General features: G+C 45.8%; 4 protein-coding genes across 4 annotated transcripts; 3 read left to right on the forward strand and 1 right to left on the reverse strand.

The window, feature by feature from the left end:
* The first annotated feature begins 5,560 nt into the window (after positions 1 to 5,560).
* On the forward strand, positions 5,561 to 6,535 carry P2RY10 (P2Y receptor family member 10). Its single transcript, XM_005144535.4, has one exon. The coding sequence runs from the start codon at positions 5,561 to 5,563 to the stop codon at positions 6,533 to 6,535; it is 975 nt and encodes a 324-aa protein (XP_005144592.4).
* Positions 6,536 to 12,538: 6,003 nt separating this feature from the next.
* LOC101876318 (putative P2Y purinoceptor 10) lies at positions 12,539 to 18,367 on the forward strand. The gene is made up of 2 exons (XM_005144536.3): positions 12,539 to 12,896; positions 16,143 to 18,367. The coding sequence occupies exon 2, from the start codon at positions 16,193 to 16,195 to the stop codon at positions 17,300 to 17,302; it is 1,110 nt and encodes a 369-aa protein (XP_005144593.2). The 5' UTR covers positions 12,539 to 12,896; positions 16,143 to 16,192; the 3' UTR covers positions 17,303 to 18,367.
* A 10,522-nt stretch (positions 18,368 to 28,889) lies between these two features.
* On the forward strand, positions 28,890 to 29,870 carry GPR174 (G protein-coupled receptor 174). Its single transcript, XM_005144537.2, has one exon. It carries the CDS (start codon positions 28,890 to 28,892, stop codon positions 29,868 to 29,870), a length of 981 nt encoding a protein of 326 aa, XP_005144594.2.
* Positions 29,871 to 40,498: 10,628 nt separating this feature from the next.
* Positions 40,499 to 50,663, reverse strand: ITM2A (integral membrane protein 2A). The gene is made up of 6 exons (XM_034064336.1): positions 50,521 to 50,663; positions 46,547 to 46,678; positions 46,126 to 46,314; positions 45,073 to 45,183; positions 43,939 to 44,089; positions 40,499 to 41,569 (listed from the first exon to the last, which is right to left on the reverse strand). The coding sequence occupies exons 1-6, from the start codon at positions 50,602 to 50,604 to the stop codon at positions 41,481 to 41,483; spliced, it is 756 nt and encodes a 251-aa protein (XP_033920227.1). The 5' UTR covers positions 50,605 to 50,663; the 3' UTR covers positions 40,499 to 41,480.
* Between the last annotated feature and the right edge of the window lie 20,804 nt (positions 50,664 to 71,467).

The following is a 71,467-nucleotide window of genomic DNA, read 5'->3' on the forward strand; positions in this document are numbered from 1 at the left end:
AGTTCTGGGTTTCTGAGGTTTCTGAGCAGTCAGACATCAATAACTATATTATCCCCAAGTCAGGGTGCAGCTGTAGTGATGTTCTACTTCATGGTCTTAAACCAAGACAGAGTGTAACTGCTAAGCCACAGAGACAGTTGCCTACTGTAAGCCAGAGGCTGATGCTGAAGAGGTAAAACAGGTCAGATTTTGGTGGCTTCATGAACATCCAAACAATTAGATCCTGTAAGTGGGCAGAGTCCCAGCCTCAGTACTGTATTTACTGCCTGGGTAACTGTGAGCCTGGATTCACCCCGCTGCATGGAACAGTTTCAGAAGTGCCACCATTTGACCCCAATGGCAGCATGTTCCAAGTGTAAACTGAGCTGCCTGCTTATTTAGCTCAAGAGAAATGTCAAGCAAAGCTCATAGGAGTGCTATAAAAAGCCATTGGGAAGTCAGACTTCATCAGCAAGAGGACTTTGCGTCAGGTGAAACAGAGCATGCACCAGCTGAAGCTCACACACAGCAATGACTGCCTATAGCCCTGCAGTCAGGAGGCGAGAGCAAGGCTGAACTTCCAGGGAGAACCAAGCAGAAACCTTGGGAGAGTTTCCATGCTCAGCTTGGAGCTGTGCTTGGAAAGGAAGCAGGGGTGCTCTGCACAGAGCATCACCCAGCTCCACGTAGGACCTTCTTCAACACAGCAGCCCAAGAGATGCTGAGCCATCCCAACAGAGCAGCAGCAGAGAGGACATGTAGGACCAATGTGATTTTGGGGCTACCGTGCCTATGCTTGGCTGGGACCGAACTCAACAGGACCAGGAGTGGAGCAAGCAAGCCCCATAGAAGCAGATAGGGGCTGGGAACAGTGCAGCCCATCTCTGAGCCACAGGCAAAGCAGCACCTTGCAGCACCCCATGATGTCACGTAGGTCGCTGTGCTTGTGTAAACAAGGCTGGTGTGGTGCAGACGGGACGCTCCACTTCCCCCCAGCAGCACAGTCGTCTGTAACTGGGTTTCTGCCTGAAAAGGTAAGCCTGCTTTTAAGCTCACTCCTTGCGATCTAGAACCAGCATTAATGAGCCTATGCAGAAATGTTGCTCTCTTCAGCTTTTCCTTAGGGGTTAGCTCTTCCCAGGAGGAAACCTGTGGCACTTTGGGACTAGAACAAACCAGCAGCCCTCTATGTGTGCCAATCCTCTGTGTGAACACATGGAGGAGTTGAAACAGCAGCTGCTTGAAACTGCTGTTGCAAGAGAAAGCAAAATGTTATAGCGTGGGCAATTAGGGATTCTCCAACGGTTCTCCCAGGCACAAATTCCTTCTTTTGCCTGGTTTCTCAGGGAATAAATTTTATTTTTATATTTTAGTTTAAAATCATATTTGACAAAAAGGGAAACTTGCAAATATGTTTTTTTTCTGATGGGGATTTATATTATCATGCAAAAAGAATCTACATTCTGCATGTCTTTGTGCCATCCTGTGCTCTTTGACTGAGTTACAATGGTAGGAAATTAGTAATAGAGGACACAACAAGAGTGCTTGGAGTTGCTTTTGCTAATGAAAAACTAGAGGTAGTCTTAATTCATAATTAGACTGTAGTCACTGGTCAGGATTAAACCTTAACTTCCTGCACTGGAGCTTTCAAACTGTGCTTTGGAAAAGGTGCTTTACTGATCAGCTTGCATTCACTTGCACTGGCAGCTTGGCTCTGATGGGAGCCCAGGCAAACAGCACATCTGCAGTGTGGCACTTCGAGCAGGACTCACAGTGGCAGCCCCAGAATTGAAGTTTCTTAAGGCAAATCAAAAGGGAATCACACCCAGGGTGAGTCAGTGTGTCAAATGGGGCTCGATGCAGCTTTATGTAGGAGAGGGCTTCAGTGGCAGGATAGAGCAGTAGGATGTGGGAAGGAAGAGTGTGATTTTTATTCAAGGGCATGTTTTCTGGTGTCAGTGAAAGCTCTGGGACCTTGCCACTGGTGCAAGCATCACCATCCATGGGAACTGCACCCATTATGGGTGTCCATCCATGGTACAGCCCTCAGCCAGCCTGGAGCAGGGAGACTGCCAGCATCCTGCTGCATGTGCATGCCCTGCCCTTCAGATGCCTGAGCCACAGAGGTAAGAACTGGACCAGTGTTACACAACGAAAACAAGTCATCACAAGGGATCAACAGCCCAGATCTGTTCTTTGATGTGGAAGAACACCACCGGAAAAAGTCCCCTTAACTGTAGAACGTTCCACTTCTGACTGCAGAGGTTTCATACCCAAGTATGAGTGCAATAGCGTGAGACATCAAAGGCAATGTAATGAGGGCAGAGTGTAGAGGCACTTGTGTCTCAACCAAATCAGTTAACCTGTCTGCTGATGGACATTCCTATGCTCCTCAGTCCTAGCAAGACTTTTCCTAGAAATGCCACATTTAGTGTCCAAACTACAAGTAATAATGTGCACACTTAATTATGTCCTTATGGCAACAGCCTCAGAAATAATGTAAAAACGAATAGTAAGATAATAGTGTATTTGTTTACTACCAATATATGTTTTAATTTCATATCCTGAAAACAATATTCCAATAGGAGCAATTCCAATACCAGCAATGAGAAGTATATCTGGGAGCATTTTCCCCCTAATACCAGTTATTCAGCAACACAGAGCTTCCCAATTTGGGATCACCCTGGGAGATAGCAACACAAACTCAGGAGCCCATACTCAAACTTCTCATACTTCAAATCTTGATTAACTCTGACACCTTGTGGACAATTAGCAAATGAAGACAAAGGCCAAGGGGTAACCTCTCCATGCTGTGGGCTCCACCATGGTCCCAGCCCCACTGTGTGCTCGTCTGCATGCCTGGACAAGCTTGCTGCAATCAGAAAGTAAAGGCTGAATGCTGGTATCAAGAGTGTGCATTCAGCATCACCCTCATGTTACAGCAGATGCATCCTGGACATGGTGGTTTATCGTAAATGGCTCCATTTAGAGGCTGGTTTGAGTCAGCAGCCTAAACTTGATCATTCTGATTGCTGAGCCTGCAGTCTGGTCCTTAGCTGTCACATGAAATGTAAATAAGGGCTAACTGTACCTAGGGATCTCAATAAGCAAACTGACTGTTATGACTCATATGAACTGAAGAACACGTGTCCACTGGACAGCATTTAAATAGAAGCACATCCCTAAAATAGAACATTTTGCAAATGTACCTAAACCTCCATGGTTTCAACGGCCACCAAGCACTTGTGATTTGGGGGAGCACCAGGCAGTCAGTCTAACCTTGACATCCAAGGGAATCCAGGCAGTTTGTAACATTGGAAATGGCTTTTTAATGGCTTTTTGGCTTTTTTATGGCTTCTTGGCAAAGTGAGAGTTCAACTGAAGGGACAGGAATTGGGTATGGTGAGCAGTGCTCTTACTGGAGACAAAGGCAGCTGATAGCATGTCCAGCTAGAGCTGCAGACAAACCACATGGAAAGGGAGCACAAACTCCCTGAGCACCAGAAATTCATAGGACTCTCAAGAAATGGGATGTAACCTGAATGTCCTGCCCTGAGGAGCAACACCCTGTGTGAACAATGCCTGTCCATTCCCTGTCAGTGTCCTGAGGAGCACCAGAAAGGAGAGGAAGAGGCCTCCAACATCACTTCTCAGCCTGATGGAGATAAGGCCATGGACCAGATGCATCTTTTCCCTTGTTTCCAGCACCTTTTGAGCCTCTTCCCTCCTCATGGTCGTATTGTGGCCTCATGAGAAGAGCAAGGCTGGGGTGTCCTGGGTGGAGAGCAGCTGGGAGCATGGAGCAGAGCATCTCATTACAGAGCTGCCTGGGGGTGAGGGTTCCTGGGATCAGATGGCAGACTGGAGGGATAAAACCAAACTGGGGGGGACACCTTTCCTCCATGTACTTGTGCCATCTTGGTCAATGGAGGTGATTAGATAGAGGATTTCTCGACTGCAGCATCTCTTTGATGTTTGATGTAACTGAAAGATGCAGCCCAGCTGCATAGACCAACATAGACCCAACATAGACCTTGCATAGACCAACATAGACCCAACCCAACATAGACCTTTCATTCTGAAGACTGTGGGATAGTGAAAGACAAGTTTAAAAGGAAAGTTGGCCTCAGCATCAGTTTGAGGAGCCCTCAGAAGCAGTGGTTAGGTGCCCCTGCTCACCATCAGCATCAGCCAGAGCCACTGCATCCATAGTGATGGTGGCCTCTGGGCCATGCTGGGATCTTGCTATGGCCTGGGTGTTACAGCCTTTCAGTAGTAGCTTTGAGCAGTGTCTGTATGAGCTGCCAAGTCCAAGCACTGCTATGATTAACAAGCTGAAAAAACAGCTATTTGTGTTCTTTGTCACTTGAGAGCTCTAAACTCGTCTCTTTTTTGTGTAACATGAAGGAAAAAAGCATTAGTAACAGGGTACAAGTTACTAATATGCACCTACAGAGACACTTCTTCTGGCAAACGCCCCTTGCCAATGGTGCAGGATATGAGTCAGAAAGAATGAATCAGTGTCTGCAGGGCCACATGAAATAGGAAGCTGATACTCAGTTTTAAACGTTCTGTTAGACACAGGAGGGAATCACTGTAGTGAGAAGTATAACCCTATGGGGAAACACCTGATAAAACCAAACTCCTGCCTGTATTGCCTTACTAAAGACAAGTCCCAGTTACAAAAGCTGGCAAAAATATGGCCCAACAGGTCAACATGTGACATTCTTCCATCCCTACTTGTGTGAATCAAAGGAGAATCAGAAGTTGGTAGTATCTAACCCCAAAATTATCTGATTATATAAGAGATAAACTGAGGCTGATGGAGTGGTGAGAAATGGAAGTTCATGATCAGATTAGACCTCTGCTTCTGACATTATGTTAAATACATGGCAGCACATTTCAGGAGCATTTCATGTTGTAAATACACGGCTGCATTTACAACAGTCAAATTCCTCAAGCCCTCTCACTGCTACCCATTTCCACATCCCCTGTCCCCATCGTGCCACAGAAGGTAGGTCCATGAGGTCCACTGATGGGGTCAGGATAAACACCACCCACACAGTAGTTAACCTAAAGCCTAATGACAGCTATGATTCAGTGGCTGGCACCCACGTTTTGCTAGTTGGGCCACATGGTTACTCACACACATAAGCTGGGCTGTGGCACATGTTCCTTCCATGTATGCCTCCACTGCTACCCAGAGACAAAACCACATATGGCCTTGAGGAGATGGCCAAATGGTAGGCAGCTTCTCCTGCTCCTCTGTTAGCAATACAGCACAGTTCACCCATGCTTTTGCACTCAGACAGCCAGGAAAGGGGACTGACACAATGGGAATGGTTCCCACCTCTGTGTGAGTAGTAGACCTCTGAAAGGGCAGCTGTGAAGAAGATAGCAGGTTGTTTTATATAGAAGACATTTCCAAACCTCTCCTTTGTACAGAGTAGTCAAATGGGAAATGAAAACGTGAATACTGACAGCTCTTGTAGTGCTTTTGCCTTTACAGATCCTATTTTTGTTCTCTGTAGGAATGATCCACTCATCCTATACCACGACAGATGTTTCCAGGAGCGCAGTCATGACACACATCAACCAGACCTGCTCCAGCCAGAACATAACGTTCAAAAACAACCTGTATGCCACCACATACACCCTCATCTTCATCCCTGGCCTCCTGGCAAACAGCGCTGCCCTATGGGTCTTGTGCCGCTTCATCAGCAAGAACAACAAAGCCATCATCTTCATGATCAACTTGGCTGTGGCTGACCTGGCTCACGTCCTCTCACTGCCATTGAGAATATACTATTACATTAACTCCACGTGGCCTTTTGGGAGGTTCCTTTGCTTACTGTGCTTCTACTTGAAGTACCTTAACATGTACGCTAGCATCTGTTTCCTCACCTGCATCAGCATCCAGAGGTATTTCTTCTTGTACCAGCCATTCAAAGCCAAGGACTGGAAGCGGCAGTACGATGTAGCCATCAGTGCTGTGGTGTGGCTCTTTGTTGGGCTGGCGTGCTTGCCCTTCCCCATCATGCGGAGCTATGGGCTAGCCAAAACCACAAACACCTGCTTTGCAGACCTTCAAGTCCGGCAGATCGAGAGCAAGTTGGCCACTGTGCTGATGATGGGCACAGCTGAGCTCTTTGGGTTCATTGGCCCACTCACCATCATTTTGTTCTGTACTTGGAAAACCAAAGACTCTCTTCGAGGCTTCCAGATACCACTTCAAAACAGCAGTGAGAGGAGGAAGGCTTTAAGGATGGTTTCCATGTGTGCCATCGTGTTCTGCGTGTGTTTTGCACCATACCACATCAACTTCTTTTTCTACATGTTGGTGAAAGAAAACGTCATTACAGACTGCTTCCTGAGCACCATCACGCTCTATGCCCAGCCCTTTTGCTTAAGTCTTGCAAGTCTGGACTGCTGCTTGGATCCAATCCTGTATTTCTTTATGACCTCAGAGTTTCAGGACCAGATCTCAAAGCACAGCAGCATGGTCATCAGGAGCAGGCTCATGAGCAAAGAGAGCGCCTCATCAACTAAGGAATGATGAGAAAGCCAACTTAAACAAATGAAGGTATTTCACATGAAATCTGGGACTGTTCTGAGATACTTGATTACCAGCTCCATTGTGGAAAATCCTGCAGGTTTATGCAGGAGAGTTTTGTGGCAGTGGAAATCTTTTGGTGTACAGAAGATAAAACTCTGTTTAAGACCCAGATGTAGGAAGCTGAAGAGTGCCATGTCACACCATGTCACTGGTGTGACTACACTTAGTGCTGTGCCACACATGCCTGACCTACCTGGGCTAGAAAAGATACAGGAGGGAGTGACAAAGCTTTTGCTAGGAAATGGTGGAGACATCCCAGAAGTGTTTCTTCTACTTTCCCACCTCCATGGCTCTATGATAAAGCCAAAGACAATCTCAAATCCACACACTGACATCGGCTGAAGCATCATCTCCGCTAAACACACACACAATGCATACAAGAACCTGAAAATGGCCAGTAACAATCAATGGCATTATTCTCTCTGCAATCAGTGCTGCAGATATGTGAAGGTTGGCAGCTTACTTCAGCATCCCACTGGTCACCACACTTACCTCTGCTTCACCTTTCCTGCACCCCCCTTCCTGCTCTCATTCATTGTTTCCTCCTCACTAAGCTCTAAGTTTGCTCCTTAATTGCTGATACATCCTGTAACTTGCACCTACTGTGGTGTGAGACCTTCTGCAAGAGAAATTCTCCCAATGGCTCAAGTAACTTCCTTCCCCTCGAATCTCCCATGTTGGCAATGGGGACACCAACACGTGGCCTTTGCCTTTGGATCCTGACCACCAGGAGCATGCTGCAGACTGGGACTCAGCATCAGTGTGGGTGGATTTGATGATGCTGGTGGTAGCATTCAGGTCCTTGCTCTCTTCTGTGTGTTTTTTGGGGCCCAGAGGTACCTGCAATGGCTCTGCCCCACAAAGCCTCAGCTCAATGAGTTCAAGTGACACATCTTCTAAAAGGAGAGGTGTCCTTGCCAAGGTGACTTCAGTAACAGAGCATAGGCTAATTCCTTAAGTAAATTATTGTCATCTTTTTTCACTAGCTTCTCTTGTGATCTTAACATTTACATTTCAAAATCAGCTATAAAGGTATCAAAAACAGTGACAAGAAAGGATGCCATTCACCCCTTACTTTAAACTCTTCAGCCAAGTTCATCCACTTTGTGTCATTTCAAGGGTATCCTTATGGTGCCTGGAGATTGTTTGGCTGAACACGGGTACTGATTTATTGCCTCTGAAAACCCATGTTTTTTCAAAAGGAATGTGTACAGATGTCCGTAACCACCCGTATCTTACGTGTTGCTACAAAAATAGAAGAAATACCAGAAACACTCGCCAAGTATATATCTTAAATCTAATGACTCCATTCTGCTTAATTACATTTTAACCCAGCTAGAAATTTTCTGCATCTTATATTTTCCCATTTGACTGATTTATAGTAAAATGGGGGGAAAAGCAAACAATAGGCAGGTTTAAATAAGTATTACACTGGAGTTCCTCTAAACAACAGTGAAGACATACTGATTCAATACAATAAGCTCTCATAATCCTCCTCCCATTTGTGAGAAGATAATGTGGCTACAGTATGAGGAACTTAATCTTTCATGTTTATAAGTGAAAATACCAAAATAATGCCTATCTGAAGGATGTAACTGTCATGAAGAGAGTACTGTTGAAGACTTCTACAGTCTTCTGGAGAGCAAGCTGCAGGCAAAGCAAACAGTCCCAGTGAAGTCAGTGGAAATGTTTTCTCTCGTTTAAAGGGCAGTTTGTTATGCTGATGATATACACGTTTACACACTGCAAGTAGTCTCTCAAGAATGTGAGCGGAGATTGATGCTCAGGTACACAGTGAAGCATGCAGAATTGTTGCTGAGTTAGCAGTTTTCTCATAAGCTGAACACTATATAATATTGTTGGTGAAGGAAACTAGTTTCAGTGGTTGTTATGAGGATTTTTACTGACCTTCATCAGTTAGCATGTGTCTGAGAGCTGTTTATTGTGATTTCCTTCTCATACAACTCTTCATCTATCAGGCAAAAGCAAGCCGAAGGCACTGTTACAGTAAATATGTAGCTTGTTCTACATTTTTCTTTCCAAAACCTGATGCTTAACAAATAAATGCATGTTTTTTGCAAATGTAAAGCTGGATTTCATAGCTACCGGTTATGGGATCGACTCCTCCTTGAATCAAAGAGTTCAAGTGATCAACTTTTAATATTCTTAAACAGATTGCTTGTTTTCTTGTCTGCAGAAAGGTTTCCACCCCAGCCTAATATGACTGGTGTTTGTATACTTTTTAAACTACAGTATTTACATTAGATTTAAAGTTACTTTGGTGATGGGAAAGGTCCTCCATAGGAATAGCTGTGCTGTGGGTGGTGTATGAACGGGTGGGGATGAGTGACTGCAGGACTGCAGAAGCCACTTCTTTCTATCTCATTCAACAGTCATTTTACATAACCAAAGCTATATGGCTTTAAAAAGCACTCACAGTATAGACAACAAGATTAGGAAAGCATAAATCGGTTACTATAGTCCCCTACATAATGGAAGTTCTAACACATCATGGGAATACCTGCTCCAGTATCTGAATGCCCAAAGAGCAACGGTGGCTCTCCCACCCTTAACAATGAATTTGATGGCACCATGAGGGATAACATTCCCCATCGCCATGATGGCATGCCCAAGCACCTTGGTTGCTCCCGTTCTCCCCATCTTCCTGCCTCATCCTCTGAACTCTGTTAGACCCCCCAGAATGGTCCTTTTTTGCATACCGAGCCCCAGCCTTTGTGGAAGTCACACACTCAACACTTTCAGCCTTTCAAGTCAAACCACTTTGATGTGCAGGAGATGAGACAAATTGGTCTAATGCTATCTTCTACTGTGTGGGAAAACGCACTGGTTTTGGCTGGGATAGACTTAAGTCAGCTGTGTGGTGCTTCACTACCGGATGGGGTTTAACCACAACAGAAAGTTAGACAAGATGGTCATGATGGTGAGCTAGCCACGAGAGCAGCAACACAAAGTAGAAGAGATTTGAAAGCAGGTAGATTATCAAAGATCATCGATTTGGCCTCCACAAACCCATATGTGCAACTCAAAGGCTTTAGTTCAAGTCCTCCAAAACTTCACCAATGTGCCTCAATGGAAGAATAGACAAATCCAATCTTAGTGTTGAAGACACTATTTCAGCTGCCTTCATGTGCATCCAACACAAGATGTGGGGCTGCAGGTGCTGGCTTTACATGCCATCACTCTCACACTTTCAAAGGCACAATGTGCCTGGCTCCAGTTCCTGTAATTCACCCCATTTCCCCCAACCATAGCCCATGGAATTATTTCCTGTTGTCAAAACAATAAACATGATATTGTTCCTGGGTTATCTCTTGCGTTGGTCACACTGCCCAGGCCCACCAGCAACAAGGAGACATCTTCAACCTTCCTGAGCAGACACAGAATAAAGTCTTTGGACCAACTTGGGACATTCTATGACTTAGATGCCACAGGAAGGCAGAATTTAACTGAATCAAGAGGATGGGTACACCTATGCAGGTTTGTGAAGGATGGACCTGAAGGGCTCCACTGGCACTTGGTGTGGAGCAACCCTGTGTCAAGCCTCATCCCAAAGGGAAGTTCATAGGATGGGAACATATTAAGGTCTCCAAGCCACCTGCACTGACAACAGTGCATGTCCCCTGCTGGCACAGCCCTGGGCAAAACCACACATGGTATATTCTTCCTCTCTAGAACAAGAGCCATGCACTAGCTAGCAAAAGAAAACGTGTTTCTTTGCAGTGCCAGCAAATGACTACCCCTTCTTAACTGGTATACAGTGGTCTGGTAATTCCTCTCCTGCTTGACAAAGGGCCCTCCTGTGCTTGACATCAAATGCACACAGAAAGAAACCCATGGGATTTAACACCCTTCTGTATCCCCAGGTTCTGAGCTGCAGACACTTACTAGTACTCAGCTTCATTTTATTTCTTTAAGTGAAATTACTCACTCTCTACACACAGTAGAATACTAAATATGCTGTAAATGCAGGATAACAAAGGTCCAGTCAAGCTGCAGTAAGTCTCTGCACAAGGGTGAGTTGCTTTGTGTGAGCAAGCTCTCCTCCTCCTGAATGGCCTGCTGTTTTTCATACATCCTTCAGGTGCATCCTGTCAGATATTCCTAAGTGCTGAGTGCTTAAAGAGATGCTGATCATATGCATTTGGCCTTCTGCCCACAGGATACCAGGCTAAAGGTGAAGACAACCTTTATCTGGAAGCCTTAGATAAAGCCTCACAGCTATTTAAAAATCCTTTTGTGTCTTCAGCTTTTGAAAGTAGAACGTTGCATGTGTAAAGTGCATGTTTAGTGTCGGTAACAAACCAGAAGAACAGGAACATGAAACAAGAATGTGCTTGTAGTTGAAAGAAGAACAGAAAGGTTGATTAATAAATGTAGTAGGAAGAAGCTTGAGGCTTGTCAATCCATCAGTCTTTCACAACCAGGACCGTTGCAATGTTCTGCAAAACTACCCCAAAAAGCTGATGAGCAGAGGAAGGAATCAATGTGGTTATGAACCCTGAGGTGCAAGTCTGACCCACCCCATGGTCTGACATCCACTGACCTCCAGCCCTGCTGCAAATACATTCCTAATAATAGGGCTCGGAGAAGGCTGGATACGGCACTGGATGTGTGCTGTGGACACAGAAGTAGGATGTCCTAGGCAGGATATCCTGATACGACAGCCACTTTGGGATAAACCTTTAACCTCTGGAGAGGGACAGGGCACAGTGCCTGCCTCTCTTTTGTGAATGGTTTGCAAATACACAAGCACACTGCTTTCGTCCAAGGATCATATCAGCTGCTGAAAAAGATGCACAGGAAAAACACCTGGAATGATAAATAACTCCAGCATCTTTTAAAATCACTTTGCTCTCACCTAGGAGACATGGGGATTCACAGGTAACTAGTTGCTAGCAGGCTGCGTTTACATGATGGATAAGCAAGTGGTAATGATAAGCCCATAGATAGGTCTATAAAGGGTGGTATATAAACTGGTCTTGCCTTTGCCTTCACGAGGATGTTGACCAATGGATTTAAGGAACTGAATTTCCATTGACCACAGGACAGTTCAGGTCCAGGATCCTCTTCTCCCTCCACTACTGTCATGAAGCATCACATCAGGGCATGGGAGCACACAGAAACCCTGAAATGGCACGACCAGCAGAGCCAGTAGGTGCAGATGCTGCAGCAAAAGCTGCTCGCTTGATCCCAGACCCTGAGCCAGTGACTTATTCTGCTATTAAATGTTATAGCAGCTTCCTTCTTTCATTTCTCTTCCATAGTTGGGCTTCTGTTAATTCTGTAGGGTCATAGGACCCGTTACAGAAACTAGATGAGTACAGCAATAGTTCTATTTATACATTACCTACAGTAAGAATGGGGAAGATGCCAACAGCTGTATTGTCTTCCCAAGCCTGGGGCTGTAAGAGGGGACACTATATATCAGGTAAAACTGTTCAACTGGAAATGAGGCAGCTCATAAGATGTTACACTGCAGTATATGCCTACCAGTTTGCAGCAGCACAGAAAGAAGGTGGTCATGCTCAGCAGTCAATAAAAGGTCTAAGAATTATATATATACACACATATATATATATGGGAAATGAATTAAAGGAGGCAAAAAGAGAAAATAAATTGGGAATGATGCACATTATGTTTTGTGGTTTGTTTTTTGGTATTTTTAAACAATAGTATTTTGGGAAAATCTCCACCTTAAACCATTATATTATTTCAGAAATAAAGCCCAAGCCCATTAGCTTCAGACTTGATAGTCTGAGGCTAACCAAACTTCCAAGAAAATAAAGGAAAATTACTACCTTCCAGTAACTTGCACTGGCACAGGTTTCAGTTTTCCTTCAGCAAGTACTTACTGGAAGGTTTTTGCTTCTGTATTTTATAGTTTTGAGCAAGCAACTGCAGCTAAAAGCAGAAGCAGCTGGACCGAAGGACAGCATCGCCTAACGCAACCTCTATGGGAGAAAGAAATCCATGTCCAAGGTCTCTATCACACAGCACTTGGATCAAATGATGTCATTGCCTTCCCAGTTGTTTTAACGTCATTAGCCCTACATGTTTTGCGTGGTGAGGAGAAACAAAATACAGGATTTCCTGTTCTGCTACCACTCTACTGGGCTGCAGATGCCGGCAGGATTCCAGTGCTCCGAGAACATGTGGAAGTTTAAGGAGTCGCTGGGGCTGGGATTGCTGCGGGAACTGGTAGGAAATACAAGCAGAAAGCCTGTTCCTCCTGCTGTGTAGAATGGATGTCACCCCCCTGAAGGATGGGACTCACAGGAAGGTAAGCTGGATTTTGCTGTGTGCTTTCAATCTGTAGATCGACAGTATCGCAGCTTAGAGCAATGGTACCTAATAGTTGTTTTAGCTCTTCCTCAACTGATCTTATCAGGCAGAAGCTGGTGCAACATCCGCAGCAGCTTCTGACTGTGCCCATGTACTTCTGGGCTCCGAGGGGTGGGTGAATGAAGCTCAGTGCATCCGAGCAGGCTGCTGTGTATGGAAGTACACAGGGAAAGCAGCTTTATCCAAAACACTTCAGTTTTGACATTACTGACAGAAGCTGCCATCACTGACCAGCTCTGTTTGCGTACTTCCTATTAGTGCCTAGATTAAACAAACAAGATTATTGCTTAAAGCACAAGCTCCAGAAAGCTTCCACTACCTCAAAAAGGAGCTTATTTTAAGCCAAAAAGTGTATTTTTATGTCCTGAACTGCTTTTCTCTCCAGCATCCCATGCCTGGGCAGGGTTGAAGGGAGGCAGCCCTGCCCCACTCCCCAGCCCTGGGGCTCTCCCAGGCACGCCTGGAGTGCAGCTTTAGGCTGGTTTGTCCAACCAGCCCATGGAAAAGATGAGGATGAGCTTTGCCAGTGGATTTGGGAGCAGTAAAAGCAGTACCACAGCAATGTAGGGCTGGGTGGGGCGCACAGTGATTCAGAATAGCCAGGCAATTTCCAATACTGACAGCCACATACGCCTCCAGGAACAGATACTGCTAACACTCAGAAAGAGGGATACAGTGTTTTAATAGCTGCCTTAACCACCTAATTCATTGCAAAGTTAACTGATGCTTAATTAATTGTAGTGCTGCATCCACAACCTGTGGTCTTACTCCTCTGGCAATGATATTGGTCTCCCCTCTCTAATTTGAGTGCAGCTGGATAAAACTCAGCTTTGCCACCTAAAAAGTCCCCCTCACCTCCCCAGGTCCTGCTCATGTATATCTGTGCATGGATGAAAGAGGAAAACAATCAAGGAATGGCAGGGAGTATTTAGTATATAAAGTTACTGAACAAACCCCCTACCAAAGCTCATGGGGGCATCTCTGCCCCAAACCAGCATCACCAACAGCAAAGCATGGAGGGAGCTGGAGGGGCCTGGGGCAAAGTGGAGATTGGGGGAAAGCAACAACTGGAAAACAATAATAAATACATAAACCCCCCCTTTCAGGAAGCACTGCAGTGAATGGGCACTGCCCTGAGCCCAGACCAGCAGCGGCTCAGTGGGAGCTGCACCTAAGAACCCAAAGTGCCAGGTACCAGGAGTGACACTGGGTCTCCCAGCAAGGAACAGGCACTACTGCACTCCTATGGATAGCCAGCAAGGAGGCTCCCCATGGTCACACCTGCAGGGACACAGATGAGGGTTTGGGCTGAGACATGTGGCAGGGAGGAAACAGCAGGACAGGGACACCAGGCACTTTAATCCTTTCCACAAGTCCAGACCAGCAAGTCCAGACCATGACATGAGCTGGGAATAGCTGCATTCCCCATCCTCTGCAGCAGTTTCTCCCTCCCTACTTTCTTCAGGGATATAAAGACATGTTGTCTTGCCATTATGTTTCCCAGGGTTAAACGGACTCCATGCAAAGGGCACCAGCAAAGAGCAGGGCCAGTGTGGAGCACAAGCCCCTTGTGATTTTCAGGGTGCATGGGGATGTTTTGTCACTGTCCCCTTGTGACAGATGTCCCTGCTCCCCTGAAACCAGTCTGCAACCAGAAGGTGCACGAGTCCAGCATCAGCCAGGGTTTCACTTCAGCCTTGCCTTTTTGCAGCCAAACCCTGGAGAGAGAAATAAGCAAGGGGGAGAGAGCAGTTTGGGAAGGACTCGGTTTGGAAAGCAGGGCATCTGCACAGAAGCACAGGGAAATGGACCAACTCTGCAGGCAGTGAGCAGACAGCTGAAAAGCAGTACCTATATTTTATACATGTATATATATATATATATGTATGTGTGTGTTTGTATAGAGACTCTCCTGAAACTGAAAATGCCATAATCCCTCTGGAGAGCTGCCTAGGTGAGGAGGAGCAGGGTAGAGGAGCCTTCACCCTGCACCTCGAAGCAATGCTGGGCTCTGCCAGTCAGTCCCTGGCTGCAGGTGATGAGCTTTTAGACATCCAGCTCCATGGCAAATGCCAGGCTCAGGGCTGTGGGAAACAGCACCACTGGTCACTGCTTAAATACCACTGCTGAGGGTTTCAGTGGCAACAGGAACAGGTGCTCAGGACTCTACCGGATCAGACACTTTGCAGGCAGCTACAGGCTGTATCCAAGGGGAAAACTGCACTATTTTGATGCAGATGATGCCCTTGGTTTGTAATCTGCTACTAAACCACCTCTCCCTGAATGAGCTGACCATTTCCCCTGAGCTCTGCTCACAAACAGCAAAATCCATCACCTGTCTGGGTGAGCACAAGCTGCACAAGTACCTGTGAACTCCCCATGACCCACTAATACCCTCAGCCAGCTCAATGAGGTGAAATGGGCAAATGGATGAAAAGAATTCCTACTGTAACTCAAAGGCAGATGTATTCATCTTCCTTCATGTCCTGAGCTGTTGCTGGAGGATAATTTCTGTTGCTACAACACGATGTCTGCACAATGTGCCATGGGTGCTGGAATTGAGTTAGCAGGACCAGCAGAGCAGCTGGCATGTGTTTGACCAGCTATTAGCTTATAAACACAGCCTTAAATCTGGAGCCAGAGCTCTGATGGATCTGTCTGCACCTCTTCCACTGGCCTATGCTCTGGTCAGCTGCCTGCCAGCACCATCGTTTGCTGATGCTATTGCCCTTGCTGCTGATTCTATCATGCAAAAAGACAGTATTGAGACCCATTTGAAATCCCTATTTACAGTCCTAAGATTGCTTGTAGACATAGAGAGCATCAATTTGATGGGAGTTTGGCAGAAAACTACATGCAATAGACATGGTCCTGAAAAATCCCATGGAGCTGAAGTAGCATTCTGGCCTTAACTATAAAGAGATTAATGGTATAGAGTTCAATTGCAATGTCACTACATTGTGGCATCACCTTAAATGGTGGCAGGGTATGAAATCCTGCCAAACACATCTAAAAGTAGCTGCATGGAAGATGCCCAGGATGCTGCCTGTAAGTGGGGTCTGCACCCTTACCAACACACACATACCTACACACAACTTACTCGTCTGTACTGAAGTACATTTACTCCATGTGGGGAAAACACTGGAGATTTTGGATTTACAGCATCTGATTTTACTCCTTACAGAAACTCTTCACCTGCCTTAATTGCCGCATGAGTGAAGAGACTCAGCCAAGATGGAGAGCAACGCATCCTTTGGGAACTGTACCAACCCCCAGATGTCCTTCCAATCCACCCTGTATGCCACCACATACACCCTCATTTTCATCCCTGGCCTCCTGGCAAACAGCGCTGCCCTATGGGTCCTGTGCCGCTTCATCAGCAAGAAGAGCAAAGCCATCATTTTCATGGTCAACTTGGCTGTGGCTGACCTGGCCCACGTCCTCTCACTGCCTTTACGGATGTATTACTACATAAACCACAGCTGGCCATTTGGAAGCTTTCTGTGCCAGGTGTGCTTCTACCTGAAGTATCTCAACATGTACGCCAGCATCTGCTTCCTCACCTGCATCAGCATCCAGAGGTACCTGTTCCTTCTGCATCCCTTCAAAGCCAATGACTGGAAGCGGAGGTACGACGCAGCCATCAGTGCTGCTGTCTGGCTCTTCGTTGGGGCAGGTTGCTTACCCCTGCTTGTAGTGAGGAGCCCAGCCTTGTCCAACAACATTAACACATGCTTCTCTGACCTGGGGGTGAAGCAGCTCAGCCCAGGAGCCTCCATTGCACTGGTGACAGTAGCAGAGCTGTTTGGGTTTGTCATCCCCTTGAGCATCATTGCCTGCTGCACTTGGAAGATGTGGCAGTCCCTGCGGGAGGGCCCAACTCAGCTGCAGAACACCAGTGAGAAACAGAAGGCTTTGCGCATGGTCTTGATGTGTGCGGCTGTCTTCTTCATCTGCTTCACCCCCTACCACATCAACTTTCCCTTCTTCATGATGGTGATAGAGAACATCATCCAGGACTGTGCTGTTCACAGGAGCACACTCCGCTTCCACCCCATCTCCCTCTGCTTGGCGAGCCTCAACTGCTGCCTGGATCCTGTCCTCTACTACTTCATGACCTCCGAGTTCCAGGACCATCTGTTTCACCACAGCTGTGTCACCCTAAGGGCTTGGTTCACACGCCGAGGGAACCTCTCCATCGCTGACACCAGCCATGACATCCGTATGAAGAGAAACCTTCCACGCCTCAAGGTTATGTCTCTTCCCAAGTTCTTTGGCCGAATAAACAGCATGGAGATCCCTGCCATGCCACCCGATGAGCTTCTGCTGGAGTCCATCTCTTGAAGAGCATAAGCCACTTTCTGTCCCTGTAGGTGCTCCTCATAGCTCGAGTGAAGATTGTGTTAGGTCTCCAAATATGCCATTACCCTTGTGAGCAACAGACGGAAGGACCTGACCTAGAAGGACATTTTGATGCAAAAGACTTGCTGGTTGAGTTGTTGCCGCTGGGACTGTTTGTCTTACATAGTTCTCTGTTGTGATGTTGAAGTACCTAAACCAGTTGTCACGATGCCAGTAGTCCTGTGCTGAACTGCAGCCAGGTTCAGATCCTTCGCTTCTCTTGTTTGAATGCTTCTACATATTTGTCATGTTCGATGATCCTTCTGAATCCTGAGGTGTAAGCAGGCAGCTCAGACTCAGGAAGCTCAGCCATGAAGCACTGGGGTTGTTTTGGACCCCCCTCTCAATGGCTTGAAGCTCTCAATGGCTTGAAGCATCCTCCATGCTCACGTGAGGCTCTAGATCAGGACAGTTCATTATGTCCATGTAGACTGAACCTCTTCTCATTGCAAAAAACCCAATCACCTGGACCTAATCTAGACTGAAACACTATAACTTTATCAACATGTATCAAGCAAAGATTAACCTATGTCCACATCAGTGTTGAAGGGAGTTTTCTAACAAACTGGGCTCAGTTCCCAATACTGAAAGGCACCCAGAGCCATGCAAAGGAGTCACCTGGCCCTTGGGAGCTATGGGATGCTCAAGTAACTATGAGGGGGTGAATACTTGGAAGACAGACAGCAACTGGATATCCCATGGAAAAGGAGGAAGGATGAAGACGTCTCCCAGAGGACATTTACATGCAGAGACCCAAGGCATGCCACAGAAGGGAGGAACAGTAGTTGGTGTTGCCATGTCTTGTGTTGTTATTAGGAGTCTTGTGTTACTTGGCATTTTGCTAGAGCCTGTGGTTGCAGATTAAGATGCTATCCAAGCCTCTCAGTTTTGCTTTAAGAAACAAAATAGGTCCCAACCTTCACTGGGTACTGAGAAACGTTTACAAAGCGGATCCAACTGCATCCTTAAAGCTTCAAACTCGGGGGGAAATAAAATGATCTCAACACATATTTTAGCATCATGGGTATTACTTTAAGTGCTTGTAAATGGTTTCATTAGTCACATGTTGGCTCTCAGAGCAATGACACAGTCTGGAGAGGGGGACACCCCAGTTTGGGACTCACAGGGGTCCTGTTGCCACTGTGGCCCCTCACACAGTGGCTGTGGGGTTTCCTCCTTGTGGGTTAATGCACTGATGGCTGCAATGCCAAAAACCCCTCAGGCAATGACATAAGTAAACATAGGCAGAGGGGGTTTGATCGGAAACAGCTTTGCCGATAATTGGATGCACATTTCCAACCCATGCAGCGTTTCTGGGAAGCATGGAACAGGCAGTGGTTTACTCTCACATTGCCAAGGCTGGGCTTAGATGAGAGAAGATCCAGACAACCTGGAACAGTTTGCTTTGGTGCTTACAACGTGCCAGGGACAGGCAGAAAACACACGGTCCCAAACCAACTCCTCCCCTCAAAAAGTGAAAAATGGATTATAAAAGGACACATTTTCCTTGTTTTCTGGTGGGGAAGGAGCATTTAGGGCTGATAAAACAGAGCAGCATCCCCAGGCAAAACAGGAAACCTAAGCAAAACCTCTCTAATACCGCGCCTGGCAAGACCCGGCTTTGGGCAGCCACCACAGACAGGACAAGTCAAACCACCAGCACCTTAACTGGGAGCATGGCTTAATCCAGTGAGTCTTTTGGGAATGGGACAACCCTGAGTAGCTGTTGGCTGACACCCAGGTAGCCCTCAATTACCACAGCCAGGTATTCAGGAGTCCTGCCTACTGACTGCACACCCACTGCTGCAGCTCCAGCCTTACTGGCAGCACCAGCTCCGGGTTTCCCAGTGGCTCCGGTTGGCACTGGGACCTTGAGAGCTCGTGTTCAGATTGCACAGCCCTTCTGACACTTCTGCAACGTCACTTCCCCCTTCCGAAAACAGGAAAAAGAAAGCAAACCAACACTCTCACTGATCTGTCACATGGAAGCATAGCCTCAACCCTCGCTCAGGCTGCCCCTGCTGCCTCCTGGGCTTGTGGCACTGCAGGCTGCATTGGAAATACAGCACAAAACCCCCGTCCTGGTTTCAATGCACTGGATAGAAGGGATTTTGATGGCTTTTCCGCAAACCAAACCCTGAGGGAATATCCTTTTCCTGTGCAGACTGGTGCTTTCTGCCCTTCCGAAGCCACAGGATGCCTGTCAGCCCTCCTGCTTTATCACAGTCCACCCAGTTCCATTACCACAAACACGCTGTCTGAGTGCTGGGACCCAAGCCACAGGGATTTGGGGTCAGAGAGAGCCTGGATGCTGTGGAAGGAGATACAGATGGACAGGGACGCTGCTGGCCCCTGGTGCTGAGATGTAGTTGGGGATGGGGGCAGCAGGTAGGATTAGGTTGGGGATGTTTGGCTCTACAGTATCCCTAAGAAGACTTAAGTAAAAAGCTGCTGCATTGAAGATTTGCTTTCCCAAGATCAAGGTGTGAACCAGCTTCTTACAAGAGAACAACCCAAGGCTGAAGGGGGAGCAAGGGCCTGAGAGCTGACATGTGTTGAAGGGAAGAGGTGAATGAAGAGCTTGTCAGGATTTCTTTTGCAAAGCAAAGAGCAGCAAAGCCAACGGCTCAGCTGAACCTCTGCCAGCACCCATGGCATCCACATACCCTGAGCTTTTGACATGTAATTAATTATTCTATATGGCTTAATCCTTTATTATTGGTTGTAACTATAACTGCTTAGCTGCTTTTATATGTGTGTCCATCCATACACACACACCCTGCACACACACTACACTTCCACACAGTAAATAACGCAGTACTTGGGCATATCCTAGATGTGTCTTGTGCACAACACTTCCTAAGGCACCACAAGGGAAGAGGGAAGGTTGCTTTTCTCTTTGCTAAAAATACCCTTTTCCTCCCTCCGTGACCGCATGATTCCAGTCCAGCCCTATAGCAAAGTGACTTTGCCTCTGGAAAACCACTCATCCTCAGCTCCTGGCAGGGCTCACACCAGTAGCAAGACAGCCTCTCATGGTCTTTGGCACAGTGCTAACAGCCACCACTGCTGGCAACGAGCTGCTCTTCCATCCACCCACCAAGAGAGGGGAAGCGCTGGGCCTGGCAAAGGAACAGACACAACAACAATCTCAATTCTGACTGCAACCTAAATGCATGGAAAGTGAGTTTGGCTCCTTTAAACTGAGCTGAGCCAGGGAGTGGTTTTCCAGACAGTCATAATTCCATCCAGCTTCTGGATTCACAGGCTTGGCCACCAACACCCTGTGAAGCCCAAGTGTTCAAAGGGACAGCAACATTTGAGAGACCCAGGGCTCTCCATCAGTCCCTCACGCACTGCAGGGTCATGTTCACAGCACAAGGGAAAGGGTTTGGGGAGCTCTGTGTGAATGCAATGTTCAGCACCATAAGGGTTTGCTCTCCCCAGAGAAACAGTCAAAGCCTCAACCTTGCAGCACTCAGGAAGTCATAGAATCATAGAATAGTTAGGATTGGAAAGGACCTCAAGATCATCCAGTTCCAACCCCCTGCCATGGGCAAGGACACCTCACACTAAACCATATCACCCAAGGCTTCATCCAACCTGGTCTTGAACACTGCCAGGGATGGAGCATTCACAACCTCCCTGGGCAACCCATTCCAGTGCCTCACCACCCTAACAGTAAAGAATTTCTTCCTTATATCCAGTCTAAACCTCTGCTGTTTAAGCTTCAACCCGTTACCCCTTGTCCTATCACTACAGTCCCTAATGAATAGTCCCTCCTCAGCATCCCTGTAGGCCCCCTTCAGATACTGGAAGCTGCTATGAGGTCTCCACGCAGCCTTCTCTTCTCCAGGCTGAACAGCCCCAACTTTCTCAGCCTGTCTTCATATGGGAGGTGCTCCAGTCCCTGATTATCCTCGTGGCCTCCTCTGGACTTGTTCCAACAGTTCCATGTCCTTTTTATGTTGAGGACACCAGAACTGCACACAATGCTCCAGGTGAGGTCCTTTCCAGCAGGAATTGCCATGCAGATTGCTCAGTCTCACTCTTCTTAACAGGATATTTTATAGTCTTTGAAGACATGTTCCCTACTGTAGGTGGATAGGGCAGGCACTGAGGCTGGGGAGGCAAATCCAGGACTTCCAGCCCTGAGCCTGGTGGAGCATCATGGCTGCACCCCTGGCTCGTGTGAGCCCCATGGAGCTGAGACCTGTGGGCAGTAACCTGGCACAGCAGCAGGGCCCTGTCCCTGCTCCCCCTTTGCAAACATGCTCCTGCCCAGTGCATGCCCTTCCACCTGAGTGATCACCGAGCAAAGCATCAGCAGCCATGCAGAGAGAAGACATTGAGCCTGTTCACAGGAACTGGTTCCATTAAAGCCTGCCAGTGAAGACCAGAAAGGCCTCGGCTGGTTTTGCCTGAGGATCTCCTACAAGGTCACAAAGAGCAAGCTCAGATGAGCTTAAGTTTTCTGATTTTTCTATGATAAACTATAAGAAACATAAAGAAAACCATACATATTATATGTAAAATATATAGTAAAATAATTGCTTAGTGATTTGGTGCCCCGCTCCAAGTTCTCCTGCTTTTTGGTGGCCTCAACTTTGGCAGGTTTGGGGAGGGTCTGGCCAGTGCTGTCAATGTGCACCCCATGTGAGGGGACATTCAGCTGCTGGGAAGAGGTGAGAAGAGGAAGGCACCATGTGGTTCCAAGCCACATACCCTGAGAAGGGGCCATGCCAGCACTGCCACACACTGGAGTGACAGGAAACAGGATGGATGCTGGCAGTGATGCGCACCAGCAGCACAGTGTGGCACCAGCAAAACAGGATATGGTTATGCTCTGAAAGGTGTTTTTGAAACACAAAGCCTATCTGTACAGTAAATACACTTGCTGCCCCAAGCCCAGGCCATGCTTTCTTATAAATAGGCTGGCTTCTGCAGAAATGAAAGTGCAAACCTGAGCATCCATCACATGTTTGATCAGATAAAGCCAAGATCATCTCAGAGCCCAGGTGCTGTGCACCCATAGGGGGTTGGTACTGCATTATCCTTGGGACTGGCCTCAGTTTTGTTGTTCATTAGTGATGCCCAAATCATGCCCCTGGTCCCCTTGAGAGGCAGGGGCGTGCCAGGGTTACACAGGGAAAGGCTGGTGGGGCAGGGCCTGGGGACTGCCATGTTTTACATCACTGGATTTTGGGGTTAAGAGAAGGGAATAAAAGGGGTTTTAAAACCTTTTAAACCCTTATATCACAATGGTGAAAACACCTTGCAAAGCCCAAGAGCACACAGCAGAAGAAGCTGCCAGGAGACATTAGCAAGCATAGGGAAAGTTCTGCATCCCAGATCCTGCTGCAACCAGGGAAACAACACAGGACGAATGTGAACTGAACAAGCATCCCCACTGAGGGCTCAGAACACCCCTCAGGAGGCTGCAACAGCAACAAGCCCATTTAAGCAATAAATCCTAAACCTCCACAGCTTCTAGTCCAAAAGCATCAGCAGAGTAATCCATCAGCCAAAGGGGCATCACTACAGCAAAGATCCCACAGTGCTGAAAGCCCTCTCTCCCGCACAGCATCAATTAAAACACATTACTCCATCAGAAGGCTTCAAGTAAAAGGGTAGCAGCTTTAACTAGTAAGAGCATCAGCTGCTGAACAGACAAGCATCCACAAAGCATGTTTTGAGAGATGTGACCTGCAAAGCCCCAGCAAGGAGCTGTGCCACTGCAGGGATGACAATCCCAGCACACTTCAAGGCTATAGAAGACCAGGATGTGCCGAAGATATTAATTTCCTATAGGCCACAATAAAAAGCAGTATGTTGAGCTACAAACCATGTTATAAGGTGAAATTACACAAGTAAATCAAGAATGCTTTAAAGCAGAAGGTACCAACGAGATCCTGGTACCTGCTGCAAGTGTAGGGTGCTGTGGTAGGGGGACAGCAATGGACCACACTGCCTGGCCCCATGCACCCATACATCCATTCTGTAGGGATGCAGCCCTCCCCACAGGTGGTGATATAAAGTAAGTCCTGCTGCTCCTCAGCAGACAAGCAAGAAAAGTGAACACATGCAAATTAAGGAGTTGCAAATAATTTCTACAGAAATGGGTAAAATGGCTAAAAAAGTCACTTTTTCGAAGTAACCGGTTAAATCGAGAATTCCCTTGATACTAAATCTTGTTTAACACTTCCGGAGGGGGAGTCAGCAGATGGAGAACTGCAGGAGGGCTGGGGCTCAGCACCATCAGCCCAGCAGTGCCCTCTGCCGATGGCCATGGCATCAGAGCATCCAGCGGGTGCTGAGCCTCGGGCCGCTCATGGCCATTGGTGACACCGCTTCACGGCACAAGCATTAGGTTGAAAGAGAGGAGTCCTCGGCTCCATCCAACCTTGGTTTGCCCGGTGCGAGCGCAGAAATCCACTGAATAAGAAGATATTGACCTCCTGCTTTTGGGGGAAGCCCAAACAGGGCTGTGACCGGTTTCAATGGGACTTTCCAAACCCGTTTAAAGCTCTGGGGCAAAACCATCTAGATGAGAGTGAAGGATCCTTTCTCAGCCAGCTGGGGGAGGGAGAGGAGGACAACTGATGAAGCATCTTGCTTCACTAGCATCATCAGCTCTGTGGCTTTAGCAGAAGGGGGGTCTTGACCCTGGGAGCCAGCACATCAAGCCCCAGCAGTGGGGGAGGCTGCTGGGGTGACAGCAACATCACTGCGAGCATCCTCGGCTGTGACACTGCAGCAGTTTCCAGAACACCCCAAAACCAACAGCACCCTTACAGACATACATGTATATATGTGTGTATCTATATATAAATAACCACAGGAAAAGACAAGCAAGCGAAGGGTCAGGCCCAGCACGGCCCCCGGGCAGGAGGAGCGCACACTGCTGCCTGGGGAGGGCCCCGCTCGCCTCCGGCAGTTGCGCTTTTGCTTTGCACATCAAGGGGTGGGACCCGACGGCAGCACGCAGGGAACGGGGTCACAGCGGAGCAGCCCGCAAGGCAGCAGAGGTAGGTCCGATGCCCCTTTATCCCCATCACCTCCAGCTCAGGATAATGGGTTTATACTGGACTTCAGTTGTTACTGCAGCATAGACTCAGTGCGTCCTCCTAGCAGCTGAGGGGATGGGGACACTGTGCCGGGAGGGTGCAGCGTTAACCCTCCTGGCCATGGATCTCCAGAAGGAATAAGTAGAAGCAAGGCTCAGCCCAGGTACAGGTGGGTGAGGAGCCAATATCTCCATCTATCAGAAGAATGAGCTCCTGTAAGTGCTTGCTAAGTGTGTATGAGGGAGAGAAGGGCACAGCTTGAGCCAAAATAGCCAGCCATGAACTCTTAAACCATCTTTTCTATTACTGTTGTGTGGGTTCAAGAAGCTGCCTTTAAAATAACACCAACTGTGGTGATGCTGAACCTTTGCAAAGCTCACAGCTGGTGTGAAGGGGCTTTCTATAAGTGGACTTTCTGAGGCCATACAGCCTCATATCCAAAAGCACAGGGATTACTGGTATGATTTACTCATTGCTCCAGGTCTTTCTTGTGTTTATCCCACTATATTTGCCCACTGGGTTTTCCTAAGTGGTCTGATCCTCACAAGAGGCAGCACATTGACTCTCCACTGGATTTACCCTTAACTGCAAGAACCAGAGCAGGAGGTGGCAGGGTTGTCTGTGCCCGGTGAGCACATGGCCACGCATCCCTTGGGGGCACACACTCATCCTTTGGGTGGAAATCCCACAGCTTTGATACTCATTACCACACACATCTACCAGGGGTGCCAGTAAGGGAGAAGAGGGATGGGGGATTAGGCTAATAGACAACATTACTGCTGTGGGGGTTTGCTTTCCATTTTTAACCAGGATAAATGTTAACAAATGAGGACAAGGGATTAAAGGCCAAAATCATCATATTTCACATGGATTAAACCAGAGTTTGTTTTTTCCTGCATAGTCTTGGAATTTACCCAGACAAAATCCCCCTGGTGTCCCCTGCTGCTGCCTCACCACCCACCTGCACAGCCCTCTCCATCCCTAGGCAGCACCAGCAGCACTCCAGCCCTACCTGCCCTTCCCAAATATCTCTGTTCCAAAGGGAAACTCTTCCCTGGAGCAGAATCCAGCAGCTCTGCCACTGGAATAGACATTGGTGGAAAGGCAGGAAGCATGAGCAAGGCAGAGGGATGGCGTGATGCAGAGCACTCAGTTACCTTCATAATGAGCAAATGAGAGAGAACAAATAGAAAGAAACCTTTTTACCCCACTGTGCCAATGCCCTACAGCCCTAACCTGTAAAAGCTTGGCCATATCACTGCTTTTCCCCCCCTGGAGCAAGCGTTCACCACCTTCAGTGACTCATGTTTCAGGAAACCACAGAAATTGGATGGGATGAACAGGCACTTGCACTGGTACTCTGCAACTAAGGCAAAGTGAAAAGGCTTCTCTCATCTGTAGTGCTTTGCAAACACATTAGCAAGTACATTCTGGAAACTCAGAGCATGTCTGGTGTGGGATGCACTGGGCAAGGAGAGGGATGCTCTGGAGGCTGGTGGTACCCAGCAGAGAGATGCTGCTGATAGGATGCCAAGATGTGGAGGCCAGGGTAAGGCAGGCAGAGGACATTAGGGCTCCTGCTGTCAGGACAGGCACAGCAAAACACAGGAGGCTCTGAGGATGCCTAACAAAAGAACCATGGCCTCTGTGGACAGATGCTACCAGAAAGGAAGAAAAAGAGATATCCACAGTGGGCATAGCAAGAGGCAATATTGCTCTTCTGGAAGAAGACACAAAACCCTGACATGTATCAGAAAATGGCTCAAAGGAAGAAAAACCTTTATCCTCCTTTGGCATTTTTACAAAGAACTAAAGCACAATCCTGAGCAATGGTCAGTTTATGTTTCTATTATTCCTATTTTTAGCTAATACCTTATTAATTCTTACTAGTACCAGTTATCTCTGCCAAAATAGGACAGCAGCACTTCGGGTGACCTAGAAAACAGTTACCAGGAGAAGCCTGGCACAGGACAGTGCTGTCCTGCTCTGGTCCCCAGCAACCTCTCCTGTCCCCACATCCATAGGGAGGGACTGAGCCATCACTACACTGCCTCTGCTTGCATAGCTTCACCAGGGAACTACATTTCTATTTGAAGTTACCCTGTTCACGTTCCGCTTTTATTTTAGGCTGTGGAGGAGACAAAGGAAAGCAGAAGAGAGGCTCCAGCCATCAGCACCCCCAAGGCATCCCCCAAAGGGTAAGTCTGCAGGTGACACTGACCATGATGACAGATGACTGGCATCAGGGCCTGTGTCACCTCTACTGCAGGCTTTATGTGTTTTACAGCACAAGTACCAGCCCCACACCAATCTATTGCTCACCTGCATCACTCCATGCAAGAATAGTGCTTCGTGGCAGGATCCATCCAGGCTACTCTTTTGCTCTGGTCTTGGGATGGAGCAGGAGGTGCTGAGCAGCATCCTGGGTTCTCTAAGGAGGGGAACAACAAGGCACAGTGCTGCAGCACCTACAAACAGTGCCCATCCATGGGCTGCTTTCCTCCAAGCTGGCTTTTTAGAGCTGCTGTGGCTTTGCTTCCTGGGCTAAAACCCAACTGATTTGCTAACAAGGGCCCTGGGGCAGTTATATGGAGCCTCAGGTGAGGAGCCTGATCACTTGTGGAGGTTGTGGTGGGCTCTGATGGGGGCATGGGGCAGAGTCCCATTGCACTTCAGGCCCACAGGTGCTGCTGCTGCTCTCACAGCTGACACTTGTTTGTATGGAGAACATGGATAGATGGCTGTCATTTGGCATGGGGAAAATACTTTACACCACATGTGCTTTATCACACATTAACTGCCAGCCTGTGTGGTGCAAACAAGGAGTCTTACTCCAGTATGTGGCTGACTGTGGGGTCTCCTTAGCAAAACAGGGGAGTGGGAACCATTAGGGGAAGAAGGAAGCCATGCCTGGGCAGAGTCCTGCACCTAACACAGCAGCCAGCCCCCTATGCCAAGGGGAAGTGAGCGCAGAGCATGTGAAATAAGATTTCCTCTTTCTGGGGCTTTTTTTAGCATCCTGCTGGTTTTTACATAGCGCATTGGGCTGAACTCTGCCACGCTGCTGCTTGGGATTTCCAAAGCACTGCTGCTCGCATTGGTGTGTTCTTACCCCCGTTCTGAGGGTGGCCACTGTCATAGGGACAGTTCTAGGTGCCCTGGGTGAGCATCCTTGCTGCTCCCCAGCTTTAGCTGGGCTCATAATGTGGGGTCACAGCCCCAGGGAGAGGCAGAAGGTGCTGCAAGCACATCCCTGCCTTGGGACTGGGCTGCAGGGAGTGGAGGATGGTGGTGCAGGAACATTGCTGTGCAGTGGAGAAGGGAAAATGCAGCCCTGGTGAGGGGCAGCAGGAGAATCACTAGCGTGTACATGTGTGTGCACTGGGTTGTGAGCAGATAGATGGGCTGGGACTGCGCTTTGTCCTTCCCTTTGCATGTCTCATGGCCCAGCAATGGAGGTAGGGTGAACTTACCCCCACAAGGGATGCAGCCAGAGGAGAAGGAGCAGGATTCAGCCTCCCTGACTGGGAAATAGTGAGATGAAAGACATCTTGTTTAAAGGAAAAAGTAAATGTGTTTTAAAAGTCACTGGAAGGAAGAGCTGGAGCAGTGGGCTTGGGGCTTTATCTTGGGAGCACCCCTATAGATGCTCCCCAGGCAGATGCAACCATGCCCAAGCAGTGTTCACAGGAGCAGTGCCAGCATCTGCAGGCATGGGATACCTCAATGGACAGTGAGTAATGCAGCCCAGGGACCACTGAAGGCAAAGGGGGATTTGAATGGAAAAGCTGGAGCTGGGAAAGACACAGCTGCAGAAACCTGGCAGCAACTTAAATGTGCCCTGTGGTTGGGGGTGATTTCTGCTCGGTGGTACAGCCCAGGAGGCTGCTTTGTAGCAGCAATTAAACATGTTTTCTATGTATTGTGCTGTGGTTTTGCACCTACCTTCACTGGGCGAGGCATGGTGCTTGTTAGATGGGAGAAGAGCAATAGGTTTCTGTTAGAGAGATGCTCTTACTGCTTTTGCAAGCTTTCCCTTTGTAAGACCTGTGTCTCCCTACAGTATCTTTCTATTTTTCAGCTGCAGGGCTGCTCTGGTTGTCAAATTCCTGTATTGAAAGACGTGCTTGAAATGCCACCCAAAAGGTGACAGAGGTGCATTCCCTGTGGTAACCTGTCAACTGGTTTGGCACACGATGCATTTCTCAGTGTGGATCCCCTGTCAATTCTGCAAGCAACCAGAATGAGGTCTGGTCATTTCTGACACGGAGCATGAGCAAGGACTTTGATTAACACCCTATAACTAAGCCTCTCCCTACAATGGACATGATGATCTGGTACCTAAAGCCTCACACACGGATGCCAGGGCTGAATCTGTTCATTTAAGCACTGACAACCCAAGAACAACCTGGCTGCAGGACATGCTACCATGCTGGGGTTGAGCACAGCTCTGGAGCACAACCATGACAAACAGTTCGACCTGCACTGAAACAGACCTCAAGCCCTACTATGCGGTTACATACACTTTCATCCTGATCCCTGGACTAATAGGAAACACATTAGCTTTGTGGGTCTTTTATGGGTACATGAAAGAGACTAAAAGGGCTGTCATATTTATGATCAATTTAGCCATTGCTGACTTATCACAGGTTTTGTCCTTGCCCCTGAGGATTTTCTATTACTTGACTGGGACATGGGAATTTGGAGGAGGTCTCTGCATGTTTTGCTTCTATCTGAAGTACGTCAACATGTATGCAAGCATCTATTTCTTGGTTTGCATCAGTGTAAGACGATATCTGTTTCTTATGCACCCATTCAAATTCAGTGACTGCAAACGCATCTGTGATGTGTATATCAGCATCATTGGGTGGGTCGTGGTCTGTGTTGGCTGTTTGCCTTTCCCACTTCTCAGACTCCAGCAGGATGCTAAAAACACGTGTTTTGTGGATCTCCCTGTAAAGGAAGTTGACCTTCCCATCTCCATTGTAATGATGACGATAGGAGAATTGGTGGGGTTTGTAACACCCCTACTCATCATCCTATACTGCTCATGGAAGACTGTCTTATCACTAAAAGAAAGGAATTCTGCTTCACATGACCTCGGAGAGAAGAAAAAGGCTTTAAAAATGATCCTTACCTGTGCACTGGTATTTCTGATCTGCTTTGCACCTTATCATATCAGCTTTCCATTAGATTTCTTTGTCAAAACCAAAAGGATTGAAAACGGATGCGTGCAGAAGGTGATCTCGGTGTTTCACGCTGTAGCTTTGTGCCTTGCCAGCTTGAACTCCTGTGTGGACCCAGTCATCTACTACTTTACTACAGATGAGTTCAGGAGACGCCTTTCCAGGCAGGATCTGCAAGACAGCATTCAGCTCCACAACCTCAGTTACGCAAGGAAGCACTCGAGAGATGTGCTCAGGAAGGACACCATGGACTACTAGTGGTGGCCTTCCATATATTGTTACCAGGGCTTCAGATGTTCACTATATTTGGGGGTTGGCCCAATTTGTTTTCCCCACCAGTTCCATTTCCAGCTTGAAAGCCATATGGTTTGAAGCCACATCACTGCCTTGGATAAGCTTTAACCACAGGGCTCTGCTTCAAGGGTAGATGTCCATCAGGCCCTTCGGTTTTCTATTCACCAAAGAGAGAGCAAATTATTTCTCTCACTGATAACTGACCCTGTATCATCACACCTCCATTAAGGGCAGCATCATTAAAGCACAGAGGAAGCAAGCCTTGAAGTTTACTGTAATGGAAACTCACTATAAGCAGTCAAACATGCCACCCAGCAGGCTAGGAAAGATCTTTATGAAAGGCTCAGATGTGGATGCATTTTAATAATGATTTCTTTGAAATCAAATAGCAGAAGGTTTGGGCTGGACTGGCATTTCATTTGCACCTTCTTTTGTAAGACTGATTTACCTGTGAGCATCTGAAATGTTACGTTTTGAAATGCAAGAATACTGTGATGGTGTTAGGCTTTATTTAATGCAAACGTTGTTTTATAATTTATGAAAATATATATATTTTGTAGAAAAAATGTGAATCCCCAAGAGTGTTGGAACACAAGGACTTGTTTTCCTTAATAAAACCCTTTCATGTAATAAAACCAAACTCCACCTCCTCCTCTCCACAGGAGTCTGAGCCAGTGTGTCTGTACCTGAGTACGTTGCTGGGTAAGGATGGATAATTCATGGAAACCATGAAGCACATTGTAATTCATTCACAGCAATGAAAAAGTATTTTGTTTTATTTCCTTTTGTATAGGACTTAAAAATCCTTAAAAATAATTAAATGTAATTAATAATTAATGATTAATTAATTCTTGGCCAACTCTCCTGTCTGTAAATACCTACATCCCCGATACACGCTTACACAAACCAATGTGTGCCAGTGCAAGCCCATCACTGTCCTTTCAGGCCTCTGTCCCTGTGGGAGGAGAGCAGGGTGGCCCTGTACAACCCCACAGAGCTACTTTTAGCTTCTGAGGGGAAAAGATGCTCCACAAAGTGGTGTCAGAAATTGGTTAGGAAGAAAAACCTCAATAAGCTTCAGTTTTCTCACCTAGAAAATGCTGTGGGTGCACATGAGCCGTGTCGTCTGCTGCCATAGCAATGTGGTTTATTCATATGGGTCTTAACGGTCTCTTTCTACAGGAAGCTTGGTGTAATACAGTTGCTCACATGAGCCACGTTCAGGAGAGACCTGCCTGTCCCCTCCTGCACCTCTGCCCCAGGTGGGGTTAGCTTGGGCCATGCTCTCCATCACAAAAGCCTCACAATGCCACAGACATCAAGACATTACTTAGATTAAGGGCAGGTGTATTTTCAATGTCCTGTCGATGGCTCAGGATCCATGATATCAGCCCATGCTTGAGCCCTGGAGCAATCACACACCAGCAGAGAGATGCTCTGCTGCATTTCTGCCTCCAAGAGAGCCTCAAGTGGGGATGACACATGGCACACAGGGTTTGGAGGAGACAAGTGATACCTAGACACTGAAACATCAGGGAGCACTTACTGTTTGGCCACTTTGCTGCCCAGCTTCGAGCTCTGAGCTAGGCAAGATCTGATTCTTCAGCTGGACTTTGCTCAGCTCTGGCTGCAGGTCTCCCTTAGCCTCTTCAAAGGCAAATGAAGCTGATACTTCTTACTTACTTAGTAATAAACTGGTCTGCAGCACTGGACTGGGAATTTGAATGAGAATAATTGAGAGGAAAAAACCAACCCCAAAACATCCCCTTATTCTGCATGAAGTATCTCCTCTGCTTGCACCTCTTCCCCAATAGGGTTGTTATACTGAGAAGCAAAGCACTGAGGTCTCTGCCAACAGCCTCACAGGTAGACTTGGTGCTGAAGCAACAAGTGGCTTTTTGACCTAGAGTTAGGTTTAATGTAATGCTAAGAGAAGGTACTGTGGCAAGAACACAGGCCCAGGGAATGTCTCAGGGAACACTTGAGGCCCTGAAGCCGTTCAGAAGCACCATCAGGTGTGTTAGGGAGGTCTTATTGACACCTGAAACAAGGCAAATGAGGATGACACAGCACCAGGTGGAAGCAGAGCTCTCATTGGGTTTCTGAATGCAGCACAGCACAACCCTGTTTCCATCCACTCCCACACAGCCCCTTGCCTCTGAACCCACGCTGGAAAGAGCAGCGGTTTCATCACCTCTCTCGGCTCCCTTTGTGTCGCTGTCACTGTGACAAGAGCGGATGGGTCTTTTTGTTCTTCTATCTTCACGTTGAGAGTTAGAACCACACTGCATATGAAGGCTGCTGTGGAAGTGGGGGAGTGAGCGCCTGCCCTTCCTCCTGCTCTCCTCTTGGTGCCTGTGAGCCAGAGCACAGAGCACAGGGAGGCTCTCTTGCTGATGGTGGTGGGCTTGAGGAGTGTTGAACCACCAGGCTGTGGGTGACAGTGCTGCCCATGCACAGCCATCCTCCACCGCTGGTTGTGAGGCCTCCTGCAGCTGCATTGAAAGCATCATGTCCACAGCCATGAAAAGCTGTTTCCCAACCCATTTGACCAGCATACACCTGAACCCACTGATCCCTTAGGCCCAGTGGCAGTGAATTCCCTACTTTAGCTATATGTACATTGCTCAGAGCAGCTGCCTGATGATATCTTTCTGTGCCCCTTCCTCTTGTACCATGAGCAACTGATTCCTGCCTGTGCACAGGACCCTCAGCCACCTCCTGCCCAATGGCTGCCACTTGGGGTTAGGAGCAAGGAGGCTGCTGGCCAGAGCACTGGTCCTCTAACATCTCCAATATCCTCTTCATCTTCTCTGCCATCACCAGCCATCACCTGTGAGCTATCCATGTAACTCAAAAGATCCGGGGCCCCCAACATAAGAACATGGAGCGAATCCAGAGGAGACCACAAAGATGCTCAGAGGACTGGAGCACCTCTGCTGTGGAGCCAGGCTGAGAGCTGGGCTTGTTCAGCCTGGATAAGGCTTTGGGGAGACCTTAGAGCAGTTTCAGTGCCTAAAGGGACCAACAGGAAAGCTGGACAGGGATTTTTACAAGGGCATGTAGGGACAGGACACAGGGAAATGGCTTTAAACTGACAGAGGGGAGATTTATGTTAGGTAATAAGAAGCTGTTCCCTGTGAGGGTGCTGAGGCGCTGGCACAGGGTGCCCAGAGAAGCTGTGGCTGCCCCATCCCTGGCAGTGCTCAAGGCCAGGTTGGATACAGGTGCTTGGAGCAGCTGCTCCAGTGGAAGGTGTCCCTGCCTGTGGCAGGGGATGGAACTGGATGAGCTTTAAGGTCCCTTCCAACCCAAACCAGTCTGGGATTCTGTGACTCTACAATCTCCTTTCTGTGTGAAAAGGCTCCTCTGACCCAAGCAGAATTGTGCTTTCCTCTTACATGTCTTTTCTCTCAGCAGCTCTAGCTTTTATTTGCTGGTGTCATCTGGTTGCTCAATGTCCTCTAAAGACTCCCCATTTCTTGGCAACTGGTGGTGTTATTTTCCTGCTCCATTTAAGGCTGCACCAGCAGCAGACTTTGACACTTCATACTTCACTGTTCACTTCCTTTTTCACTTTGCTGTTAGAGGCTGAACAAGTAGTGTCATCCCCAGCATTGTGAGAACAGCTCATTGGCCATAAAGACACACAGAGCATCAAACACAGCACTGCTGGACACCACTTCTCAGACCATAGTAACTAGTGAGTGACCCAGATACAAGTCAACCCTGTCCAGAACAATAGCAAAAGAAAGAAGCTAAAATCTTGTCAGGGATGGTTTGATAAATACCTGATGAAAAGAAAGCAGACAAGTTGGACCTGTATGGGCAGCACCTGGTTCTCACTGCAGTTAAGTCAGCAGAGGAGCTCCAGCATTTGGGCTGTACTTGCCACTGTAACGTGTGTTGGGCCTACCCTCAGATCAACCTGTTTCACTCACCCTTCCCTCAAACACAATGGTTTGCTCTACAGAATCTAATGGCAGGGATTGCACAGCTGAAATAGACAAATGGAGGAAGACTTTCTGAATGTCACAAAATGCAAAGTATGCCACAAAGTAAAATACTTGGGAGACTTGGTGTAAAAACATGACATTTCAGTTAAAATGAGCAGTCAGGGGTGCAGGGACCTTTGTTCTTATCATCATCCACCTAAGGAGAAAGAACAGAAGATCACAGCCCAGTCCTGGGCAGAGGGGACAGGCACGAACATGACTTTTGGTGGTTAGTGCCATCGCCTCAAAGGGGAAGACCTGGCTGCTTGTTCCTGCTTCCAGCTCTATTTCTGTACATTACGTCAAAGCAATACAGGATATACTCCACAAACATCACGAGCTGCTGGTTGGGCTTGGACACAGGTTTATGGTGGCACTTAACATGCCATTTTGGGGGGGTCCTGTACATGTGAGGGTGAGGACTGAACAGCAGCTACCTCTAAGGTGAGTCTGGCAACATGTCCACTTGCCCCTAGAGCCCATTTTAGCATGAGTTAGACCTCAAAAACTAACTCTCATCCCTGTTGGACCCAGTGTTCTGTGTGGACACACACAGGGGTACCCACATACAGTTAAAGGGAGGGGAAAAGTGAAGCTTTTTTGAGGTTGGGTACCTCCATGGTCAGCAAGCGGTTGACTTACAATCATCAAGATTGTAACTTTATATGCCAGTCTGCTTCAGTTCCCTTCAACACCTGCTTTTTTCCCCTAAACTTCATAAAAGAAAAGCCAGAACACCCAACAGGGGTAGGATGAACACAAAGGACAAAACCAATTGTCATAACTTACAGTGAGAATTAACAAATCACTCACCTGCCTACCCATTTACCCCAGTGGGCTCAACAATGATGCAAGAAGGGAGCATCTTGGTAGGGCTAGAGCTTAGTGAAGGGCATGGCTTTTGCAACCACAATGTGCAGCCACCAGTGCCTTGCTCCAAGCACTCCACAACCAGCAACACCTCCCTGTCTGCCACCCCAGGGATCCCAAGGGGAAAACTCCATTTTAAAGCTTTAAATCCACCCAAACTCTTGGCTTGACTGGTTTCTCTCATCTGCCATCAGTCTGTGTGTCCATCCTGGGACTCAGTGATGTTGTCTCACACAAACTCCACTATTACATGACATAGTCGATATATAAGGAATGGTAACTCCTTGTGGTCAGACTGAGGTCTGCACAGCTACAGTGGAAGCTCCCAGCAGACCTATGCAAAACAGAAGCTAAAACACAGGGCTATGAGTTACTAGTTTAATGAGAGGTTTCTTATGCAAGTGAATTAACACTAACCATGCAGGTTCTCCACGGCTCAGTGTGGGCCCTCAGGGCTCAAGGGTGTTTGCCTCCATGTACATCAAAGTAGCCCTTGGAAGATATACCAGATGGGGGACCACAACACTGTCTTCTCAAAGGCAAAAGGATGAATGCAACAGCACTGCAAGGCTGAGATCATACGGCTTCAAAGAACATGTTCATGCTTCTCAGTGTGATAGCCACAAGCAGTGTGATCTCTTCTATATGGAACAGTGTACAAGAGCTATGGGGCAAACCTCCTCTGACCATCTCCCTATAAAGAGATGGTACTTTCCTGCAGGGTATCAGGGTTCAGCCCCAAAGGACCAACTCACCAGAACATCAGTCCCACTGTAGATCCCAGCTCTGCAGCAAGAACCCATCTTTCATTTGTAGCATTAGTCTTTTGGTAAGCAGGCTTTGGTTGGTTAACGAAAAGACAGAAGGGGAAGAAAATCAAGTGATGCTGAAAAAGAAGAGTTTTGTAGTGGGAAGCCATTGGCTCCATTAAGAAACAACAAATACAGTGAGTCTGCAAAAAAGATAAATGCACATATCCAGTTTATCTGCAAATAGGATATTTATAGCAGAAACACAGAATTTGAGATCTGGACCTCACTCTTTTCTCCTGGACTCAAGGCATTCAGCCAGAAACTTGTTTTCCTTCCAGTTAATATGAGTCATTTCCTATTGAAAAATCAAAGGTCTTGATCTGCAGTGAAAATAAGGCCTCAGAAGTACCCCAGTCATCAGCAGTTCTATGTGCAAGCTCTCCTCCACCAGTGCATGCTCCTACTTCCTAGCTACCTCCACCCAAGGAAACCTTTACCATAGAGAACACTTTCAGGCAGTCAGTAACAGGAGTCTGTGGCTTTGGAGCATCATTCCTGCTTCTCGGCCTCCCTGCTATGTACCCCATTCAGTGGTGCTTTGTGAACTGTTGGGAGCTTTGGGAAGAGCAGAACACACTCAGACATCAAGGGAAGCAGCTTACACTGCCGCACAGATGGATCAGATGAGCAGAAATGCTTTCATTTTGTTGCAGACTACAAACTGATGTGAAAAGGCAGCAGTTACAGCTCAGCTCTCCACCACCAAAGCACTATTGTTCACTTGGGTTAGGGTCAGATTCTCCCTGCCTTTTTCTGATGTAAGGAAGCAAAGCTGTAACTGCTTCCAACTTGTCACTTGAGTGACAAGGCACACTAGTGAGGGTAGGGGAGTCTGGATCGTGGTTACTGCATTCCTCTTATTGTTCAAAGCATTAACTAGTGAAAGGGTCTGAGAAGATGAAATGACAAAGAAGCTACAACCACCAAGCACAGAGAAACCGAAGTACCAAGTTACTTACTGTCAGGTGAGAGTGCAGTTATCACTGACACCACCATCCACAGAACCAAAAATCCCCACATACCCCTTCCTCCCAGGGTACCTCTTGACAAAGCAGAAAACATGGGTTTACATCCATCTGTGGATCTACTCCTGAGCAATTCCACAGGCTGTCGCTCTCTCTCCAGAATAAAACACCTGGTTCCATTCCAACAAGGGATTAGGTTTGTAGGAAGGAAGCTCCTTGTTCCAGAATCACATGTCAACACACAAGCTTAAACCAGAACAGCTTCAAACGTCAACCAGCAACAGCTCCCACAAACCTGAATGCTTCTGTAACAGACACACCTTTACAGTCACAGTGAGGATGACTTAAGACAGTAAATTCACTTTCACGCTTGTTAATGGGGAACTCAGTGGTGCTACAGTAAAAAAGAGAGAAAATAGGCTCAAATAAACAAAACAGTTGAACTATAACAAATAATTCCTTTGGAGGTGGAGTCTTTAATTATTCTCATGGAAGCAAATACACCCAGTCATATTGCCTAGGTAATATCACAAATATATACACATAATTAAGAAATAATTGTAACTGAATAATGTGACTGTAATTACACATTATTATTGCGATTGCAGTCTCGAATCCATCAGTGCCAGCGTTCGGGCCCTGTGCTGCAGCGGGCAGCCCAACCATCCCCCACACAGCTCAGAACTAGGACAGTCAAAGCAGCTTTAATCCTTCCAAGCCTGACCTCAAGCTCAGCCTTACCAGAGTGGTATTTCAGCCACACAGCTAGCTCCTGTGCCACTGCAGGGGCTCTGTGGGCTGCACTGCATCTATCTGGCCATACAAGTGTTCTCTTCTGTTACAGATTGTGGTGCTAGTTTAGGGCATGTTAGGAGAATGGGAGATGAAACACAACAGATGGAGAAGCAGTAGGGTGGAAGAGGCTGTCTTTAGTCAAGAGAACATAATAGCTTGTTTCTTCCTAGCTTTCTTGAGTACTTCAAAGAAGCCCAGAAACAAAAGCATCAGCCTACAAAATCTGAGGCTGGCAGCTGCTTGATCATTAATGAAGGACCCGTCCAATGCAGCCCCCCCTACTGCAAGCAGAGCTGAAGCAGCTGGGGAAGAACAAATCCCACATATGGTGAGATTATTTAAAATGATAAACCAGAATTTCCCTGGGAAATTCAGAGCTGATTTCAGCTGATATTTCTGCCATCCTTCACTATGAGGTCTGCTGAGCACATCTGTGGTTTTGGTAGCCGTCCCTGCAATGCCAAGAACTAGTAAGTCTAAAAAAGTCAGCCCAGTCTTGCTGAAATCCTAGCAGGCTCTTCATCCTCCAGGCATCTGCACATACACTGTTACTCTTCCAGTGAGTGCAATGTGAGGCTTTCAATACCATGCTAAGCATGCTGTGCTGCAACAGTCCATAGTGTATGGTTGTGAAAATGTCTGTTTTAGACAACCAATTTACCAAGTCTGAGAAGCTCCATTTCATATCAGTTTGAGGCCTGGGTACATCTTTCAGATGTCTCCATGCTGTTCCCAATTTTTCCTTCCCTGAATTTGCTTCTCAGTATTTCTATATCCAAGTAACAGTTTAATTTCTATGACTTTTTACAAAGTCAGGCTAGAGGAAACGCTGAAGTTCTAGTGTAGACTATCACCTACTTTAATGGAAGTGTCTGTCTCACACATCACCAGTTACCCACCTTATCAGTCACCCTCGGCCAGAACACCATCAGGCTTCTGCAAAGGTCAACAACATCTCCTCCAAGGCACGTATTCAAGTCTGTTCTCAATTGTGACTTTTCCTCAAGCATGATTTTGATTATAGTACTTAAACTTGAAAAACCATCACATGCAATGCTGGAAAAGGGATCATCCAAAACACTGGACTGCAAACTTCACATTCATAAAGGTATTTTAACACTTACTTCCAAGTATACTGTGTCAGAACAATAACCTTCAAGCTAGTACAAAGATCACTTGTCAGTAAGTGCACACTGGCTGTTTTTTCAGTAAAAGCACATGTGAACAGAAGTTACTACAGTAAATCAGTTTGCATTTGCACCTTGGTTATGTTATCCTTTCAGTCCCCACACCCATGTCTCAAGGCCAATCTTACCTGGATATTTAATGGGATTTTCACCCAGGTTACAGCTGTATTATAAAAATGCTCTTTACTATAGATAGAAACAAAGCAAAGACACTAAGCACCACCTAGAGGAAGCTTTCATTAAACCATTTTTAGGTTTAATTTTGGCAGAATACGCAAAACTGTACACATTAGAATAAATACACAGTTCTTGCCAGTTACACGCACTTAGGGCCAAGCTCTTGCTGCCTGTGCCACCTACTGGTGCAAGAGACTTCTCCAACTTGCACTCTGCTTCCTAAAGACCTGCTCATTGCAGGAGCTGCTGAAGCTGAGACAGCATTAAAAGATCCTGGGAATACCAGCTGTTGTCATAGAAGCAGCCTTAAAACTGCAGTCCTTTGATCACTGAATGGCCACACCAGCCAAAAATGCTCAGGGGCAGATGTTAAGACCTGCACATAAGACCTCAGCTCCTTTCTCAAATGCAGCAGCACTGAGCAGGTAAGAACAATCTGTTCCTCTGAGCATCCTGGCTTACTGCCTAGAACATCAATATGCTCCTAAGGAACTGACTTCATTTAAAAGCTTTACCAGACAAAGGTAAGAGAAACTCTTCCAGCCTATCTGGAAGCACGCCTAGCATTCCTGCTGCATGTCTCAAGGTAGCCAGCAGGTTAGAACAGGAGCCACCCACAGCTGGAAGGATTTCTACTTCTCATTCTCAGTAAAGCCAAACCTCAATGTTGCGTGTGGATGCTTCTTGCTCTCTGCAACCGAGATGTTTCCAAACCTTTCCACTCAAGACAACCAAAACAAATGAGATGGTCAAGCCCCCAGGGGTCAGGTTATCTTCTAGAGAAGCTGGAAGAGCAGTAACTTGCCCAGGCACTTCAGTCTGTAGCAGAAACTTCTCAGTGCAGCTACTTCCCCGTGACACCAACCTGTTGCAGGTAATTAAGAGCTTTCCTATTTGAGACAATTTAAGTACATAATTAAATACTCTCCTACACTTACTACTGCAGAGACAGGAAGAGCAAAGGTTTAGCTTGGGGGATCTGCCCTCTGCATTGCATCACCACATGCCTTGGGGGAAAAGCTGCACTAGTTCCCAAGAAAAGGCAGCGGAATTCTCTATTGCCCAGGACCTGCCTTCTGCTCCTCTCCTCTGCCTAATCCCATAAACAATGCCTGAGAGTAGGTTCTCCTATAGTCACTTCTCACTCCCTTGTTGTTAGCCTGCTTACTGTTTTACTTCCAGCTGGATAATCCAAGTTTCTTTCCAGGAAAGCCAGAAGGGTTTAGCTCTCTGAGCAACTAGTCACAGATATCTTGCCGCAGCTCCCACAGCTCTGAGCTCAAAGCACAGCAAAGCTCATGGGTAAATGCTGAGAGGTGTTACAGTAAGGTGGCAATTAACCCTCTGCTGCCTTCCTCTATTACAATATGCTGAAAAGACTTCTCATTAACACTTCCATAAACACACTAAGACAAGCAAACCTTTAATCATTGGCCTCATGCACACCAGTATTCAGAGGATGAGTTACAGAATACATCCTTCCTTTGCTATACCAGAACTGACAACTACTGCCCACTTGCTGGAAGTCGCTCAGCAGGCAGTTCACAGCTCTAAACACCATCGAAAATTGCCCCATGGGGGATCATTTGTCTTTTCTTCCCTCTGCTCCTAAACTTATGTACCACAGAGGCTGATGCAACTCAGCTCCTCAAGCTGAAAAAGAGGTAAGGGCGAGAGGAATAACAGGGAAGAGCACTGTGTGCTGCCCCAGAGCAGTAACTATTACCTCCCTCACACAGGCCACATGCCAGGGTACACTCTCAACTCCACGAAGTCACACAAACACCAAAGTTTTAGAGAAACATTTATTATAGGGTTGCAGAATTTATGCCAATATAAAGTCCCTTAATAAAACTCTCAAGTTCATTAACTGCAGGACACTAACTCTTCATTATCTTTACACTGCAGGTCTCAAAAAAAGGAACAATGCACTGACTGCAGCAGTAACACTACTTGCTCATAAAAAGTTGATCTAAAAAGTATATATAAGCCAGAGTAGTTTAGGGTTACAGCTACAGTCACATTCACAGGTGAGCTATACCAGAACAGAGTCTTGAAATAGGAAGTTACAGAATAAACCAATTCATAACCAAAAAAAACCCCTGACAAGCTTTAAGAGCAATTCTATCTGAATCTAACAACTAAATACCACAAAACCAAACTAAGGTTGAAGAATTAAACATAAGCTCAGGGAAGGTTCCAAATATACATACGAATTCAATACAGTAATTGCACAAAAAGAAACAGGGTAGTGTTAAAGGTTTATGCTCACTGAGGCTGGATTTTACATGCTTCACACATGGTAGTTAAAATAAACCTTTAATGATATGGATCAGGTTTTTTAGCCAGGATGCGGAGTGCAGAGCTATTCTACAGAACTACACAAGATGTGCAAACCACAGATTGTTAATATTAATCATTCTGTGAAAGTTAAGGTGAACAGAATTGGTTCCAGCCAAGGAATTGGTTAACATTTTTATATATATATTTTTCTGCCATTCCCAGATTACACTAAATCAAACACGTTCAACAGATAAACTGGTATTAGCCTTCTAAAAAAACCTTACTCAAATTTAACATTTACATGAGACAACTAAAAAGTTATACCAAGGATCAAAGAAAGCTGAAATGGTGACTTTGTCTTCTGAAATACAAGCAATACACAGAAAATGCATAAGGCTTTTGATTATCACTGCACATTTTAAGAAGTCGATGTCTAATGCTCAGACTTCTCAATGGAGGTGTGAACTAGTCACCTCCCATCCAACACCTTTCACTGTTGACAGATCTTTGTTTCAACAACGAAAGAGTTTTCAAAGTGTCTGATTGAATGACAGTTCTCCACTGAACGCTTCTGCAGACCTGGGGAAGAGAGAAGATGAGAACTTAAGTAAAGCAGAGCTATAACCCAGCAGCCAGTGTTTACGGGTTTTGTAACAGTATGAACAGCAGCAAGATACAATCATGAGTACACAGTGCTCCCACAACCAGGCACTGTCACCAGTGCTTGGTATCAGTTTGGTTTCTGACAAAGCACCTCCCACATTGTCAGAACAGTAACAACCGAAGTGGGAGCCATGTACAAACACGGGGACAAAGCAAGCAAGCTCTTTTTTCTAGCATCCCTGCCACCACTTTAGTTGTAGAAGAGACAACACTAAGTAGTTTGTGGCAGTTTCTCATAGGCTTGTCTAGCCTCAGAGAAAAGGAAAAGCAAAGCAGATTAAACTCTTCCCTGTAATTTCAGTAACTCAGAAAGGGTGCAGGAAAAAACCCTGGTTCTTTATCAGTACTTCCCCCTACTCAGGGTATATAAACACAGAGTGTGATTCTGCAGAGATGTCTTCACCTTGAGCCCTGTAAGGATTTGCCATGTGGCTGATGATCTCACTCAAGTTTTCCCTAACAGCATTAAAGTGATTTTCTCTATTTTTGGACATGCCAGATTGGATCTGACACAGGCAGTTTACCTGTAGCAGCTGTGAATCTTTATTAAGAGACAAGAATACAGCAGTCTTGCCATCAAAGACAAGCTGCTAATGCACTCCAATGTACAACCATTAGGGAAAAAAGATTTATAGCTTAATAAGCAGAGAATTATCCAGAGTAAGCAAAAGAAGCTATCCATTGAAGTCTAGAAGCACTAGCTCTTAAACAAAACCCAGCAGGGCACTGTTTGTTTTGTAAGCACTTCAAATCCAAGCTGTCCTTCAAGTAATCTCAGTCTTATTGCCTGGACAAGCTACAAAGCTTCCAATGCTACCTAACCAGGAACATAACTGAACAGTCAGGATGACCTGTCAAATTCCCCACAGGCCTTCAGTTACAGCTCCAGGCAAATGCCACAGAACCTGAGGTCAGTTTGATCTAACTGATGAACCTCTGCACCCTACAAAATCCAAGAGCCAATGCAGCAGCAGGGAAGGAAGACTACTTCTCCACAGAAGTTAAAGGAGTTTATCCACTTCAGTCTAATTGTGTGCATAGCTTGTACATGTTAGAGGAAAAACATGCTAGAAATCTGACCTAGAAAGCAAGACAAGCCTTTCTCCTGAACAATTTTCCCCTCAGCAGCAGTCTTCCAGCTGGCTAGATTTCCCACCCTCTTTCACCTGCCTCCCAAGGGCAAACAAGGTTACAGAACAGAGACAGTACCAAGCAGCATTATCCATTTACTAGAATCTTTTTATGCAAATATTCTGCTGTGAAGATGTCAATAACATGTTATAGTAAGATTATTTAAGGAAATACCATAAACGTTCTTTGCAGTTATTGTCTATAGACTAGTCTCAGAGCAGCAATCAACTTAGACTTGTTCATAAAAGCATCTTCGCAAGCCTAAGAGATACAAGCCTCTCTCCCTCATGAAGGCAGCATTTACTGTTTCTTCATGTGTTCTATGCCATTAACTATAGACCAGTCTTGTGCTCCCATATACAGAGCCTTCTATCTAGTAACAGGATGTAGTCTCCAGCAAACAGGAGATGTGGCTCCTGATGTTGTAAGCTGTAACCGAAGAAACTCTTGCCCAAGAAGAAAACTAGAGCAGAGAGTTCTGACAAACCAAACATCTGCATTCTGAAAGGCTGTGAGTGCCAAAGAATTAGTTCTCTGTGTCTGGTGAGAGCAGCAAACTATGAAATGCTTTAAGAACTACAGTGAACTAAAATCCACAGTACTACATTTCTGTGCTCCAGGCCTGCTCCCAGTATATCAAACTATTGACACCTCAAATTCAGTTCTTTTCACAGAATAGCAGGGAGTGGTGTGAGGACATGGGCAGTAAAGAAACAATGCTCAGAAGTTCCTATGAAGTGTTCTTCCTCTTTCACAGAAGAGGTCTGGGACATCCAGAACTAGTTGTTCCTTTATTTCATTTTTTCCAAAGCAACTGAACCAAAGATAATGCTTTTACTTTGTGCTTCTGCAATCCAGTTTTAGGTAGGACAGCGACAAACTAAGCTGCACTGAGAGATTCACACAATCAGATGGATTATGTGAATTTTAAGGTCAAACTAACTTACAGTTTCAACCAAACAGAAAAATGTTTTAACCTCTAATCCCATAACTGAAACTCAGCATGGTTGAATGACACTCCTGATGCATACTTAAAGGCAGGGGAAAAATAACCCATTTGTTCTCATGTTGAACCCTCAGAGCTCCAGTGGTTGAAGTATGCACCCTTTCCACCCTCCAACAACAGGTTTGGTTTCTTACTGATGGGAACTCACCTGTTATCTGGTCTCTGCGCTGAAGTCTGAATGTCTCTTTTCCAACACAGAGTTGGTAGATGAAGATGCCCAAATCAGACACATTATCTATCTCCTCTGTAACCACCATTTCTTCACGGACTAGGTAAGTCTGGGGCAAGTAAGAGCCAGTCTAAAGGGGAAAAAAAACTTGAAATTTTAGCATCCTGCTAAAAACAAGTATCACTAAATTTTATTCTGCTTCAGAAGGCCTTCAGGCTCTAGATTCCAGCTTTACTTCTTCTACTTTACAAGAAAAGTTCATTTGTATGCAACAGAAAGTTTGTAGATAAGAGAAAAAGTATTATAAAAGCTTCCATGTTGGAGGCAACACATCCGATACAATAAAAGCAGTCCCACCTACAAAAGTTAAGTCTTAACCAGAACGTTACAGCACTATTGAGACAAATTCTCACCCCTCATGACCAACTCAGAAAAAATGGGGGCAAGGATACACACTTGAAGCTTTATCTCCAGGAAGATAAAAATTAAGACCCCAAGTTAAACTACATGGGGCAGCCTCTAGCTGCCTCCAGGTGCTGAGGAGTTAATGGCTTTTTTGAAAAGTACCTCTGACGCATGATTTCTCACTACTGCATTTAATTTGGAAGTAGCAGCAAGCTCTGTCAGCTTGACTTTTAAGTCATCTTGGAAATAACAGCAGTTTTGGTCCCCAAAGAGTCACAGTGCTTGCAGTGAGCTCGTAACTACAATGCCACTAAACACCACTAAAACACAAGCACAAGTTAGCATTATCCTTTTCATTACAACTCTCATGGGGCAAGGGAGCTTTCTGGTAGTAACTTTCAGGTTTAGGCTTTCAACAATATTTGGAGCTTTATCAAATTCCTTTATAATAGCTAAATTTAACCTTATTTGCTAGTTGCTTTCAGCTTCCATAAAGCTAGGTATTAATAAGAGCATTAAGCATGAATCTAATCAACATAATATACACTGACAGCTGGCCTTAACTTCAGTACAGTGACTGAGCCAGGGGGATTATGTCCTTTGATGGCAAGAGGACTGTTCTAGCAAGAGCCCGTGGTTCAGGAGCAACATCCATTCTTACCAAAAGTGATCTTGTCAGCATAACTACACAGAAAAGTTTCCACGTACCGCCAGTTTTGCAAAGAGATCCATCAGATTCCTTGGTGGCATAACTATGGATGTGTTCAGTGGAATCACGTAGCAGTTACCCAGTTGCAAGTCAAGATACGCAGTCAAAAGCTATTTTGAAAACAAGTTTTTAATTAAGCATGACCTTTGGCTATTAGAACACAGTTCTACAAGGACTACGAAAGACACTAACAGCTGAATATCATGCACAACAACTATCAAAGAGGTATGTTCAGGAACTGTCTAGTATAAGAACTTCACAGTCACCACTTTCACAAACACAGTAAGTAGTTACAGTTCTTTTACAACAGGACTTCAGTACACAAGTGAAAGCTGACTATAAAAGCTGCTGCTATCACAACTCTAAATGAGTACAGTTTATATTAACATAGAGGAAGTATTGGGAGTATGCTTTCATAACTGAGGAAATCCAGCTAAGCACAGTGCAATGAAAAAGGTATCCAACTGCTGATAAACAATCATTCCCTGTAGGTAGTTCTTCAGAAAAAGTCAGATCAGCATTGCTAGTGAGTGCAAGAACTGCAGAAACCAAAATTATCAACATATCTATATGTTTTATTATGACTTTGCATAACACTTAGCCAGAATCAACTGAGTTCTTAAGTTGCCTGAATCCTTTAAGTTATAGCAAAGTTTCTGTCAAGACAGCAAAGATGAAAACTGAGTTCTGCAAACACAAGTAGCACAGCTCAGTTGTGTGGTGTTCAGTGCTACTGTTGAAGGCAGCACATACAGAGGTCGGTTCTAGTGCCTTTACTGCAATTGTATCTGCAGTGCCAAGGTTCGCTTCCCAGCCTATGACAGCTTTCACAGCTGACTAAGGATATCAATACTACCAACACAACTTTAGTAAAAAGTCAACTTAAAACAATCCTCTCCTCTTTGCTTTAGAGAAACTACATGCAACTAACATTGACAGCAAGCTTTCAAAGTCTCAAGAACAAAACCCCTGATGCTGTTGCAAATACTACCTGCTCCACAGTTTCTCAGTGAGCAACAAAACTATTTTCTTACCCTTTCACACATACTCACCCTATCAAAGTCATGAACAATTGCTGCTGGATCACTGTCTGAGAACTTGGGAACAGGGACATCGATGATGGCTATGTTATCATCCTCTCGAATGTCAGCTTCTTCAGCAATAGGCAGGAAGTATGGCTCTACAGCACGATCACGATTTTCATTTTCAAAGTAACACATTTCACCACGGTATACCTTATGCTGAAAGTAAGAGCAAGAATAACTATTTTTACAGAAAATGTTCCTTTAAAAATGATATTTCTAACACTCATGCTATGACACAGCACAGGTCTGTCACACCCGGGGCTCTTATAAAGGACATCACAATCTTCATGTCCCAGTTACTGAAGGTTTTCTATTACAGCAGTAATCCATTTATAATTACACTTTTTTTGTTCTGCAATACTTGAAAAAGAAACAACTTTGACATTACCTTAGGCATGAAGTACTTGTAGATGCAGGCTCCACCAACAACCACCCCTGCCAAGATGAACGCTAGACCCAGCAGAGTCAACAGACATCTCCCAGATGAGTTTTCACCTCCATGTGTGGCAATTTCCGGATCCTTTAAAGAGAGATGAGAATTTAGGAGGTGTAGCTGTTTTGCATTTAGAGCTGTTATCTACTGCTTCACTTTGATCTACCATTTTCTATTTCTTATAGGTGTACATTGAGAACTGCAAGCCAAGCATTATGTAAGGAAGACAGTTATGTTGAAATACTACAGTATATTAAGATCAGTTTTCAAACAGCACTGAAAGAGGGTATTTTCTTAGTTGGAAGATGCTTGCTAGACAAGCCTTTATCCAAAAACTATTTGAGCCATACAGAGCTTAAATAATTTAACAATGGATACAGTGCTGCAGCTGCAATATAGGACAAGGAAAGCAGGATTTGTAGAGCAAGGTCATTCTAAGGTACACATTGTTTCAAGGCCTTTTACCAATAGCTTGTTTCCTATCCTCCTCTTGCTAACACAGAAAGCTAAGATGCAACTTTGTCAATCAGCTAAGGAGCAGACCTCTGACATGAGTCAAACATTCAGGTTTTAGAACTTGTAATATGCACAAATCCACTACGAAAGAGAACCATTCATCAGCCTCAATACAGCTTTAAGTTATGCCAAGTAAAAATAGTCACCATGGCACATCCTACCTTGCAGCTTCAAAACACTCCTTCCAGCCAAGTCCTAGAGTTTTGTCTCTAGTACCCTGAAGCTTATCTCTCTAGTTCAAGGGTTTGTTCCACACCCAGCTCTATCTCAAGCAGATGACTGCATCCAAAGGAAACTACTGTCACCATCATGTAATATGGTGATGTGCTGTGTAATACCAAGTGCAAAGTTAGTGGTGGTGTCTGAATGACAAGTTTAACCCTCAAGAGTTGTTTCAGTGCCCTTCTAGACTTCCAGGTGAAAAGCTCACACAATGCAGGCTGAGGCAGAAGTACTGTCAAATACTAAACAACTAGCAGATTTTTCTCTTTGAGCCAACACATACTGGGTTTGGGTGTTGACAAGCACAAACAAAACACAAACAAACAAACAACCCAACCAACCAAACACCAACAAAAAACAAGCCAAGGGACCCCAAAGTGTTAGATAATCTGTTATGTCTGGCCAACTATGTGCCTTTAATGATTCCTGACTCTGGTATTTAGCACTTAGTTTTCAAGACCTGCTCTTTGTAGTGGTCAGGAAGAAAAATGGATTTCACAGCAAAAGATCTTTTCCTTTGTGCTGTTCCTACAGTCAGTAGCTAGATTTTGCACAACAGCTTCTAAGGCTTTTCATTATCTGCGTCTCACTATTTGCACTCCTGTAGAATACAATATACTTAAGTGCCCTGTGATCACAAGCCACAGCCTTGTTACAAAGGCTGCACATAATTCCATGCTCAGCAAGACATAGGAGTGTAGAAGTGAAATGCTTCAGCTATGCAAGTACTGAAACAAAAAACAAGCTGTTTTGCAAAAGTCAATACTCCTACATTCCACACTCACATCCTCCAAACAGAAAAATGTTGATTCAGCAAGACAAACTGCTGCAATTGGCTAGTTAAGCATTTGTCAAAAAAAACCCCACCCCAAAACAGCTAACCAAACCACAAGCAAGAAACCCCACATAATTTTTACTTGAAACTTTATTTAAAGTCAAAATTATGCTACTTTATATTGCAGTATATGAAAACCATCTTTCCGAGTTAACTGGCTTTTAAGATCAAGACTAATTATGGTCTCTTCACATTCTGTCACTTCCATCTACACCTTTCAGTTCAGTAACTTATCTAGCCTGCAACAGTCTGCAGCAGGTTTTGGCACTAGACATCCTACAGCTTGGATGATGTCGACATGTAATTAGCTACACTTGCTCTACACGTATTTCAAACAAAGCAAAGGTATTTATCATATTAAGCAGCACTGTGGGCAGCTTGAATCTGAGAACAAAGAGTTGACAAGGCTGATAAGAGAATACAATACCAAGACTTCACTCCAGTAGGTTACAAAGCCTCTGCTCAAAAATAGTAAGCGATTAAAAGAACCACAAAGAAAAAGCAGTTCTAAAATGTGCTGTAACAAGCAAAGCAAACTAGGAGCAAGAGAAATGACAAATCACTTGTGTTAACGTCTGCAGCTAGCTCAAGAGACACTTGACACAGCCAGCTTCAAAGAATCTGCAGGGAGAGTATTCTGCTCAAGTGTTTGGTGCAGATATTCCAGAGGACTTTCTCTGTGCTGTTTCAGCCAACATTAGCCATTAAGCTTGTTTGCTCTGCACAAATATTCCAGAAAAATGAGACATTAAAAATAATAGAACAAGTTTGTCTTGGAAGAAAATGGTGAACTTGATGGGTACATGAAACTCTCAGTCTTGAAGTCAGAGTGAAGAGTTGTTAAAAACCCCACGCACACATGTGCAAACACAGAGAACACTGTGACAGGTGTAACAAAACTGCGTGTGTGACCAATGGAGAAGAGCAGCTATCATGAGAAGAAAAGCAAAGATCTAAGTGTATACCAGAACTATTATGCTCAGGATTTGCATGGTACAAGGCTAACAAAACACATATAACAAGTTGCCTCAGGAGTAGCTGATGAGTTTGTCCTACAACTAGCCTGACTGAGGGTATTTTCAACATTTAAATTAGTACTTGATCTACATTGTTTCCCTATTATCCCTCCTTCCTTCTGATCTAATCATTCAGTGCTACTATTATTAACTGTGCACACATACAACTCCCACAGCTCAAGAGTCCTCTGAGCAGCAACACCACTCTGCACCCCTTCCCCTTTTAAAGGCAGGCTATTTTAAGTGAGGCAGAAGATCAGTAGGCTGGAAAGCAAGCTGCTTTGCTGATTACACCTTAGAAGGCACAAAAAGGGGGAAAACAGGCACTAGAGGCCAACCCCACAAGTTTTATTGGGGTTTGGCCCTTTTATTTTCTTACTCCCTAATTAGGAATAAATCAGTAGCCCGAGAGGAGGATTATGGGATGGGCTGAGTTTATTTACCAAGACGCTTCACTGAAACGTCAAAGTCTCCCACAGATTTGGAAAGTCCAATTCAACTCAGCAATATGACAACTCGTTAGGAAGGAAAAGCCAACCTCAGGTTTCTATTTAAAACCCTTTATGGCAGGTTTCTTAACTTCAGCGAGACATACCAGAAACCCAGACACCTCACCACGGCGCTGCTCCAGCTCGCTGCCTGCGAGGCCTTCTGCGCAGGAGGGAGCGAGCCCTAACCCACTTTGTTTGCCTCAAGACGCAATTGCGAACGGCCTCTTCCCTGGGGCCAAGCTGCTGCCGAGAGCACGGCATTTATCCCTGCGGCTTTCCCCAGGCTGGAACCGAACCCCGGAGCGCTGGGCTCAGCCGCCTGCTTGCTGCGGAGGTTTAAAACCCCGTCAGGAAGAGAGGCCCTGGCACGGGCCCAGCTGCGAGATAAACAGCCGGGCCTGCCCCTGCGTGCCGGCCTGCCGATGTCACGCCAGCCCCGCAGGCCGGCACCGCCCGTGGCCGCCCCAGCGGCGGCCGGGCTGGGAGAACGGCTGTGGGGACAGAACCGCAATGCTCCGGGGCCCACTCGTACCCGTTCACTGCACCGGCCCTGAGGGGAGCGGCCCCTCTCATCCCCCCACCGGGGACACACCGCAGGGCGGCCGCCCGTACGCTGGGAGCCTGCCCGGAACCGAGTGCACGGAGCGGAGCAGCGGGGCAGACAACAGAGCCCTACGGGCTGCCATGCTCTGCGGGCTGCCCGCTGCCTTCCCTCAGCCCGCAACCGCTGAGAGAAGATGGCGGCGGCGTCCATGTCCTCCTGCCACCCCCTTCACCACCACCGCCGCCGTTCCCCTGCCCCGCTCCTCCAGCCGCGGCCGGGCAGCAGGCGGAGCACACTCCCCGCACCTTATCGGCCACCAGCGCCTCGGCCGCCTCCTTCTTCGGCTCATCCTTCTGAGCGAACGGGGAATTGAACGCGATCTTCACCATGGCCGCTGCTCCGCTCCGCCGACTCCCCGCTGAAGAGCCTCCGGGCGGCGGGGGCGGGGCACAACGTGAGGCCACGCCCCCTTCCCCGCCGAGCCCCGTCACGCCGCCGGGCAGCGCCCCCTGCAGGCCGGGGGGTGCGCAGTGATCCCGGTGGGGTGGCGCATCCCGATAGGATACGGGTTATAAACTGCCTGGGATCCCAAAACATTCCTGTTTCTGTTGGTGCGGAGCGTGGCACCCTACAAGAGGTCCTCATTGGTGTGACCGGCAGCCTGCCCCCGTGCTGGGGCAAGACAAGGAGTGATCAAATTCCTGCTTGGAAAGACCTGCATCCTAAAACCAGCCTGGCATCCGAGCTTGGCTCCTCTGCAATCGTTCTAGCTTCATGCACTATTCGTGCAGACAACTGTACAGACGCCTAATGCTCTATTTGACACTAGGAACGCATCGCTGGTGAAGAGGAGGCACCTCAGGGCCACAATCATATATGGATTCACCATAGAATTCAGCTAGGTCTGAAAAGACCTTTAAGATCACCAAGCCCAGCCTTTACCCCAGGCCTCCCACGTCCACCACTAAACCATGTCACTAAGGGCCTTTAGCACAGAGATTGGGATATCTTTAGTCAAACTGCCCCCCTTCTCTTATGAAATATGGCCTAAGGTATCTTTCACAGCCAAGGAGACAGACAAGGCATCAACATTCATTACATGCCTGCAAAGGAGAAGAAGAAAAGACTTAATGTATTAGATTGTCTGCAATTATCTTCTCCTTCAGACAGATGAAAGTCTGTGTCTGTCTCACTGGTATTTGACTTTACAGCTCTAGAAAGAAATCTGGTTTAAATCTGGTGCCTACGCCATTGAACTCTTCCTCTCAGACAGCTGTAATTAAACAGAACTGAACACTATGCAAATATTGCAATAAGTAATTCTCCTAAGTGTAAACAAGATGCAGTGTGTATTACAGCATTCAGAGCATGTTCCTGTTATTCTGCAGGTGCAATATCACTGTTATTTCCTTTCAAGATCATAGCTTTGATTTTGCTCCCTTTCATGTTAATAGGAGTTTTGACTTTGACTTCAGACAGAGAAAAAACTAAAGTCTTTTATGTCTATTTAACCTGACTTCGTCTAGTAACAGAAAACACTTTTACCTCATTTTATCAAGAAATGAGAAAAATGAAAAATCATACCTTCCTAGCTTTAGTCTGCTAGGATTAAGTTAAGTCATTGAAGTTCCTGAGACACAGGTTTAAAAGCAGATTAAGTTTCCTATATATCCAGTGTGGTATAATTGCTTTGTGCTTAAACAAATTGACATTATCTTCCAGTTACTCAACACCTTTACTGAGAGAAGAAACAGAAATAGAACTGGAATAGACCCTTGCTATTTATCAGTATTAGTCTCTCTACATCCCAGTTTGCTCACTGCCTGTGTTCTGTCATCTGATGCAAGGGATGGACACACCTTGAAATCCTGTACTCACATAAAAAGGAAAAAACATAAGGTTTTTTACATTTGACTGTACTTGATGATTTTGCAGAACTGGAACTCTCAGAAGATTCTGTGGATTTCTATTCATGGCATCTGTGATAATCATTTATCATAATGTGATCAAAACTTACTTAAAACAACTTAAAATATGCAGTGGCCAGGAGAATGTAATTCCAGTATCATCAATTTTTCCTACACACCTGATAGTAACAGTCAGTTCAGTCAGTGACTCTTCATCCCAAATGAAGCTCCTCCTGCAGTGGCCAGATTGTATTTTGTAGAGCAGCCTGAAGCACCAGCTCTGCAAAGGCAAATTCCATCCTGATATATATATATATATATCCTGCATAAATATAAGAAATTTCATGTATTTTTAGCATCCCACAATCATCAGGCTGTTTGACTGAATAAATATTAGAGATGTCTAAGGGTGACTCCACTCCTTCACTTCTCAAATGCTTTTCCATCAGTCTCTTCTTACTAGTCCAGTTGTCTTTCAGACTTTAGCCATATATTGGCTGCAGTTTAGGCCTGGACATCCCAAAATATCTAAACAAGTTATATCACATATTCTATTGGATTCCACAATATTTCTGGTTTTCCTTTTTTTATGAGAACACACTGGGTTTACTGGTATTTATTCTGAGATCGTCTTTTTCACCTCGAGAGACAAGATTATCCCTTTATCCTTAATTATCCTTTCAATCCTTCTGGCATTATAATGTAAAGCAACACTGCTTAAAAATTAACAAATATACCAACTAAATTGTCTCAGAGACTAGAGGAATTTGCCAAAAAAGAAGCTTGAACTGGTGTGCTGTATCAGTTGTGATGCTGAATATCAATGAACAAGGCTTGTAAGGTGAGGTAGCATCTTTTATTGGACCCGTCATTGGCTCAGCAGATAATGTGACTTTTAGCATGGTTTTGAGTGATTCTTTGTAGCACTAAAATGAATTTTTAATGTGTAGGAATATTTTAATTATTCGAATGTACTTTAAAAAATCAAACTTTAAAATACATTTAAAATGTACATTTAAAATACTTTAAAACAGCTTATGCTGTCTCCTCCTCTTGTGCATGCCAGGAGAATACTTTCTTACCCTATTTGGAACAATAGGATACTATATTGAAGCACACATTTTATGTTTCAGTGGTCACTCACAGCTTAATGTTAAGCCTGCGTTTAAGGTTTTGTTAGACCTGAACATGAGTGCATGGTTAAGTACTGAAGTGCTTCACTTAGGTTGAGCTTCACACTCTCACTGAATACGGGGCAAGTCTACAGGCAATGAGGGCTGTCCCCTGCACAGAGCCTTAAACACCCACAAAGCATTGCACAACTGAGCCCCAGCCCAGACTCAAGGTAGCACACATGAAGAAACAATAATTAACACACATAATTAGTAACAGTCTTAAATATACACTATATCTATCAATCAATATATTCATGAGTAGCATAATTACTGAAGGAAGGGCAGCAAAATGTAAACAACAAGTACGTCACATAGGGCAGCTAAAAATGAAAGAGAAACTGCAAACTTTCTCCCCTTATGAAAAGAGACTGTCTCCAAGGTCACTGTTTTATGTTAATCCACATGCCTGGAGTTCTCCTTTTTGCCTTCAGTCCTTTTCTGGCTCTCTTGCTTAGAATTCCTCCTTCCCCTCCTCAGCCCCTTTTCCCTCAGTCTAACTCTTATATTCACTGTGTCCATTACTCCTCTAATCAGTGACCCTGGGACCTCTTCTTTGTTTTCACCTCGCTCCTGTCTATAGGGCTGTTGACAAGGAATCTATCAGTATTTCAGACCACAAAACCATCATGCTGAGAGCTGCCAATATAAACTGTTGTAAAGGAACATTATTTTCCCACCAGGCTGAGATGAATTTGGGCCTTTGACTGAGGATCTCTGTTTCTGGGCAGCAAATACTCTATTTGCTATACTGACTTCCCTTAGTGCCTGGCATGATTTTCTTCACTGCAGCATTATCAGACTCATGTATGTGGCAAAGCAAGAATGCATTACTCACTTCTGCTGATTGTCTTGTTACAAAATACTACAAAAGAGTATTAGTTTAATGAAAAATGCCCTTTTTACATTTAGGGAAAAGTCATGAGTCCATTTTGTAGTGACAAGCTGTGGAAGTGATGGGCACAAAAGTGAGCCTGAAGGAGACAAAGGCAAAGAAGTGATTACTGATTAAGCTACAGAGTCAAGAACACATCCTCTAATGGCCATGCTCAGACTGGTGCTGATGAGAATTCACTGCCCACACAGCCTCACAGGAGAGAATTCCACAAGAAATTCCAGTCCTCCAGAAAATGTGCTGAGCAAGGAGCACACCCAGAGCCATCAGCAACCCCAGCCAATTAAATCCGCCTCTGGTGCAACTGCAGTGAGGCAAGTAGAATGACACCAGAGATATGTTAGGAACCTGGAGTCTAGGGAGGGCTAGAAAAGCATTGCTAGACACTACCAGTAGATGAAAACCAGTAAACACTCAAAGCTCAAACTGCCTTCCACTGACCTGACTGAATTCTCATCATTGGACACAGAGTACTGTTAACCTTGGCATTGAGGGGTGTCATCTCAGGTTCCCCCTTTTTCCTTGCAAGCAAACTTCCCCCCAAGGTCACCTTTATGGACAGCACACCCCTTTGGCAAGATGGGCTGATTCCCAGTTTGCTCCTTTGCTTGGCAGCACCACACTATGAGTTCACCTGCCTTGGGCTGCTGCAGGGGACCAGGGGCTTAGCAGGGGCTGTTACCAGTTAGACACTAAATGGGAAGGTGCTGGGGTTAACCCCACGCCTCCATCCTCAGCATTTTCTCTGTGTCCTAATCTCTGCTTGCCAGTAAGAGTTGCTGGGTGGTGTCTGAGTGCTGGTGGAATGTAGTGCCCACACCTACACCCCAGATGTAGCAGATATTGCTGCAATAGCCCAACCTCTTCCTAATGGCAGCAAGACAGACAAGTGCTTATGACCATGTTCATTGTTTGGACTTAGTTTTGAACATGGACATGGGTGCATCTCCTTTGGCCATGCTGTGAAACTGTGCTGAACTCGACATGTGCTGCCTACTGATGCAGCTAAGCCCAAACTGTATGTACACTGCAGCTGTGTGAAGATGCTCCCAGCTCAACAGGGCTGTGTTGGCAGCGATTTATAATGTGCTGTCAAAACTATGCATTGAGTGGTGCAGCTTGTTTGACTTGTTATGTGTGGGTTTGCTTTGCAATGTGTCTATATGGCCACGCACTCAGGGGCAGCTCTTTTCTGGCTTAATTAAAATAGTACCTGTATCAATGGTACTCACTATGTAAATGATTGCTGTGCAGGCACATCACCAGTTTAACTTCGATTAAGGCTTCTAGTGAAGAGGCAGCTCTAAAAAAAGACAAGGAAACAAGAGCTCTGGGTGGGTCTGATTGTTTGCATCCATGTGTTACATGCACACTAATTGCAATGGAGTAGCTGTATCTGTGAATATGATGTTAATAATGGATTTATAGCTGACAACACTCCAGCTGGGGAGTTTTCTTATTAGCAAGATGATGTAATTAGGCACCGAGTCAGCGTGCTGCACTAAGAAGCTATAAAAGGCTTTGGAGCCGGGGTGGAAAAGCACAGGTTAATCTTTCAAGGGCTTTAGCAGAGTCCTGTTAATCATGTAGAAGTATATCAGAACTGGAACTGGTATTATATAGTTAGTATAAAAGCTGTAACACTTTCATATGCTTTATATAATGCTTCAATGCTAGATTTATAGAGACACCTTACCTGCAAATAGCATCCTACTTTCTCTCACTTTTCTACCTAAATAAGATTAAATATATATTTTAGATATATAACAATATAACTAGTTTATAAGAAACTTAAGGAACAGCATATTTTGTTATATCACTTTATCTACCTTCAGCCCATTAATGATAACAGAAATCAATCTTCTACTTGCCTTTGAGTAAGAGCACATTACCATTTTTGTAGCCAGCTGCACTGCCCTTTTGCTTTCAACGAGATACTACAAACTTTCAGAGAAGAAACACTGATGGAAAATGAACCTACTTTCACCCTCATCTACTCCTGTGGATGTTTTTTATTTAGAATACAGGTGTCTCTTTTCATCTGTGTGAAGCCTGTACTGTCAAAAATAGAAATACCACAGAACACCTGTCCCAACAGCAGCCTGGAGTACAGATATTGTCAGTTAAAGAGATTTGTTGCTCTTTTTTATGCAGATCATCAAAGAAGTTGTCAAGGGGGTGCAGATTTTCTGTTAAGGAGCAGAGGAGGTGATAGTGGTATCCTGTTATGCTATTTATCTGTGAGCAATGGGACTGCAAGCACTGAGAGGCAAAGCCCCATCAGAGTTGCAGTGTCTGCTCCTGGGTGACAATGAAAGGTGGCTCTGCAAGGCGCAGGCTGTGGAGCCCAGCTTGTGTTTCCTCTTTGCAATACAGAGAGGAGGAAGCCTGTGATCACACACGCAAAAACATGCACGAGTTTCCTCTTGAGAGTACACAGGAAGAGATGTGATCACACACACACACACTCTCATACAGACCCAAGCATATGCACAAACCATGTTTAATCCCTGTATAAAATATGCTGTCAAATCCCTAGCAAAGCTAAACCTAAAAACCCACTAAGGATGGAGAATGCTCAGCTGGCCTGGGTAACCTGGTCTAGCACTGCACCATCTGCCTACTGATTGTTTCTCCCCATAATATCCAACTTGTGTCTCCCAAGCTACAATCTGAGGCCATTGTACCTTGTTTCTACCTTCTGGCACTGCTGACAGGAACTTGGTCCTGACATTTCGAACTCTTGGCTGTTCCTCAGCTATGCAGCTGAGTGCATGGGATGCAGGGTTTCCAGGGAAGTCACCCTCTGTCCAAGTGAACAAATCTTTGTTCTTCTGCAATTTAGAAGTTTCTTAACATTTTAGTAGCTCTTCCTGTTGGTTGTTTTACTGCTTGCACCCATTTCTTGGACATGGCAATGGAGTTGCCCTAAAGGGAGAGCCGTGCGGAGGTGGGAGTGTGTTTACCTCTGCTACTTGAAGGATTGCATCACAAGAGAAATACAGTTCTTGACAGTTATGGTACGATGTTTCATCTGGTAATGCTGGGAAAGACTAGGAACCAAATTATGGCCCAACTTCATGGAATGATGACCTTGAAATCCTCACGTTGGGAATTCACACAGGATCATTTTCCCAAAGGCCTAAGGACACTTTACAGACTCTTCTCTTGGGATTCCTACTATTTTCCAAAGAAATGAGAGTTGTTCCTAGCCTGCTGCTTCTGCTGCCATGTGAAGTGGTGTCTACGTGCTTGTCATGCTCAGCAAGAAAATGAGTTCAGTCTCAGCGTTACTTGAGTTTCCCATGGGGCTGTCAGGAGAACGAAGACCTTATTTCTAGGTTATTTTCTTCTGCTTCTTCCCAAGTGAATAGTCTCATTAGTGAAGGACATGATCTCTCCTACTGTGTCCCCCTTATTCTGTGTCATGTACTAGAGGCCTGGAGACGGTGCCAACTTGAATCCAAGTTTTACCCTGGGACAAGTGTGCAACTCCTCTTTCCTGGAACTTAAGCTACTTCCATTTGGCAGAGTTCGATGCTGTTTCCTGATAGGGGAAAATGCCACTGAAATTGATGTCAGCATGACAGATTCTTCCATATCCTGTATGACCATCTGGGAATGATAAATACAAAGAATACAACAAATAGGTACATCTTTAGAGTTGCTTGCTGAGAGCATTGCTTTAATTTGTTGGATAAGCTGCTTTTCCACCTTAATTAGCAGAACTGGGTCTGGTTCATTTCAAGACTTACTGAAAACTCATACTAGCTGAGGCCAGTTTCTGTTCAATGACTGTACTAAGAGGATAAGGTGCAGCCACAACCCTGGTTTCCATCATGCAGACACTGGAAACGGTTGTTCCACTAAAGATATTGTGCAAGATTCTTGTTTTCATAATGAAGTTGCTCAGTGTGTTTTAATCAGTCTGAGCAGTGAGACAGGAGGGGTGGGGAAGTGCTGGGCATGGGAGAGAGCTGGGAGGCAAGAAGAGGAAGAGGCACAAGAGGACAAGTGGTGCAGGGCAGCATGAAAGGAAGGGGGAAGAGGGAAGGAAGTGTTGCTATAATGTAGAATCCACTGCTCTTCAAAAACAGTCCATCCTGTAGATCCTCATTCTGACCCTTGGTGCAAGTTACTGCAGCCACGGCAGCGTGGGACTGAGAGCAGTTTTATAGCCCTGTTTATGCTAAGGAAGTGTATCCTCTGTGTGTTCAAGTACATCACTGTCTCTTTGAGTCATAAAATCACAGAATGGTTTGGGTTGGAAAGGACCTCAAAGCTCACCCAGACAGGGACCCCTTCCACTGGAGCAGCTGCTCCAAGCCCCTGTGTCCAACCTGGCCTTGAGCACTGCCAGGGATGGGGCAGCCACAGCTTCTCTGGGCACCCTGTGCCAGCATCTCAGCACCCTCACAGGGAACAGCTTCTGCCTCTTTCTGCCTAATGTTTAAGCTAAATTTACTCTCTGTCAGTTTAAAGAGTCTTTGTCTTACTGATTAAGTGTTACCATTTACCTCTCTCTCATTTACCAAAGACCTCTCTGAGTGTGGAGCTCCCAGGACAGGGATGCCCAGCATGGGCCATGCTGTGAGGCAGGGGAGGCAGCAGGAAGCCTGCTTGATCCCTTCTCCATGTCAGCTGCAGCAGGTAGCTCCATTGCTTCCCAACCTCTTGCAGCCTAATCAGGCTCCTGAGATCATGCTGTTGGCTAGCAATGGGCAGGATACCATGGCATATTCCACATGAAATACTGGCCAGGCAAATCCTTTCTCCTCAGCAGGGCGACCAGCAGCAGTCATCCAGCAGTTGTGCTCAGAGGATGTCAGTAGGCTGAATTACAGAGTGCTGGGAAGTCTGGAGTAGTAAAACTCAGTCCTGGGTTGACCATGGCAATGGATGTGCTGATACAGCAGCTCATTCTCTCTGCTCAGACAGCAGCAATCAGCTGGGGTTCAGGTCTTTGCTGCTCTGCTCTGCTCTGCTCTAGAGATAATGTGATGCTAAGAGTGAAATTCAGGGGAAGATCACTGATCCAAAAGCTGGACCATTCATTTGGGATCTGTGCACAAAAGCAGACAGGAGGCCAGAGAGATAAGGATGCCAAGAAGACCATAGACACTTCAGTATTGTCCTGTAGTGCTGGGGGTCTGGAAGATGAGTGCTTTGAGACTATGAACAGCCATGCCCTGATCCTGCTCCCCTTGCCAATGACAGGCCCACAAAACCAGTGGCACTGGTCTTAACAGTGCCTCAGGCAGGCCCTGGCTCCCAGCAAAGACCAGAGCAGGGGGTTGTTCATCAGAAAGGATGCCCAGACACAGAAGGCTCTTTTTTTTTCCTGTAAAACCCACTTTCAGGGAATTTTCTGAGTCTTCAGATGCCCTCAGAGGAAAACCCAAACCTCCCTTTTTTGTCCCCAGATTTCCCACAATAGCTTCAACTAGAAAACAGAAAACAATCCACCACAAAAACACTGTACAGAAAAGAGAGGCTGAAGGGAAGTGAAATCAAAAGTGGAATGACATTTATACAAGCAGGTTAAGTATTCCAGGGAAGTGCCTGTTGGCAAAGGTCAGGGAGGAAGATGCTGCTGGGGGGGGTGGCTCTTAAATACTGCTGCTGATGTCAAGTGCTGGAACTCAGTGAGATATTTACATTGATATTCGTCTATTGCCCTTCAGAAACAAGTGTGGGGTATATAAATACAGGGTTTTGCAGAGGTAAAATTGAACCAGAAGGTAAGTGAGGAAAACCCCCAAGCTTGCTGCCTCCTGGATACCTTCCTCTCATCTCCATTTATGCCTCAGCTTTCCCACACAGTGCTCTTTCTTCTACCATGTCCCCCCCTCCCCGAATATCTCATAGTATTGGAGTATGATTTCTTACTGCTGAAGAAAAGCTGCATTGTTCAACATCTTCCTCACTGAGCTATGCCAGTGGCACCTATTTTGGCCGAGTCTTCACAGTTTCCTCATATCTGACTAATAAGAGATGATGAAAAAGGTGATGCATTAAAAAAGCGCAGATACTCATCTGGGGAAGTTAAACATGCACGTTTAAACGTGGCTTGATTTTCTCCAATGACAATCAAACGTCAAAACAAGATTTAATCTCAAGGCTCCATCTTGTGGCGAAATGAAGCAAATTCACTTATTGTGAAGTCCATATTTGCCCTTAATTTCCACCGGTCCTTCGGTAACAGCCTCCTGACACGGTAACGCCGCAGGCACGTACATGGAGCCTAACCCGAGCAGGAGCAAAAGGTAAAGCAGTGCCGGGCAGAGGGAATATGTTTCTTGCTGTCTGAGCCATATCCAAGCTGTATTCATTCACATTAGGCACACGTGAATCTCCCATAATCAGTGACAATGAAGGGGGTAATCAGTGACAAGAAGGGGTCTGCACACTTACATATGGATAAGTTTGATTTAATCCTCTTGAAAGCCTAGAGCAGTAGACAGAGCTGTGATGGTTATGAGATATCCTGAATGCCCCAACCTTCTGAGTATCTCTGCTAATATAATCGTGCTTGCGTGCATTTGTATGACAAACGTCTTACAAAACTGATTTTTGATCAGTTAGCAGAAATGCTGATTAAAAAGCTGGTTCATGATGGGGAAGGTGTCCCCAGCCAGTGATGCTCTGCAGCCCTGTATGGGTGGGCACCACCTTGCTTGCACCATTTGGCCACTCTTTCTGCTGTTAAACTCCTGCACTGTTTCTCACAAGCTGTCCTGGTGCCATGCCCCTCAGCTGGGAGCAGGAGTTGGGCAGCTCTGCATTAGACAGATAAGCTTGGGCTTTCCGATGGTGGCTGGGGAGGAAGGAGGCCGGCTGCCTTATCTTCGTTCCTCCAGCACCATGCAGGAGTGTGTCATTTCTGTTCTTCTAAATATAAAGTCTGGTTTTTAGCATGCAGGAGCTGGTGAGCTTCCAGGCACACATCCTGGGCAGCAGTGGCAGGCAGCAGTGGGTGCTCCCTGCCTGTTTGTCCCACCACTCAGGCAGGGAGCCCTGGACCTTGTGGCTGTGCTGCCTGGGGTGAAGGTGCAGGTCCCTGGCTGGCAGTTATAACCTGGTAACATTTTTATCATAGAATCATAGAATGGGTTTGGTTGGAAGGGATCATCCAACCGAATCATCAATCATCCATCATGGGATCATCAACCCAGCTCCAACCCCTGCCACAGACCTTGGAGCATCTTCATGGCCTCCTCTGGACTCAGTGCAACAGCTCTACCACCTTCTGATCTTAGGGGACCCAGAGCTAAATGCTCCAGGAGAGTATTATTTCTCTTTTCATGATGCAGGGAGCAGGGCATCATCTCCCAGATTACATCCTGTGTATCCAGGTTGGATATCTTACTGTAACATCTTTTGGCACAGTTATGTGCCCACCTGACAGCGTACCAGTGAGTGCACAGGCAGCTTGTGCCTTTGCTAAACAGAGGGCGAACTCTCACAATTGGAGGGGGGATAATTGTACTGATTCAGAAGCATTAAACAAACTGAAATATCATTGTGCTCCATGCCTTTCTATTTCTTCCTGTTCCAGCTACAATGTCAAGTAACTAATGAATGCAACATGGTGTGGTATTAGGTTTAAAGCAGTATTTTCCTGTTGCTGTTCCTTACATGTTGGTCGCACCCTTAATGATCTTCATAGGAAATATTTACTTTGAGGAGCTTGGGTCTAAGTATGCCAAGTGATCAAAACCAGACAGGGCATGATTTGCTGTCATATGACTTCAGTTTTTCCTGGAAAGAAACAGGATCAGCAAATAAAATATGTTCAAAATTAATACAAATCAGCTTGAAAATCGTGTTGTCCCAATAAATGAACACTCCATTCTTTCTCAGGCAATCTAATATCCCTATTTGATGGGAATAGAAGCTCGAAGAAGAATAAACACTGGGGAAAAGTGAGGTCTGATGGTGGTGGTGGTAGCATTTGTACCATGCATATGGGTGTTGTGGGTATATCCTTGCAGCTTCCCATTTCGGGCTATTCTGAAATGGGGATCTTGGCACTGAGAAAGGCGAAATAGCCAAACTTCTTCTTTTGCAGTCCTCAGGTTTAATATCATCAAGTCTTATTTTAAGTAAGCAAGGGAGCAGCAGCCTCATACATTGGATATTTCTTAAGGTGGAAAATTGCCACACCACTTGTTATTCCTGTTGTTGCTTCACCCAAACTGCTTGCAAACTGAATTGCAAGACATTCATACCCATGTGAAGGTGTATGTGTAATACATATTTACACTGCTATGTGATGTAACCTCTTCATGTGCCATAGAGGCCAAAGGAACATGATTTTACCAGGCAAGAAATGTCTTCCCCTTGCACACCCTTGGTGCTGTATGGCCCAGGAAGCAGGGCGAATTCCTTCATCACCCTGTAATCATTCTGGGGCTAAACAGTGATAGAAAAGCTTGGACAATTTTCTGTCACTGTATTTGGCTGATTTTCTTTGCAGGTCTTTTCTTATGAACCCTAATACCTTGGTAAACCTAGGTCAAATGTGCAGGAGCTGATTAATTCACCAGTCTCATGTAAACTGGAATTTTACCTGTGTTTTGCCCATTTACCAATTCTTGCCTTCCTGTGATGCCTGTATCTCTTTCTGGCAGGACAGGCCTGCAGTGAGTGGAACCTGTGACAAACTCCAACCAGAGGTGCAAGCATTGCTTTGGAGGCTGAATCTTGGGGAGCAGTCAGATGAAATCTCAACCACCTTATGGCCCCAGCAGCCTGATGGCTGCTGACCAACATACTGACACCTCTGCTTTATTTGCAACCCCATTCTGAAACGCCATGGTTCTATTTCATACAGATTATGGAGTGCTATGAATGCTGTTTTCACCTCCTGCAGTTTTCTTGCTCTTATCAGATCTTGAGCCCCACCAGGGAACATGCTCATCCTCAGGCTGCTGTGTCCTGACTCTCCTTGGGGCTGTCATTACATCAACTGTCTTCTATCCTAAATCCTCAGGTCAGTCTGTGAAACATTGATGTGCCATCATTCTCTACTAGACCAGCGGCAGCTGTAGCAGGGAGCTGGGTGTGCAGACACAGTGGTACTGGACCACACTGCAGCATCCTCAGGTGGATGCTGAGGATGAAGGTGAGCACCTTCCTCTTGGGTCTGCTCTGAGTGAGCTCCCAAGCTCTGGCTTATCTCTCTCAACCTTTATGGCCCTAAATTCATCTTCCAGTGAGTTTTTGCCCTGTGACTTACCTGTCTTCCTTACTTGCTGCTCCCTGTGTGGAGACATCTGCTATTTCTCTGCTGCATGGAACCATTCAAGAGATCCCCGTGTTATTTGCTAAATAGTTTGCAGTTTAATTTTATTAGACTGTCAATAAACCAGCAGGGCATAATTACACATGTAGACTTGAAAGCATGGTGATCACTCCCTTGTTCTCCATGAGCTGTAACTTAATGCAAAAGCCTCTGTCATTTTCTATTTTCCAGTTCTTTCATTCATTCCTGCTGAGTAATTAAAAATGGCTTATAAATAAACAGTGGGGATGATTTCTGATATGTTCTGTATTTACTTGCAAGGCTGGGACTTCTGTCATTGGCCCACTTAAGTGATTTTGAAAGATTGTATACAGGTTCCTTTTTCAATGCATTTGAAGTCTGTAATCCTGCTTAAATACACAAAAATAGGAAGGATTAACAAACTGCCACGCTGAGGCCAAAAGAAGACAGAGCTAAAAGCAATCAAGGAGCAGCCTATCGGATACATGCAATAAATTGGGGGAAAAGTGGAAAACTGTCAACAAAAATAATATGTTATGGATCCTCAAGCCTTTGTGTTTATGCTGGAGGAAGCCTAAAATAATCTGTGGTTTCTGATGCTTGATTTAGTTTTCCACAAGCCTAATTAGCACCAGATTAACTTTGCTGCCACTATAGTTTATTGCTGAGACGGACAAATGCTTGCTGTTTATTTGTTTCCTAAAGAAATGACTGGAGGCAATAACAGCATGACACAGTTAATAAGCTTGAAAACAATGCTAGAATATTCATTTTTATAAACTTAGGCTTTAGGAGGAACGCCCATGACTTTCCATATTAACTTCTGGCCATACATTCCTTATGAAGGAAAAAATCCCATTGATTGATTGTCCCACTGATTTAAGATACAGACAAGTGAATTTAAGCTAAAAATTAAACATGTGCTTAAGTGCTTTGCTGAACAGAGAAGGACTGTACTGTACATGAAATATATCCTGCAAGTGGAGGTATGGACCCATGCAGGATGACCCCACTTAGAGTCACTGAGATGGTGATGCAAGGAAGATACCCTGCATGGTACATGTGTGCAGAAGGACATCTCGCCATGTGAGAGCAGGGGCTGCACCTCCTCAGCCTGCAGAGATGGGCTGCACATGCCAAAGGCTGGCAAACAGAATTGTGGCCACATCCTTTTGTGATATCATACATTGAAAACAAGTGTTCTGGTCAGTGCCTTCATTGTGGCTCCTTCTGGACTTTGGCCAAGGTAAAAGACATAGCATCTGACAAAAACAGACCTTAGAAAGTTACCTAAAACCTCACAAGCCTCCCAGCAAGTCTGGACTGGGCATAGGTTGAGATCTAGGCAGAATGTTGGTGTTTTACAGGGCTAATCTTGATCCTGTTCTCTGCTAGGACAAACCCACTTAGGAAAGAGTGCCCAGTGTGGGAGGAAGAAGACAAATGGGGAGCAGGGACCCCAAAGGAGCGAGAAGCAAGTAGCAGGTTGGCAGACCTCAGGCACTGGGCATTGTTTAAAGCCTCTCTGGGGACACCAAGCTCCAGGTCTGAGTTGGTGGTTCTCCATCAGGGGCTCTGTTGCTTTGTGGGGGCTGCACTGGGCTCCTGGGGACCCTCAGCCTGTGAAGAAGGCATCAGGTCAAGGGAACAGATTATATCTGCATGACTAGAATGGAGGCATAGATGAGGATGAACAATTATGCATTTTCACTCCAAGACAACATAGTCATGGAGTTTTCAACCTTGAGTTTTCATCTCCCCCCAAAACAAAGGCCAAAATATTCTTGTCTTGGTGCTAGGCTGAACCCAGGTTGTGTTTGGAAAGGCTGAGCAGATAATGTTACTGTTCAGCAATACAGCTGGCAGCAGAGCTGGGAGATAAACAGTCATAAGCCAGTGTAAATGTCTGATGATAAGGGGCAAGTATCAGGATTTAGTGGCTTTCTGCTCTTTTCTGCTCTGTATTATAAATCATCAATGGCAAAAGCTCTACTCTGGTAGATGAGGGGAACTCATCTACCAAGGGACAGTCCACACTGTTCTTCCTGGCCATGGGAACCGGAGGTGACACCTCTGAGCATCCTGCATCTGGACGCTGAGAGACCCATGGTCCCACCTGCATGATGCCTCTTGAGCCTATCTTAAAACTGATGCTGCTGTCTGAAATCCATCTTTTAAAGGGTTTATTTTGCAACAGATATCGCAGCCACCTACTCCAAATTGCTCTGCAAAGCTCTGCTTTCTACCAGTGTTGGGGCAGCCCCAGGCTTGCTCTAAAGCTGCCATCCTGCCACCATCCAGCCTGAACAGAAAAGAACAGGACTTAAAAGAATTGTGCTGAAATGGAACAAAAATACTCACGTTTTCTTTTCTTCTACCATCCAGACATCATAAGGCTAAAAACCTCACTGAAAAAGCTATCACTTTATTTAAGGTGTACTTGGGGAACAGCTATTACAGCACTGAATTTATCATGCCCCATAATGTTGTTAATCTTGCTATGAAGTGAGTAAGACAGGCTTGTGCTGTAGAGCCATTTGGATTTAATAATACACTTCCCTACCTTCTTAGCCCAGATTTCTCAACCAACTGTGCAAGGATTTATTGTTTGCTAACTGTAAGTGAATTACTATGGGGTAACACAATCCTGGGCTGAATGCAGAGGAGAAATGATGTCTTTCATATGGCCAGGCTGAGCCCACAATAGGCTGGGGCTGCATCCGCAGGTGGCTCCTGCTGCAGGGAACACCATTTCCTGCAGGCAACAAAAGAAGACAAGAAGCTTTTTCAGGAGGGTGCCAAATCATATTGTCTCTTAAAGTACATGTACCAGAGCCTGGTGCAGCTGGTCACAGCATGGGGAAGCTGGGGCTTCATGGCACTGGGCACACCAACCCTGCCTGCCCAATACATCCTCTCTCCCCAAACCTTACTGGCACCATTGTCCAGGGGTGGGAGGCTGTGATCAGCCTCAGCAGCTTCCTTCACTGCCAAACACTGCTGCAAAGGCAAAGACTATGATGCACAATGCATTGAGAGGACAGTGATTACTTTGAATTGTCTTCCAGAGTCCTGAGTGGATGGATGCAGAGCTTTTTCCTTTGATATATATTCTAAGAGTGTGGTAGATGCTGAGTTATTCTGCTCTTTACCCTCCCTCTTGGCTCCTAAGCTGCTCTCCATGGCTTACTCATATGTAACAGCAGTTCTTCTCCTTTCCAGATGCTGCATCATGTAATGGAGCAAGAGAACCAGGCAGCCTCCTGCTTCTTGCATAAGCTGCAAAGGTGGGACAGCTGTGCCATTACTGCAGACTGCAGGAGGATACAAACAGGACCCAAGCCCCACTGAAGGAGCGTGTGGTTTGAAAACCCAAGCTCCTGTAGCTGCCTCTGCTAAATATTATGGTTGTGTTTATTCTGAGCCAATATTCTTGTATTTATAGCTGAGCCATGTAACAGAATTAGAGGGTGTTTTGCTGGGCTTTGGATGCATGCCTGTGTTTTAAATCCTATCCCCATCTGCCACAGAGGACAGTGCTGCTCGGGGCAGGGGTCAGTCCCTGCTGGTGCTGGAAGGGGATTCAGTTTGGTGGGGACAGCATTTGGCATTATTTATGGGCAGCTGCCTCCCTGCTATCACTTCATCGTGATAATTACACCCAGGAATTGCAAAGCACAGAACTGAACATTCTCTTTTGCTCTGGTGCAAACCTCTGCCAATCTCGGCATTCACAAAACAGCTTTTCTTTCCTTCATTGTTATTTTCCCTACTTCTCTCAGTCCACCATTCCCTCTCCTCACTGCTGCAGACCTCTCTGTGCTCTACCTCGGTGGGTACATAGCAGATCATACCCCTTTTCAAGTCATCATAATGATGTTCCCAGAAGGGACATACAGCAGCTGAGTCAGCAGAGATGCCTTCCCAAGCTCAGCCCCTCACCTCTGAGCATCCACTCTGACCTTAAAGAGACCATTGTGGCTGTGGCTGAGGTCAGGGCTGCTCCCCCCTCACCTGCACACTCACCCCATGCTGGTGACTTGCACCAGGGCTTTGCCATGAGGTGGCTTTAAGATAAAGGAGATCTATCAGATATTCAGCTAAAGCCTAATTCCAGGTCAAAGTTGCTTTCTTCTGCTAGTCCTTATCAGCCTCACTGATGGACCACAGAGCCTGAGAGCATCATGAGGCCAGCAGCACCTCAGATAAAACCTGTGTGTTGCAGAGTGACACTTTATGGGCCAACATCACATAGACACCCTTCACACAGATCTAACCTAAGCTTGCTCATTCCCTGCCATCCATTGCACAGATCCTTACGCTCAAACTTGCTCCGTTAATTGCCATGGAAATTTGATAATTTCATCCTAAAGGAGAGTTGAGGAAAACTCAGGAAGAGCTCCAATTACTGAAAACTGGAAAAAATTAATCTTGATTAAAGCACTTCCCCCATGAAAATGGGACCTCCTGAACTTTGAGAGAGCTGATTGCTCGGAAGCTGTTCTTCAGGCAATGGCGAACTGTACTTCTGCCTGTTTTGCCTGCAACATTATAATGTAAGGATTGAGCCATCACAAGGCAGAATAAACTATCTTTAAAGGTGTAATTTAGTGGGTTATTGGCAAGACCTCTCCTTAGTTACCTTCTAAAGGAAAGCACCAACATATGTACATTACCCCATATGCATAATGACTGTAAAAGTGCCTGTCAGCTGTCAGCGCCCATAGAGTTTCACAGATGAAAGTATAGGACGTGAGTGTCAAAGATTTCCTTTTGCCAGCACCAACAGAAGGAGCAGAAGACAAAAAGGGCCCTGTTTATTTGGCACTTTTAAGGTGAGGAGGCAGAAGTCCTTTTCAAAGAGCAGCTCATTGTGTATTTCTGTGTTTTCTGGAGGGTTGATTCCTGCTAAGGTAAGAGAGCATCGGGTAAGAAGGGCTCCAAGTCTGTTTCATAGCATTTAAGCACTCCAGGAGTTTGCATTTAAAAGTTAATTATTTTATTTTATTTTATTTTATTTTATTTTGTTTTATTTTATGTCATTCTTTTCATTCATTTCATTAATTTCACTTCATTACTCTTTAATTCAGTACTTTTCTTATATCCTTTGAGTCACGCATTCACCTGGCACTGTACAGAGTATATGGCTCTTCCCTAGCACCTGTAGTGTCCAAGCTTCTATACCTCAGATAACAATACAGAGGAACATGCCCATGCATTTTCACACTTGCCTACCTCTTCCCACCCACCTCAGACTTGGTACCACAGATGCTTACAATTATCTGCAGATGCAGTATGTGAATGCAGATCTGTGGTTATAATTTGTACCCCCTAAAATTGTCCTTTTGAAGACTTGTCTCTGAATTTCTCCAGGCTTTCAGCACTCTATTTATCCAGCAATTGAGTGGCAGTGTGAGAGAGCAAACATCACCCTTGCTCCCAATCCCCCTCAGCAAGGCAGATTTATTGCATTATTATGCAGAAATGTGCTGGATTTGCTGGGAGGGAGAGGCCATTCCTGGCTGGAACAACCTCAAGGTCAGGTTGCCCTTGGATTAGGGCCGGACCTGCCCTGGTCCTCCCAACCCTCAGACAGGACCCAAGGATGCAGCAGAGCAGTAGCTGCTATTCTCAGCCAGCCTAGAGATCTCTCCCAAACCAGGGTAGCTAAAACAGTATATTATTCCCCAAAACCTTGGGGTTCATGTGCCCCATGAGCTGTTTTGGGTGATGGGTGAGCAGCACCATTTAATCTGAGCTATTTCAGTTGAAGTCCGAGCTGCTTCCATTCCCATTGTCCAGTGGTGCCACAGGAAGGCAAACATGGACCTGGGGGTGATGGGGAGCTGAGGAACACCAGGAACTGGGAGCAGCTTCAGTTTAAATTGCTCTAACTCAGCTGCCATCCATCATCTGCCCTGGTTGTTGAGCCAGGTCCAGATCCAGTCTGAAACCCTTCCTTGGTCCCCAGCCCAAAACTCTTCCTTGGTCCCCAGCCCAAAACCCTTCCTTGGTCCCCAGCCCAATGGAGGCTTTGTGGCACCTTCAACTCATCATTAAATGAAGCAATGAGGATAGAAGGAAAGTAGAAATCCATGGACCTGGCCAAGATCCGTACCTGAGATGCACAGAAGTCAGAGGATCCTCACAGATTTCCTTGCCCCACGGTGAACTTGAAGCCATGAGTCTCTATTTTCCTTTGTGTATGTTATGCTGAGAGATGCCCAAAGTGGGATAGGACTGCATGGGAAGGCTGGGACCCTCTAAACCCCCACTGCCAGAGCTCTGTCTCTCTTTCAATGTATTTCCCATCAGATACTGCAAATCACATAGTCAAGTCCATCCCTGCTTCATACCCATCATGTTGCTTGTGGTCCACACTGTGGCTCTCAGTGGTGGTTTATGATGTCCCATACCCCTGGATAGCCCATCATTCCCACCCATGTCCCCACTGCACCCCAGAAGGATGTCTCCAAGGGGCCAGAGCTCCAGCCATAGCCACTTCCCCTGGACTTCATTACTTCATTGACAGCAGTCAATATCTCCCTGCCTAGGAATGTATTTACTTATAGGCACATAAGTAATTCATTTATAAAATTGAATTATCTGACTAGGGAGATTGTGTGTTTTGATTGTGTAGCAGTACTTCTGAAACTGACTTAGGATTGATACAAGCCAGATGGAAAGCGGAAACAGTCCATTTCATGACTCTTTAAACGTTTAAGTCGGTTAACCCTTGTACGGCACAAGTTTTGAAGTTGGGGTGTAGTGTGGAAGCAATTTGTTGGTGAGGTCTGAGGATGCAAAGTGGGCTGTGAGTGCTTGTTGTGGTGTGTGCTGAGGGGAAAAGAGTCTCTGCAAGGACTCTGAGTAGGAAAAGGTACCTATAAGGGAGATGTTTTATCTTGGGAGTTGTTATGGCTGGAACAATGTCTAAGAGAATAGGGCAAAGTCCCAGCAAAAAGGGGTTTGGGTCTTGGGAAGTTTCCTAAGGGTGTGGGACAAGCAGTAAATGACCCTACCAGCAAAGCCCAACCCTTCCCTGTTGTGCCATAACAGACATCTGGGAGGCAGCATGGAAACAAGATTGTCAGGAAGCCAGCCAGAAACAGGAGTGAAATCAGCCCATCTGTGTCCCTGGATGCAAGTGGACAGTGGGGATGATGAACAGGAATTCATTTTGCTTTAACTATGTTTCAGTCATCAGAAAAATGAGGAAGAGAGAAGGCACATGAGGAGAGGCTTCCCGGGCTGGTCACTTGTTGGGAAGCATGAGTCCAGCCCCACTGGTTTGTGCTGAGAGGACTCATCAGTTCATATAAATGGAGCAAACTCTCAAACTCACTTTATTTCTCTGTTCTGCCCTTTTAATGTGCTTATTTGGTTTTATTTGTTTCTTTGGGGTTCCTTTTAGTATATATTCTATCCCTTTTGCATTGGAGTGTATTCCCCTGTGCCAGGCTGGATGCTCAATGGGCTTTTGCAGAGACTCTGTATGGCATAATACCCCAGCTAGGCCAAACAGGACTCAACCATAAGCCCAAACCCTTCCAAAACACCTACCAGCCCCATTAAAAACCTGCCTCAAATTCCCTAAGAAATTAAGGAAGAGCATGACACGGCTTTCCCATCTTTCTTATCTGCAGCCGAAGGGAAGGAGGTGGATGCTGGGGCACATCTGCATCAAATCCCCCTCTGTCTCTGTTAGCAATAACCTCCACAGGTGCTGGGGGTTGTGTTGTCTTCGCCGCTTACAGCATCACCATATACACGCCAGATCTCTTCCCTCCGTGAGAAGTCTCTTAAATTAAATTGCCTCTAATTGGTTTACAGTTCTGCTTCTGCCGCGTTCGCATATTGGGATATCGAAAGCTCTCCAGACTGGAATACTTTACAATCTCGGTTTCCATTTCACTAATATTTTCCAAGCTGGTTTCCTGTTTTCCTGTTGCCAAAAACACACATCAGCAGCGAATAACATAATTCACATTCCAAGGGTTTGAAACAATT

Source organism: Melopsittacus undulatus, chromosome 6, assembly GCF_012275295.1.
Source record: "Melopsittacus undulatus isolate bMelUnd1 chromosome 6, bMelUnd1.mat.Z, whole genome shotgun sequence".
Classification (NCBI taxonomy): Eukaryota; Metazoa; Chordata; class Aves; order Psittaciformes; family Psittaculidae; genus Melopsittacus; species Melopsittacus undulatus.

What these genes read in the sequence shown, in the direction of transcription:
- P2RY10 (XM_005144535.4), top strand. Translation starts at nt 5,561, where the DNA reads ATGACACACATCAACCAGACCTGCTCCAGCCAGAACATAACGTTCAAA.
- LOC101876318 (XM_005144536.3), top strand. Translation starts at nt 16,193, where the DNA reads ATGGAGAGCAACGCATCCTTTGGGAACTGTACCAACCCCCAGATGTCC.
- GPR174 (XM_005144537.2), top strand. Translation starts at nt 28,890, where the DNA reads ATGACAAACAGTTCGACCTGCACTGAAACAGACCTCAAGCCCTACTAT.
- ITM2A (XM_034064336.1), bottom strand. Translation starts at nt 50,604, where the DNA reads ATGGTGAAGATCGCGTTCAATTCCCCGTTCGCTCAGAAGGATGAGCCG. An exon ending in ACAAGTACTTCATGCCTAAG is followed by an intron (nt 46,315 to 46,546) that starts GTAATGTCAAAG and finishes TCTTACTTTCAG; the next exon opens with CATAAGGTATACCGTGGTGA. An exon ending in ATCTCTTTGCAAAACTGGCG is followed by an intron (nt 44,090 to 45,072) that starts GTACGTGGAAAC and finishes TTTCCCCTTTAG; the next exon opens with ACTGGCTCTTACTTGCCCCA.